General features: G+C 33.8%; 7 protein-coding genes across 7 annotated transcripts; 3 read left to right on the top strand and 4 right to left on the bottom strand.

The window, feature by feature from the left end:
• Positions 1–173: 173 nt before the first annotated feature.
• On the top strand, positions 174–2210 carry LOC18588777 (Nucleoside transporter family protein). Its single transcript, XM_007013413.3, has 2 exons — positions 174–807; positions 1374–2210. Exons 1-2 carry the CDS (start codon positions 309–311, stop codon positions 2066–2068), a joined length of 1194 nt encoding a protein of 397 aa, XP_007013475.2. The 5' UTR covers positions 174–308; the 3' UTR covers positions 2069–2210.
• Positions 2211–2811: 601 nt separating this feature from the next.
• On the bottom strand, positions 2812–4251 carry LOC18588776 (Tetratricopeptide repeat (TPR)-like superfamily protein). The gene is made up of 3 exons (XM_007013412.3): positions 3583–4251; positions 3326–3498; positions 2812–3186 (listed from the first exon to the last, which is right to left on the bottom strand). The coding sequence occupies exons 1-3, from the start codon at positions 4135–4137 to the stop codon at positions 3033–3035; spliced, it is 882 nt and encodes a 293-aa protein (XP_007013474.3). The 5' UTR covers positions 4138–4251; the 3' UTR covers positions 2812–3032.
• A 28011-nt stretch (positions 4252–32262) lies between these two features.
• LOC18588774 (CBL-interacting serine/threonine-protein kinase 24-like) lies at positions 32263–40905 on the top strand. The gene is made up of 15 exons (XM_007013408.3): positions 32263–32480; positions 32889–33094; positions 34531–34593; positions 34693–34764; positions 34907–35014; positions 35112–35186; positions 35284–35337; positions 36280–36405; positions 36879–36968; positions 37535–37654; positions 37881–38000; positions 38730–38846; positions 39403–39459; positions 39575–39649; positions 40434–40905. Exons 2-15 carry the CDS (start codon positions 32930–32932, stop codon positions 40527–40529), a joined length of 1338 nt encoding a protein of 445 aa, XP_007013470.3. The 5' UTR covers positions 32263–32480; positions 32889–32929; the 3' UTR covers positions 40530–40905.
• Positions 40906–43048: 2143 nt separating this feature from the next.
• LOC18588773 (EPIDERMAL PATTERNING FACTOR-like protein 8) lies at positions 43049–43920 on the top strand. Its single transcript, XM_007013406.3, has 2 exons — positions 43049–43274; positions 43390–43920. The coding sequence occupies exons 1-2, from the start codon at positions 43184–43186 to the stop codon at positions 43620–43622; spliced, it is 324 nt and encodes a 107-aa protein (XP_007013468.1). The 5' UTR covers positions 43049–43183; the 3' UTR covers positions 43623–43920.
• Positions 43921–45750: 1830 nt separating this feature from the next.
• On the bottom strand, positions 45751–48962 carry LOC18588771 (EIN3-binding F-box protein 1-like). The gene is made up of 2 exons (XM_018127302.2): positions 48716–48962; positions 45751–48213 (listed from the first exon to the last, which is right to left on the bottom strand). The coding sequence occupies exons 1-2, from the start codon at positions 48738–48740 to the stop codon at positions 46301–46303; spliced, it is 1938 nt and encodes a 645-aa protein (XP_017982791.2). The 5' UTR covers positions 48741–48962; the 3' UTR covers positions 45751–46300.
• Positions 48963–57596: 8634 nt separating this feature from the next.
• On the bottom strand, positions 57597–62018 carry LOC18588769 (uncharacterized). The gene is made up of 5 exons (XM_007013401.3): positions 61822–62018; positions 59621–59877; positions 59389–59479; positions 57963–58029; positions 57597–57871 (listed from the first exon to the last, which is right to left on the bottom strand). Exons 1-5 carry the CDS (start codon positions 61878–61880, stop codon positions 57812–57814), a joined length of 534 nt encoding a protein of 177 aa, XP_007013463.1. The 5' UTR covers positions 61881–62018; the 3' UTR covers positions 57597–57811.
• A 1686-nt stretch (positions 62019–63704) lies between these two features.
• Positions 63705–67000, bottom strand: LOC18588768 (Ribosomal protein L36). Its single transcript, XM_007013400.3, has 3 exons — positions 66871–67000; positions 66264–66423; positions 63705–64276 (listed from the first exon to the last, which is right to left on the bottom strand). The coding sequence occupies exons 2-3, from the start codon at positions 66413–66415 to the stop codon at positions 64126–64128; spliced, it is 303 nt and encodes a 100-aa protein (XP_007013462.1). The 5' UTR covers positions 66416–66423; positions 66871–67000; the 3' UTR covers positions 63705–64125.
• Between the last annotated feature and the right edge of the window lie 4754 nt (positions 67001–71754).

The following is a 71754-nucleotide window of genomic DNA, read 5'->3' as shown; positions in this document are numbered from 1 at the left end:
AGTAGAGCTGTCAGCTAACCAAGTGGCTTCAGCTTACCCTCCATGGTTAGTCAAGCTGGTCCCATGTTAGTGACCAGTTTCAGAAGGCAACTAAGTTCTTTATACAAATACTATATAAAGCTCTTTCTTTTGACTAGCTAAGCTCCCTAGTTAGGCAGATTCTTGCTCTATCAGCTTAGCTTGTTTATGCCTTTCTAATCAACAAGTCAATTCATCATGTTCTACACCACTTATTGTGAAGCTTAAATTCCAACCTAAGACTGCTATACTTAGAAGAGAACCTTGAAGCCTGCAAGAAATGCAAAGAAATGGAAAACCCAAAGGAGCCAGCGAATCAGCCTGAGCCAAGGGACACTTACAAAATTGCTTACATAATCCATTTCTTGCTTGGTGCCGGCAATTTGCTTCCATGGAATGCTTTCATCACAGCTGTTGATTACTTCGGTTATCTCTACCCTGCCAAGCATGTTGAAAAGGTTTTCTCTGTAGGTTATATGAGCTCTTCTATGCTAGTTTTAGTTGTTATGATGAGTTCGGGTTGCTGCAGCCGAAAGTTGACTCATAGATTTAGAATGAACATGGGATTTTCCATGTTTATTTTCTCCCTTTTGGTTGCTCCAACTATAGACTGGGCATGGCATAGCAGTTGGTCGAAAGAAAAACAGAATGCAGCCTATTTCGTGACAGTTGCAGCAGTTGTAATATGTGGTTTAGCAGATGGCTTGATAGCAGGAAGCTTAATAGGATCAGCTGGAAAGCTTCCAAAACAGTACATGCAGGCTATTTTTTCTGGAACTGCCTCTTCAGGTACCTTGCTAACACTTCACTATTCAATTCCTACCCTGATTTTCCTATTGCTTTTCTGAATTAACAATCTGGGTTTTAAAGTATATTGATGACAAAAAAAGAAGTGGCTTTCAGAAATCATATGAGAAAGCGTGTCCTTGCGAATTAATGCTTTTAAGTTGGTCAAGATAGGAAAAAGAGCAACTTGTTTCTTATTTTATTTATGGTAAAAGGTAAAGCTAATTGTTGTTCGACACAAATTGAGGAATAATCGTTTCTATTATGTTGTAGTACCTTTTTTTTCTTTTTGAAGAAGCTCAAAAGTGCATTCCAGCCTGAGGTAACATATGTACTAACCTAAAACGTAGAAATCCTGTGAGCTTCTTATCTTCACTATATGTCGAAAAGAGATCCCCCAGAATATGGCACTCATTCCATGCAAGTGCATCCTTTATTCTTCCAATCACCTCCTATGGTATTTGTTTTAGCTCCAATTCCCCTTGTTTCCTACAATAGACTAAAACAGTTGCTGTGTGATCTGCAATGTGATTCTCAGTTATCTAACTAAATCAGAAATCTGATAACAGGTGTGCTGGTTTCCATCCTGAGAATAATAACAAAGGCTTCACTTCCACAAACCCCACAGGGCCTCCGAGCAAGTGCTCATTTCTACTTTATAGTCAGCACCACTATCCTGCTTTGCTGCATTCTCTGCTGCAATTTGCTATATAAGTTACCAGTTATGCAACAGCATTACAGACTTCTTCGAGATGACCCATTTTGCTCCAGGCCTCAATTTTGGACCGTGGCCAAAAAGGTCTGCTGGCCAGCTCTCGGGATTCTCATGATATACATAGTGACCCTCTCTATTTTCCCCGGATTTATAGCCGAGGATCTTGAATCCAAGCTTCTTCAGGACTGGTATCCTATTTTGCTCATCACAATGTATAACGTCGCAGATTTCATGGGAAAGTCTCTGACTGCACTATATGTTCTACAGAGCATTAAGAAAGCTACATGGGCTGCCATAGCTAGGCTTTTATTCTATCCACTTTTCACGGCTTGCCTCCATGGACCAAAGTGGCTCAAGGGTGAAGTGCCGGTAGTGGTCCTTACATTTATGCTCGGATTGACTAATGGATACCTAACAAGTGTGTTGATGATCCTAGGCCCCAAGACCGTCCCAGTTTCGGAAGCAGAACTATCAGCAATTGTATTGATCGTGTTCCTGGGAATTGGTTTGGTCAGTGGTTCACTTCTTGGTTGGTTTTGGATCATTTGAGCCTCTTCCTTAGCTCCCCTTGACTCCGACTCATGTAGCTAGTTTTCCTTGGAAAAAGAAAAGGTTAGTTCCGCTGTGTGCTGATTTCGCAGGCCTGAAGTTAACTCTTTATGTACTCAAAGCAAAGATGAAATCTGAAGCTCTCTGCAGAGTCCGTGAAAACATCGAAAAAAAAGAGCCTCTGTAGTGTTATTAGTGTTGGCAACAAGGGTGCTTAGCAAAATCTAGAAAAGCTTTGGAGTTTATCTTATTTAGTAATCCCACATATGTGTAATTTGATCTCTTTTGCTCACCTCTATGCCCTACTTTATTTCTCTAACGAAAATCAAGAACTCTAAAGTTGGATTAAGCACCCACCATCTTTGATTAATTAAGTCAAAAAGATTATGTAAATAGGATTGAATATTTTGTCTTCCTCAAACTTTACACCATCTAAAAGCAATGAATAATGAGAAAACTCCAAAAACGTTAGGATAAAAACATTGGCTTTTTTCTTTTGATCTTGATCAGTTAGGAATCAATTTCGGTGGCACAGGCACTTGGCAAACTTGATAAGATCAACAACTAGGAATCAATTCCTTCAGTACCCTTCATGCTTATTAGTATGGACGGCACAAAAAATGGCTATGTCAATTAGAATTAACTTTAGGTTGGCTATTTGCATTAACTTCTTAAAAACATTAATAATTGATAAAAGATGAACACTACCCAGAAAATTTCCACAAAGGCAAAAGAGAGGACGATTCCAATGAAAAATTCATTTCCATATCTTATTTTCCCTTTACATGATACGGCTCTAAGAATGAGAAAGCAAAACAGAGCTCTCAATAACTACAACTCTCACTCTTTTCTAAAGGGGCAAAAAAATATCTAATTAAAAAAAAGCTTAAAAGAAAAAGCAAAACATATGAAGATATATTAACAAGTGTCAGGCAAGCTAAATACAAGCTATGTCACAAGAGTCTTAAGAAGCAGCAGCGAAAGGAGGGGGCGTTACAGTAGCTCCATTGAAAGAGCTTTGCACCGATACTTTACTCAAACTTTCCCCCGCTTCTTCCTCCTCCTCCTCTTCTTCTTCAGCATCCCAAAGAAATCTTGCATATGATGCCAGCACAAAACTGCAAATTTCATTAAAAAAGAAAGATCCATTTCCGTTAATCATGGGGTAATCAAACCACAAATGACAAAACCCATTGTTTAAAAGCATTACTTTTGGAGGCATTCAAGTAACAATAAGAAAAAAAAAAAAACACTTACCAGTCATCAGGGGCAGCTTTAACAGCTTGATCGAAGTAAGTTTCAGCTCTCGAGCAATCTTTGTGAGTTTGCCAGATTAAATCAGCGTACATAGACAGAACATTCCCGTCATTTGGATTTGCCAAGATTGCCCTCCCGCAATATTCCTCGGCTTTCACGAAATCCCCACGAACCTGTTCCGAAATTCCGACATTAGATCAAACTCAAACTGGAAACTCCTTTTAAACTTTTTTTTTTTGGTAAGAAAATAGAGTTACCTCTTTTAAGAATCTAGCGTAATTGCTGAGGAGAAGTGAATTTCCAGGATTAGCCTCGATCATTTTCTGATAGTACAAATCGGTACTATCATTTCCGCTATTCGAATCCGAATAACCCCATTCGTTATTTCCACCAGCGGATCCTCCACCACCACCGCCTCCGCCTCCTCCGCAGATCTTTCCTCCGCCACCGCCAATCCCACACCCTTCCTCTACTCCAAACGACGCCGTTCTCCACCACTCAAATCCAGCTTCTTCTTTCTCCACCTCCTCTTCTTCCTCAACACAGATCCCATTCAAGATCCCGTTATTGTTCTTCACAGTTTTCATTTTAGGAACCACCATGTCCCTCAGATCTGTCTCCGACAATGCTCTGGTCATCCTCCGACTCGAATCGTCGCTCGACCCCTCGGAAATCGAGCTCGAACACGAAACTGTGAAGGAAATGGATCGGGTTCGGGAAATCTGGTGGGAAAACTCGGGCTCCGGCGATGGTTCCTTCAAGTGTGGGCCCCATGAGTTAAGTACCGGCGTTGATGCGCTTCTTAAAAGCATTTTGTACCAAAATGAGAGTTCAGAAACTAAAGGGTGAATTTTATAAATAAGCCAACAATCCGTGTTCTGCTTTTGCCCTCACTTCTCTGCTGCAGTTGCAGCGCCTATGAGAGAGAAGTTGGGAAACAGAGAAGAGGCGGTGGACGTTTTTATAGGAAGACTATGTGGATGTACGGAAAAGATCTTGGCCGTTGATATGAGTGATTGGATCTGACACGGTGATGTGCACGTGGGTTTTTGCTGAGATGGGTTGTTAAAGAGCTGTTTGTTGTGGGAGATATGATAAAAGGGCAATAGTTAATACTACACTTAACATTTACCATTATAGAAGGGGAAATTTATCGTAACAGTAAGTCAGTAACTTCTCAATGAATATGTTTACAGGGATTGTTGTCAGACTTAGGATTCTCTCTATAGTTTAAACAAATTGAGAGTGAAGCAATGACTTAAATTAAGTTTTTAAAAATAATTAAATTTAATTTGAGCTTGATCTTGATCTTCCAGATACTTGAGAAAAAAGCAAGAAATCAACAAATTGATTTGAACTGCACTAAAAATTTTTATGCTTAAAAATAATCAAACCAAACACGTCCCTAAGAGACTATTAGTTGGCCGCTGCCACTAGGGACTATGAACCAAATCGGGCTTTCTCCTACGCACGCTGGACGGAGATTAGTAAACGGTTCACATTCGACAACAGTTGTCCCCACCCAAATAATATCACGTGAGCTGGGACTTGCTTTCGCCGTCCGATTCTCCTCCTGGCGCACTTGAGCGGTTCCGATTCAACCTCTCCACGTGACATAGGGAAAACCACTGGCATTTCCCCCTAGAAAAGGAAAGGGCGTATTGGAATGCAACACATATAAATAGTTAGTGATTTTTCTCAAAATAAATATTGCTTGATGTAACGAGTGAATTTATATATTTCTAAGTGTAATCAGATATATTATTGTGAAGACGAAAATGCCTTTCAAATTAGTTTTAAGGAAGGAAAAAATGTAGCAACTTGGAGAAGCTGCTCGCAGGGCCGACGAATGTGGCATACGGAGGGTGGAAACGGTATTTTGGGTACTCCAATTATTATTTTTATTACACTTAATAGTTATTAACAATTTTATAATTACACCGGACATAATTTTTTTCACATCAAACCGCTGATGATTAATTTATATACGTTCCATTACAACCAAATGTTATTTTCCAACGGTATTCGTATTACATCTCCCACGACAAAAAAGCCCTCGGTTTTGTACTTGATTAACTGGACCCCCACGGGTGCACTTGAGCGGCTGGTCTTCACCTAGGTGGGACCATGGTGCAAATTGAAGTAGGTGATCCTGGCAAAGTGGTGGAGCCCGGGGGGTCTAGGCTCAACGGTGGTGAGTTGGAGCCGTCAAGTCAAAACAATCACGTCGAAGAGAGTCGTCGGGGTGGGTTGGGTAGCTATTCATATTTCATTGGTTAAGTGGACGGATGCAACTCCCTCTTCCCAAATTATTGTGGGTCCCACCAGAGGTTGTTTCGTCTCTAGCCTAGCAACTTGCATATCTAAGGGTAATATCGTCATTAAGGTCCCAATTATTTCTGCCTAGATATTTTTTACTTTTCGGAATTGTGAAAGATTTTATTACTAGGAAATTGAGGCGTGAGAAGTAGAAAGTAGTCTGGTAAGCTATTTGTCGGCTGAAATTATTCCACCATGACTCCAATTAAAGACATGCGATTACAACTAGCTAGGAGTAGGCATGATGCGAACTCAATAAGCAAATCATTAGCATAGAACTCAAATTGCGGTTGGCCGGGGCCACCATCATGACAAGTTCACCAATCAGAGCTCGAAGTGGAGTCTATCCTTCCGGGTAACCACCGGACAAACCTCGTTTTCTCACTGTACTTCGTAAATAATACTATTGAAGTACTTCAGACAAGTTCAGTACTGTTGTTTCAAATCATTTTTCGTGGTCTGGTGAAAGCTATCTCACCTCAAACTCTCGTGTCAAGCAGTCAATTAGGATTTTGGTGTTGTTGTTATAAATAGGTTTTAAATGAAATTTAAAAAATTAATAAAATTAATTTTAAAGTGAATTTTTTAATAAACGTTATTTTTAAATTTTCTTTCGTTCCTACTACTCGATATGTAAAGAAAAATAATACGAATAGTCGTAAAGATACGATGAAGTCAATATTTAACTTCGTCTTATACATTACGAGAGTAGATTCTTAAATACGTCAGAGGGTTTGTAAAGTTATTCGACCTTAAAGCTTACTTTCTGCAGCAAGTAGATTATAAGGAATATGAATGTTTTTGTAATTGATGAAAACCTAAGTGTTTACGTTAATAGAATACAACACTTTTCTTACTTTTAATTTTTCTGCTTTTGTTTTGTTTTTGATTTGATGTGTCAAAATAGTTAGCAACAAACCCTTTATATAGGTTTGCAAATATCTCTTCTTCAATGACATAACCCTTTCATTAAAGCATTACTTTATCTAAAAGACATCTTTACATTTTGCAAGACATAACCTTTATATAAATATATTTTTTCAATAATTACCTTATAAAAAGATAACTATTCATTCCATAAAACATAATCTTTGAGTTATAATTTGAAACAATAATTAAACTTTTGAGTTATGATATTTTTCTAATTTATCTTATATTTTTGGATGTCATTTTACCAAGAGATATAACCATTCACATGAAAACCTACCTATAATCTAATAGTCACACTATATCACTTTATGTGACATAACTTTTGAGCTAAGATAGCTTTTCATTATGTGACGTAACTTTTGATTTTGGAAATACACTAACAATCTCCCACTATTTTCATAATTTTCAAATACCAACAACTTTGGAAACCTTGTACATAAATAAAGGTATTTTACAAATTTGAACCTTCACTTAGTAAGTGTGGTTGATTTTAGTCTGAATTGAGTGGTTGACCAAGCATTGAACTATTGATTCTTCATTTAACTAGTTGAGTCATTAAACACACACAAGCTTCCTTGTTCACTTGTATCTAGTTTTGCCAACATGTTTTATGGCCTTGTGTTTTGCATCCATCCATGAGTGCTATCAGAGTTAAGTTTTTAGTTCCTAGAAATGACCACACTTCTACTCACATAAGTAGCTCCCATAGGAAGTACCCCGTAATTATAGACTTCAATATATACATGTTATGGGTCTATTAAGAACTTTTAGTCAACTTTACCTTACACATTACGGGAACTAAGCGCTATACATCTTGGAATGAAAATACAAATTAATGCTTGTAATCATCTATGTGGTAGAATGGTCAGTACCCAAGACTTGTAGGTTGACCATAAGCATTGAGGTGAGCTGTCACCATTAGAGATTTAGTTGATAAGCTTGAGACCCATCCCTCTTGACGTCTTTATTTTCAAGTCCTTTTTTAAACTTTTAGTAAAAAGATTCGTTAAATTTTCACAAGATCTCATATAACTTATAATGACTATACCATCACTAATTTTTTATCTTACAATGCTATGTCAAAGTCCCATATATCGACTATTTTCATTGTATGCTTGATTATATGTTTTGATACTATTGCTTCATTGTCACAATGTATCAAGATTGGTGCTATTGGTTTAGGCCACAACGAAATTTCATAAAGTAAATCTCTTAATCATTCCGCTTTTTAGGTGGCAGATGCTAAAGCTATAAATTTAGCCATTATAGTGGACTCCGCTTGACAAGATTGTTTTTTAAAACCGTAAGAAACAACACCCCTATCAATTGTAAAAATCCAACAAATCGTAGAAGTATAATTCGTTCTATTTAAGTTCCAACTAGCATTTATATACCTTTCTAAAACTGAAGAAAAGCCTGAATAACAAATGCCATAATTCTTTGTACTTTTGAAGTATCTTCGAACTTTATGAACAACATACCAACGTTCTTTACTTGGATTACTTGTAAATCGACTTAGCATTCTAATCGCAAAAGCAATATCTAACCTTGTACAAACCATAGCATACATTAGGCATTTAATCACCTTTATATATTCATTTTGTGTTATTACCTTGTCTTTGTTAAGTACTAGATTTAAATTAAAATCATAAGGTGTAGACATTGGCTTGCAATCTAACTTACCATACTTCATTACAATCTTTTCGATGTAATGAGATTAAGAAAATGTTAGGCCATTATTGTCTGTCATTATTCTTATATTAAGAATAATAATCGCTACACCTATATCTTTCATGTTAAAATTCATGAACAAAAACCTTTTTGTGTCCTCCACTTGTTCCAAATCAGTACCAAAGATTAACATATCATCCACATATAAACAAATGATGACACATTTACCATTATGAAACTTACTATAGACACATTTGTCAGATTAATTGATTTTGTGACCGTTAACTAGCACAACTTCATCAAACTTTTGATGCCATTATTTAAGCGCTTGTTTTAATCCATACAAGGACTTTACAAGCTTATATACTTTTCTTTCTTGATTAGGAAAGACAAATCTTTCAAGTTGTTCCATATACACCTCTTCATCTAACTTACCATTTAGGAATGCTATTTTTACATCCATATGATGAATTACCATCTTATGTATAGATGCAAGTTCTATCTGCACTCTAATTGTAGCTATTCTTGCTACCAGTACATATGTATCAAATAATCAACACCTTCATTTTGTTTAAAGCCTTTTGCCACTAGCATTACTTTAAACTTTTCTATGGTTCCATCAACTTTCATTTTTTTTTTTTTTTGAAAATCCACTTACAACTTATTAGCTTGAAACTTGGTTGAAGGTCTACCAACTTCCACGCATTGTTTCCCATTATCGAGTCTATCTCATCTTGTATTGCTTCTCTGCAAAATGTAGCATCTTGAGACTTTATTGCCTCTTCATAAGTTTGAGGATAACCTTCACCTTCTACATTAAAGTAGTACGGTAAGCATTCACATGTTTCTTCTTTTGTACCTTCTATTAAGTACATGAGGAAATCAAATCCATATGTCTTTTCTTTCTTAATTATTTTACTTTTTCGAATCTCAATAGTTTCCTCACCATTTTTTAAAAGTTTATCACTTTCTATTACTAGTTCTTTGGGTCTTGGAATTGAATTGAACTTTATTTCATCAAAGATAATGTCTCTTGATTCTATGGCTGTTTTAATGGCATATGAATCATTAGGCTCTATCACCATGAAACGATATGCTTTACTATATTTATCATATCCTATAAATATACATTCAATTCCTCTTTCATCCAATATTCTTTTCTTTGGTTTTGGAACTTTTACTATAGCTCGACATCCTTAAACTCTTAAATAATTAAAGTTTGGCTTTCTTTCTTTCCATAGCTCATAAGGATTAGTTTTACTCCTTTTGTTTGGGATTCTATTTAGTATATGGCAAGCCGTTAATAAAGCTTCGCCTTAAAATCCTTTTTCCAAACCTAAATTAGAAAGCAAAGCATTGACATTTTTCGTAAAAACTCGATTCTTACGTTCCGTTACACCATTTTGTTGTGAGACGTATGGAGCAGTAATCTCATGGATAACACCAGTGGACTCAAAATACTTGAGATAATAATATTCACGTTCTCTATCACTTCGTAAGCATTTGATAAGCAATTCAGAATGTAATTCAATTTCATTTTTATAAATTCTAAATTTCTCCATTACTTCATATTTACTATGTAATTAGTAAATATAGTAATATATAGAAAAGTCATCTATAAATGTTATGAAGTATTTCTTTTCACCATTATATGGAGTATTATGCTTGTCACAAACATCAAAATGTATTAATGCAAGTAATTTGGAATTTCTTTCTACCTTAAGAAATGAGTTTCTTGTGATTTTAATAACCATGTATGTCTTGCACATATCATTATTTATATCAATATTGGATATTAAATCTAATTTAGCCATATTATGCATTCTTTTATAATAACATGACCTAATCTAATATGCCATAAATTGGACAAAGTTGCTTTGCTATCATGAACATTAAACGAAGCATCAATATAAATAGAACTAGTAATATTTTTATTAATATTAAATTTGAACATGTTTTCACAAAAATATCCACTTCCCACATATTGTCCACCTTTTGTAAGGATGAACTTATCTGCTTCGAATACTAATCTGAAGCCATACTTATTCAACAAACAACCTAACACAAGATTCTTTTTAACTTTCGATACATAATAGTCATTGTTAGTACAAGTATTTTCCCAGAAGTAAACATAAGTTTCACAGTGCCTTTTCTTTTCACTTGTGTAGTGGAGGAATTTCCCATGTACAACACGGTTCCATCATTAACTTTTTCCAAAGTCTTAAAGAAACTCTTGTCATTGCATACATGATTAGTTCCACTAGTGTCAATCCACCATGCTCCATCATTTTGGAGAAAATTGACCTCTGAAACCATAACCACAAATTTGTTATTGTTCAGACCGTGTGTCTTGTTTTTAAAAAATTTACATTCCGCCTTAAAGTGTCCAAGTTTGTTACAATGGAACCATGGCCCCTTTTTTGTTCCTTTTGATCTTATGACTTTTGTCATTCATACCCATGAAATGTTTTCTTTTGTTACATGAGACCGGCTTGTTTAATGGTTTGTGTTCCATCACATAAACCTTTGATGTCTTAAGATTCTTTTCATTAGAATCCTTTCTTTTTCATCTTGCTTAACTTCTTTTTGTTTGCGATAATTTTCTTTTATTTGAAGATGATTACCATGGTCCTCGAGAGACATTTCTTCTTTTTTATGTTTTAGAGTTTTCTTAGTGTCTCTCCATGAGGGGGAAGCTTATTAATTATTGAAGATAACACAATAACTTGTTCCATTTTAAAACCATATTGCTTAAAGCTATTTAGAATGCATTCAAGCTCATGCAATTGCTCCATAATAGAACTATTATAAACCATTTTGTAGTTATTGAAACAACTAATCAAAAATTTCTTGCTATTTGCATCTTCAGCCATGTATATTGCTTCCAATTTGTCCCAAAGTTGTTTTGCACTAGCTTCATTCTGGTACACATCAAACAATGCATCCGACATTCCATTAAGAATGTGTCCCATGCATATGTAGTCATCATTATCCCATTTTTACCTCAAACGAGTTTGATCCGCGAATTTTTCATCACCTTTTTCATTTAGTTTTGGTGTATCTAGAACATAAGCGACATTGAGAGTTGTAAAGAAGAAGCGCATCTTTTTTTGTCACCAAATAAAGTTTCCTCATTCAGAGTGATCTAACTTGACAATGTTGGTAGCCATCTCTTTAAGTGAAGGCATTTTGAATACCATGAAAATAAGTCTTAAAATTGTTAGTGCAAATGGGGTTCAAATGAAATTTAAGAAATTGGTAAAATTGACTTTAAAGTGAGCCTTTCAATAGACGTTATCTTTAAGACTTATTTCACCCCCACCATTCGGTATGTAAAGGGAAATAACGTGAATAGCGTTAGGGATACAATGAAGCCAACGTCTAACTTCGTCTTACACTTTACGAGAGTAGACGACCGCTAGATACACTGGAGGGTTTGCAAAGTTGTTCGACCTTAGAGCCTACTTTTTGCAGCAAGTAAATTATAAGGAATTTGGATACTTTTGTAGTTGATGAAAACTTAAGTGTTTATGTTAATAAAACATAACACTTTTTTTGCTCTTGATTTTTCTGCTCTTATTTTGTTTTTGATTTGATGTGTCAAAATGATTGGCAACAAGCCCTTTATATAGGCTTGCAAGTGTCTCTTCTTCAATGATACAACCCTTTCATTAAGGTACCATTTTGTCTAAAAGACATCTTTATATTTTACAAGACACAATCTTAGGATAAAGGTATTGTTTCAAGAATCATCTCATAAAAAGATAACTATTCATTCAATAAAATATAATCTTAGAGTTATAATTTGAAACAGTAACTTTTCACATTTAAATTTTTGAGTTATGGTGTTTTTTCAATTTGTCTCATATCCTTTAGATGTCTTTTACCAAAAGATATAAGCATTTACATGAAAACCTACTTACAATCTAATAGTCACACTATGTCACTTTATGTGACATAACCTTTAAGCTAAGATAACTTTTCATTATATGACATAATCTTTGATTTTGAAAATACACCATTACATATTCATGCTCTATTTTAACACAATGATTATAATCTCAAAACTCAGAAGGAAACAACAAACTATGCGAATTTTTTAGTTGAAAAAGGAAAGGAAAGGAATTTTTATATATACTGCCGCAAAACCAACTGAAATTAGATAACCGAACAAAGCCCCGTTAAAAGGACTCCCAAATGGAAGAATGTCCAAAACTCCTGACAAATTAGGAAACAAGTCTCGACCACTACATGCATATACATTTGCGTTTGATATAAAAGCTGCTGAAAAGCACCAAAGATTATAAGAGATCTATAAAATCCTTCTTATATTGCTTGGACCACCATGCAAGCCAAGAAAGAGAGAGAGAGAGAGAGAGATGAAGTCCAATTGAACCAGCTTGTGTGTGAAGGAGATTCCACAGGTTTTGGTTGTCAAATTTAAGCCTCAGGAAGCATTTTCATGATATATATCAGCCTACCTTCTTTTTCAAGTTCGAAAAATCAACTTTGTTTCATCCCTCTTGAAACCTCCAATCAGAATGAGAAAACCATCTAGTTGCTTGTCATGCCTTTTTACAATGTCGTTACTTGCAAAAATAATTAGCTTATAAATAGTGATGTTTTGTCCATAATAGTGAGGTATAATGAAAGCAATTATCTTCTTCTTTTGCTCTTCTTTTTTTTATTTGAAAAAAAAATAGTCTTGATAACAGAGACCTCACAATAGTTTATTGGTGCCGTATGCATGATGGATGATTAAGGTAGGTCTGGGATACTTGTTCTAGATCCAAGAAAAATCTTTGACCTACTCTTGAGATCTTGAATATATATATATATAGAAATGGCACAATTTTTTTATCCATTGCTTGATTGTAAGTTCCAAACGAGAAGTGAATCTCAAACAATCAATTTACATGATTATTAGCATGTTGGAATAAGAGTCATGATATCTACAATATTTTTATTTCAAATATTTGTATTTTTAAATATTATTTATATTTATATTTCTTGACATGATAGTTAATATTATTTATTGGATAAATTTAAAAATAAGGTTTATCAATTCATGAATAGGTCAATTAATTCATAAATGAGATATATTGAATCAATTAATTATTACCGCGTTAGGTAGAATAAAAATATTAAAACAAAGGGAATAGTATTTTTGTTTGAATAATTAATTAAGTGGTTTATAATATTTTGTATTAAGTTTTGTCCTAAAAGAACATTCCTATTTAAAACTTCATTTTAAAATACTTCAAAATAAGGAAAAAAAAAAAAGAACCCTTCATTATAAAAATTTGGATTCTGAAACACATGCAAAAGCAAGCAAATCTTATTTGTACATAAAGATTGCCAAACTATAATAAGAAGTCTCTATTTGCACTAATATGCATGGTATACTATTCTTATGTTCTATACATTCGCTATGTCTATACTTAGAACTTGTTTGGTTTGGCTTTTTTCTAACTTATAAGCTATTATGAAGCTCTTATGAAAAATAATAGCTTTTAAAATTAAATTAAAGTTGTTTGGTAAATTTCTTTTTATAAGTTATAATTTTGGTTAAAATTATCATAAAGGGTATTTTTTTTTTGAAAAGGTAATATTGTAATTATATTTAACAGATGAGAATATTTTTGAAACAAAAATAAAAATTCTCTTGCATTTTTAAAAGAAGAGAATAAAAAACTCATCACATGAGCTTTTCCAAAAGTTTTTTTTTCAAAATTTTATTCTTAAAAAAAATTATTTTTTTAAGAGCTTTTCAAAATTTATATTTGACCTGATTTTTACTTTTGAAAGGTAGATAAGTTGAAAAAAAGTTAGGCCAAACAAGTACTTAATAGTTTAGTGTCGATCAATTGGAAAGTCAAATCCAGGAGAAGAAAGGGAAAACTGACTGAGGAAGTTATGTGCCATCATATTTGTTTATCAGCGCCAATAAGTGATTGCTATTAATCCCCTTTGAGAAAGCACTCAGTGGAAAAGGTTAAGCTAGTTTAAACGTCTATGACACTATACAAATAAGCTCTATACCACATTAAGGATTCTGCCTAGATATACCTTCAAGTTTGAGCTTTTACAAAACTCTACACCTACTTATTAAAAGCTATGTTGGGCTTACCTTCAGCTTTACCAAGTGTTTTAGTAAGCCTAGATTGACCAGAGGTTGGGCTGCAATTACAGGTGACATCTTTTGGGTCTGAGCCTATTTTATTCTTCTCAATCTTTTTGCTTGGGTTTGTCGAAAGTGCTAAATCAAGGCCTTTGAGAAATAGCTTTGCGTCATGGATGAGTTAAACCCTACCATTTCTTGAGAACTAATTTAATGTATTTGAATTCTAGTTCTAGTGAGTTCAAAAGTCTGATGAACCACAAATTAATGATTTATAAATTATGGGATGTCACATTCACATCTACCTAATTATAAACATGTTCATCCGACATAAAATGTGATTATTCATTTTAATTTTTTTTTCATGATAAAAAGTATAACATGTTATGCCTTCGTCTTACCTAATTACATCTTTTTTCAATTTTAAAAAATCATTACAAATATGTGAATTGCTTAATCAACTTTGGATCAGTGTCGACTAATTTATGGGTTTTTTTATCCTCCAGATAAATTGACATCTAAAAATAGCATTAACTTGACAGAAAACTTTTTAATCAATTCCAAGGTTCATGATTCCAAGCTCCAAACCATGAACCATTGGGCTGTAGAGATCATAATTCCACAGTTAAGATACATTAGTACAACATGCGTATGATATAAACACAACTAGAGATCAACCTAAAGAAATCAACATAACAATGTTGCAAGGTGTCTATCAAATTTTTCAAGCATCTCTCTTTATTTAGCATGCGCATGTGTGTAAAATTAATTTACCTTTACATTTATTTATATTTTTTATATAATTTATATTTAGTTAATTTAATCATGGATATTTCATATTCTATTTATGTAAATCATGTATATTAAATTTTAAATTAATTAAAAATATTTAACTATTTGTGTGATATAATAAAATTTTGATCAATTAAATATATATTACAAGGCAATTTTCGTGTTTGATGTAATAGGGATAGATTCGAAACATTACGTGTATGATAAGTGAAAGTAGATTCAATAATTGATTTATTAAAATATTAATTATACATGAAATTATAAAATCCACATAATAAATCCATGAATTCAAAATCAAATTCTACACGAGAGAGAAGCAAATGAGTTCAAAATCAAATCTCAAATCTTATCTTGTAAGAGGGGACAATGGTAGACCAACCAGTTTGCTCGGTAAAGTAATCAATTTCAGGCGACAGTTTAATTAATTAGTCAACAATATAATAAAGGCCACAAATAATGATTACACAATTGGGGTATATATTTCCACACGGATTTGTATCGATCAAACGTCACTTGTATTTCATCATCCGAAGCTACAAACTTGTTCAATAATTATTTTGTTTACAGATAATATAATTTAAAGTCGCCTTAACAGCTGCAGTTTCTTTGTTTATCAAATGACAGAAAAAACCTTGACAGACACGAGAAAATCCTACTGCCTTCATTTGAACCCTATAGCACCCACTGCTCATTTTTGTTGGGTAAAGATTTTCGCTTACATTGTACGGCCTTCTGGACACAAAGACTGCGTCGAAGATTTTGAAGTTGAAATGTTTTCGCATTCTTTGGTTATCTCGTGGCTGCCAGCTTCGGCAACTTGGATTAGGTCAGAAAACCGTAAGCTATGGCTTGGCAGCTACTTAGGATTAATTGTCAAACATAATTTTCTTATAACTTGTACTAATAATTAAACCAGTGAGTCAAAAGTCCAACCTGTACAAGCATTCTTTTACAGTTGTAAAATCAAGACTACAGAGCTAGATATTTCTTGGTAATTTATATTTGATCAGCATAATGTTGTGATGAATATATTCAATTGTTGATGTCATTATCAAGTGCAGTCCATGAGAAAAATTAATGAATAAACACGAAAATATATGTTATTCTGTAGATGATTTTGAATTCAGAAGTTTCATCAAGTAGCAGACAACCATACTTGTAGCTTTCAATTGATTTACGGAAGCGGAGGTTTGAAACTGGCGTTCCCCCATTAAGGAAAACGACAGCTTGAGTACGATCATACTTGGATAAGAGATGAAAAGGATGAATTCTCAATATGAGAATAGACTGTTTTGTCTATTGTATAGCTTAAAATTGTAATTTTGGTTTACTCACGAAGGTTCCTTGATTGCTTATAAAATGCGAAGATAACATCTTTAGTAATAGATGTTCTCATTATTAGTATCCTTTCCGTCCGATGCTTGGATTGCATGCTTTTTCGTGTCTTGAATTTCTCCTCTTTAGCCATGACATGACGTGATCTTTTCGATGGCAAAAACCTTCAAAAAACATCCATCAATTTTGAAGCAGGTGGCATTGCCTAATCAGACAAACAATTTTTGTTTTCGTGCTTTTCTTCTTTAGTATTGATACACTTTAAAATATTGAAACGGCATGTTGAGGGGAAGAAAGTACGGTGAGGTAGAGATGAGTATAGAATGTGATTTTGAGTATAACGTTCAATTAATTTATTGTATTTATTGATTTAAAAAATGTGATTTAATTAATTTATTTAGTTGATTTTTTATTTTAAAATTTTGAAACTGAACTGATCGAAAAATAAATTAATATTATATATGTATATATTTGAATAGCAAGAAGAACTTTCATTACATGGAGGGAAATAATATTTCACCTCCTTAAATCAAGTAACAAAAGTTTAGGGGACCAAAGGTTCGGTTGGTAAATTGAAAGATGTACCCTGCCAAACCTCTCTTCTAACCAAAATAAACTGAAGACTCTGTAAAAAAGCACAACACCCCCTGACTAAAAACATTTGGGGCAGATAATCAATACAGAATAGAAGAAACAAAATCCCGACTCTCATGGAAACCTATATAGTTTGAGAGCCTTTCAACCTTGTCCCCCTTGGTCCCATAAACCAAAATATACACTTGTCCCAACCATATACATTCGCAAACCAGCCCCAGACAAAATCAAAACATTCAATATTCGAACAGGAAGACAAAAAGGATAACAACACAGCGAACTTAGAATACACAAAGGGACTCACATTGCAATCGCATAGCATTTTTAGAGAAGGTATCCGCCTCTTGGTTCGCTTCTCTCATCACATGTTTAATCTCCCATGACCACAGCTGCTCTTTCAACCTTTCAATTTGCACCATCCACTTACGCAATCTCCATGGCACCAGCTCCGGATTCTAAACCTACTTTACTACATTGCTAGCATCGCTTTCAATTAACAGAGAGTGATTGTCTTTCCATTTAGAAAGAGTGAACACTAAAAAAGCTTCCTTCTCAACAAAGATCTCAGCCATTGAGGAGTCCGCAACACCGATCTATTTTAAGAAGGAGATCTTCACTTCACCAGCTGCATTTCTCAATACCCCTTCTATACCCGCGAGTCTTGGGCAACCCTTAGTAGCACCATCTACATTAAAGTTCATTTGGCTTTGCCTCGAAGCTTCCCATTTGACTCTTACCCTAACCTTGGCTCTCTTTTTAGGAAAGCTGCCAGCTGCAGGGTGTATGAAAGTTTCCAAAATAGACCCATACTCATTTGACCATTTTGCATTGGCCCATGACGCACACCTGTATTTAACCAGCTCGCAACATAGCCTGACATTTCAGATTTTATTCCCAAATATAATATCGTTCCTACACTTTCACACTGTCCACATTATCGCAAAGAAACCCATTTTCCATATTCTAATATCCTTACCGTTCAACAAACATTCATTCTAAGACAAAAAAATCCCTAATATTATTTTGGAAAGTCCAATGATACCCAATAGCCCACACCTCCAACTCCAAATATTCCTGGTTTCACCCCACATAATAAACAGATGACTACAAGATTCCTTATCTTTATTACAAAGAACACAAATGTCAGAGTTATCTTGTAGCAGACCTCTAGCTGCCAGCTCCACTTTTACCCCGATTTTATCATAAAGAAGTTGCTAGACAAATGCCACAATTTTTTGGGTGCAAGTCCACACTAGACACTTTTCGATAGCCTGTCACAATTAACTGAAGAAGACAACACACTCCCACAAAAAGAATTAGCGCTGTATTTGCCAATGGCTTCACTTTTCCAAATCAAAATGTCCTTTAATTCTTTGCTCAATTGCACCTTTTGCAGGACATCACCTAAAGAATACCACTGTTCTTTTTCTCAATCAAAGAGGTTCCTTCGTAAGTAATATCCGAAACCCAAAAACTGTCGTTCCAATTCCCAGAATCAGCTACTTATTCATTTTTTGTTATTGGATAGCACGAAAATCCTAGGGAATTTTTAAGATAAGAGAACTCCCTCAATCCATACATCATTCCAGAACCGAAAGCTTTCTCCGTTGCCAACAGCATGACTGAGATTAGAAGAAACTTGCGAGTAAAACTTGTTAGTAGAAAAAAAGAGGCCTAATGATCTTTTTCCACACTGTAGAAAGTTCCTATTCACACTCGTGTTTGGCAAGATAATGGACAGTAGGAATGAGCAACCAGTCAGTTACAACCATGCAACCAACCAGAACCAACGTTGACGACCACAGCCGGCTCGATTTTTCAGTGCCAATTGTGGTGTTGGTTTTAATCGACTGTTAAGGGACTTAGTTGGCTCGATTGCCGGGGACACTTCCTTCCCACCCGAGCCGACTGAAAAATTGAGGCATCAGATGAAATACCATTTGTAACCTCATTAATCCCCCCCTTTTCTTTTTTCCCCTCCTCGATTTTAACATTTTCTCATCAAATTAGCCCCCTTTGAAACCCTAAAAACCTTCTTCCTTGGTCCTTCCATTGCCAACCCCTTGCTGCTGTCTCCACTGATTCTCTTTTTGTCGTCGTCCTTTTTGCCACCAATCATCTCTTGCTGAGTTGTTGTCATCTCATCTTCATGTTAGTGTAAGCCCTGCAAACCAATCAATTTTGTGCTTGTAAAATACTATATTAATTAGTCATATTTCATGTTAAATACATTATAGATATTTTATATAATGTATAAGGTATTTCTTTATTTATGAGTTTATTTATAAAGAATTATGAGAGACTCATACAAATAAAGTCTTTGGAACATAATGACTTTACAAAGAAATTATAAAAGTTATAATTATGAGATTTTTATGTATCAAAACCTTACTCCTAAAAATGTTCCTAATCATTGTATTGCCAAGAATAAGGGTATTGATAATGCTCAAAGGTTAGTACATGCTAAGCCTCCTTATTTTAGAAGTAAGCAATTGATCTCATAGGTTGAAGTACGTAAGATACTTGGGGATAATATGTGGGTGCTTGTTAAAGAATAAGTTCACTGAACATGACCTGCTATAAGAGTTTCATTTGGTATTTCACTAAGTGTCTATGAAAATACTGTGTTAGTAGTGTAAGTAATCTTTAGACTTGTAATATCATGTCATCTTGCATGTGAATTGTCATGCTTTGATTTTACCTTTACGGGTCTGGAGGTGACCACATGCTTAAACAAGGTGCTTTTGGGTATGACATAAAGCATGCGAAGATGAATGAGTAGTGTAAAGAGGATTCATCACCCTAAGTGATTTGAAAGGGACATATATCATTTGCTCCAAGCTTATATTGATTAAAAGTCCTTAGCCAAGGCAATCTTGATAGGTCAATATAGAAGTTGCAAAACTAATATGGATAAATTAGAAAGTAGACATCGAGCCACGCTTTCTATTTATCAGGGATATATGATGAAATTATCGAATTACACTGAAATACTATGCACTGAAAGGTTAGTCAAATCATATTGACTCTTTTGACATTTGGATGGTCATTATGTATTACTAAATGTCGCTCATAATTTATAAATAAAAATATAAATTCTTAATTGAATTAATTTATATTTATTGCCAATAAGTTAGGAACCTAATGGGTCTCATACATAAGGTGAATTGTTGAAATTAATTTGAGTTCAATTGGATGTGATCTAATTGATTTTATAGAGGCTTAATCCAATTAAGTATTTGGCTAAATCAAATATGATTTGATGCAGTATTAAATAAAGGCCTAATTAGCCCAAGTCATTTTATAATCTTTATTGGATATAAAGTAGGTCAATTCACTCTATAAAAGAATCTCTTAACCAGCTTTTGTATATAAAAGAGTTCTATTTTATTTTTGCATGTGTTGAGATAGGATCATAGTCAAAAAGAGAAAAACACAAAGGAGCTCAAAGTTGAGAGTTTTTTTAGCACAAACTTTGGCTTGGGGATTCACACTCTTAGTGAAAAGATTTCGACAAATCACTATGTGGATCACCATTAGAGACAAGACAATGTATTGCTAGGGTTTAATAAATCCTAATTGGTGTACAAAAAAAAAAGCCAATGAGGACTCCACCAAAGAAAGCAAACTTTCAGGTTTATCAAAATTTCTCTTATGGTTTTTCTATATTAGTTTCAATTAAAGTGATCAATGGCTTAGATGATTAAAATTTTAATAATATTCTACTGTGTATGAGTCATCTTAGCATGATTTAAGTCCCAAACACTTCAAAGTATATTTCTTTGTTTTCTCACAGTTTCTCTTCACTCTCAAGTCTCATGTCTTGCTGATGCTAAGTTATAGCTTTGGAGTGCTTTCCTTGGATTATAGTGCTGCTATTTGCTATTGTGGTTCAAGGTTGTGGGGTGCTGGTTTGATTGTTTCATAGATTTGTTGCATTTAATTATTTCCATTTTCCATTTGTACATTTTACACGTTTTATACAAATTCAAATTAGATATTGGGTAAGAATTTTTAATTGTTAGCTTAAAGAAACTTATTCCGTTTTTAATAATAATTTCCTTTTTGAAAAATCAGTTCATTCACTAATATGCAAAGCACCATTATTTCTTCCATAAATAAAGTTTTGTGCTATGATTGATATACGAATTTTCATGTTTTGCTTATTATGAAGTTTAATGCCATTATTAATATTTGATAAATGTAAGGTCAATTGATTATTTGGTTTTTGAAAAAATTTATTGTTTCTTTCATTATCAATTTATTGTTGTGATTCAATTTCAAAGTTGCATCTTTCATCAATTTATTGTTCGTTCTTCCTTTCATTATTATCTTTCGCCTAAATCAGACAACTTTACGTCAATGCAAATTTTTATGTCTAAGTCTCTATATAATTCATAACATACTATCAGTGGCCAAATTAATGGTTGCATTGATATTTTTTTTCTCCAAAAAAATTTGTTTTATCTGCAAGTTCTTAAAAAACTTAATCAATAAATCATAGAAATGTTTATATTTTGACAAATATATTCATGTCACACCCTCATTAAGTTAAGTTCTATTCTATATGTCCAAAAATTAAAATGTGTATAAGAGTCAATTTTTTTGTTGATTAATTTGACCCAAAAATCACATGTTCAACTTCTCATAATGAAAAGGAGGCATAAGTCATATCAGCAGCACATCAATCAAAGAATAAATTCAAATATTAATCCAAAAACAAAAAAGAGATATCAACCAATACATTAATTTTTTTGTTTTCCATATTCATAAATCAAAATTAATTTAGGCAACAAGTCTTATCAAATATCAAATGAGATTTGGATTTAGAGTAAACAAAGATGAAAGACCCTTACAAGCTCAATGTATAATTGATGTGATGTAAGTAAAATATTCAGCTGTTTAAACCAACATAATATTATGCTCTATTAAAGTATGATAAATTAGAAAATGACAAAAGGTGTAGGAATTATTGAAATAGTATTATATTGACCCATCAATTCTTTTTCAACTTATAAGTTATTTATTTATTTAGTAAGTGATTTTTTAAATTAATACTTATAATATTAATATTAAAAAAATTGAATCTAATTTTTAAATAAAGAAATATTTTTTTTTTCGCTTGTTTTGTTTTGTTTATGCTTGGTACAATTGTTCTTCACTTTGGTATACCAAATTTACATATATGATGATTAATTTGTTTTTTTGTAGCTGCCAAATGAAATTAAGGAAAATATAAATTTGGCAACTAATGACTCAACATCTACACCTCATGTTAATGCAAGTGCTACTGAAGGCAATGCAAGAAATAAAGCAGTAAGCTCTAAACCACGGAAGCAAAAAGAACCATCAAAAACATCATTGCTTGTGTGGGATCACTTAACAAAATTTATTGATTACAAAGGTAATCATAAAGCTAGATGTAGTCATTGTGATAAGGTTTTATGTGCTAATACCAAAAAAATGAAACTTCTTCTTTAAATAATCATGTTAAGGTTTGTCTAAAATTGAAAATACTTTATGCTAGTAAAGAGAGTAATCAAATGGAATTAGTTTTTTCATCAGGAGAAAATGGGTCATTGGGTAGTTGGAAGTTTGACTAGGATGTAATTAGAAGGAGTTTAGCTAAGATGATCATTATAGATGAGTTGCTTTTTAGATTTATGGAAGGTAAAGGGTATAGGAAGCACATGAAGGAAGCATGTCCTAGATTTCGTATACTGTCACGATGGATCGTTGCTAAGGATTGTTAAAAGGTTTATGTTGATGGAAAAACTTGTATGAGAAAATTTTTGAGATGATATCTTGGTAGAATATGCCTCACCACAGACATATGGATTTCGGTACAAAAAATTAATTATTTGTCTCTGACTGCTCATTTTATTGATAAAGATTGGAAGTTGCAGAAAAAGATTTTGAACTTTTGTCTCATTACTAGTCACAAAGGTTAAGCGATTGGGAAGGCAATTGATAGATGTTTGATTGATTGGGGGATTCAAAATATTTTTTCTATTACTGTTGATAATGCTTGTTCCAATGATGTTGCAATAGGACATTTGAAGAAAAAATTTAATGTTGTCGAAACTAATATTTTAAGAGGTAAATTTTTTCATATGAGATGCATTGCACATATTGTTAATCTTATTGTGACTAATGGATTAAAGGATATCAATAACTCAATTGCTCATGTTAGAGAAGCAATGAGATATGTTAAACAATCTTCTTCTAGATTAGCCAAGTTTAAGGAGTGTGTTACTAGTGTAGGAGTTGATAGTAAATGTTTATTGTGTTTAGATGTGTGCACCAGATGAAATTCTACTTTTTTTATGTTAGATACAATTGTGAAATTTGAGAGGGCTTTTGCATCATTTGAGTATTGTGATAGTAGTTACAGAAGTGAACTAGTTGTCGTAACGTGCGGGTCCAGGAACCCGACCGCGAGACGTGGACGAAAATTAAATATTTTGGAAGTCGCCACCAATCTTTTTTTTTAGGTGTGATTGGCCACCCTATAAGTTTGTTTTATTCGACGAAATCCTAAATTAACTTAGGAATCGCCAAAAGAACGATACACCGACCTACTTATATTTTTAGAGTTGGGTTCAGGAGTACGATTACGCACAGGGAAGGATTGGCACCCCCGTGACGTCCGTTCCACGAATAGTACCATTTAATCATATATTATCCTAACCCATTAATTTTATTCTTGTGTTTTTTTAATTGTTATTTATTTAATTCGTCTTTTATTCCATTAATCAAGTCAAAATGTTTTACGGGTTTGGCGCACACATGATGCAATCGTGAAATGTATGACATAAAATTAAGATAATGTCAAACAAAAACTTTTTATTGAGCGTACTTTCCGAATCCGCCCATCATACTGGTGGGATCCGAGAGTATTCTTTCACCTAGAGAAATACCTTAGAAACTCGCCTTCGTAAGCTTACAAGGTAAATCCCATCATCGGGATAGTCGTTTGTGAGTAAAAAAACAGTGCTTTCATGAATGCAAATCCTAATACGGGTAAAAGCCTTTTATTAAAGATATTTCTTTCGACCCTCCCATCGTACTGGTAGAGTTCGGAGGTATCTTTTCACCTAGGGAGTTTACCGATGAAGCTCGCCTTCGCAAGTTTTCTCAGAAAGTCCCATCATCGGGATTTTGCCCGTATACGGAATATGTCTATATGCCATGACATTTAACAATGTAACAATGATACGCAACATAGTAAATTCGATGTTCGTTTCTTATTTAATACTTTTCTTTGAGCTTACTTATCATGAACAAAATATTTCACATTTATTTATTATTTTTATACAACCATTCCTATACTTTGTTTATTTATATTTTAAATCGCATATTTTGACTATACATAGTTATTATTATTTATACATATGTATTTTATTCATTTTTTATTATTATGATTAACAATTTTATTGTTACCATTGATTTCTCATTTTTTATATATTTTTATTAATTGGTGATTAAATATATATAATTCTCATTTATTTAAAATTGAAAACATTAGAATTCCGAATTAGGACCGTCCCATCGTACTGGTGGAGTCCTAATCGAAATTCCTAACCTAAGGAAATTCTTTCGGAATTGCGACTTCTCGCGTTCCGTACGAATATCCCATCATCGGTATTAAACTTAAACGATTACTTTATCTATATTAAATAACTAATTATTTTATCCTATTTTTTAATCATCTATTTGCTTTATTCATTTATCTATTTTTATTATTTTTTGCTTTCTATTTTTTTATTTATCTAGATCTATTACTATAAACGTATTTCATTTAGTAATTTATTTTGTTTGCTTTACATATATATATATATATTTTACTTACCTAAACTTACATATTTAATAAATATTCTCCTAGGTTTAAGTGCTTTTTATAACTAGACATTTTTTATATGTTTTAATATATATTTTTGCTTTATTATTTCTATGTTCTCTATTTGTATTAATTTCCTAAGTTTAAACTATCATCTAAAAAATTTAAAATGTTATACTAAAATAATTTAGAACAAATAAAATGGACCAACCTAAAACACAAACAGATCCATAAAAGATTAAGGATTTACCTTATTGGGCTAAAAGCGGCCCAAGATAGCCAGCCTGCTCCAACTAAACTGCCTCCCTGAGGCCTGCGCAGCCTCTTTTCAAAACGCACCGCTTTGGTGCACAAACCACAGCCTCTCCACCTCCAAAACTACGCTGTTTTGATCACCACTCCACCTTCCCAAAAACGACGTCGTTTCACTTTAAACGCTAGGTATAAATAATTCTTTTCTTTCCTCTTTCCTCATTTTCCCTTTTCTGTTTCTCTCTCTAACTGTTGGTTCTCTTCCCTCTCTCTAACTCCTCAATCGGCAGCTTAGATCTCCCTCTCTCTAAAATATCCCTTTTGTCGGTTGAATTCCCACTCTTTTCGATTGCCCGATCTCTCCTCTAACCAGTCGATCGGTATTCCTCTTTCTCCCTCTTCTCTCTTACCGGTGCCGATCAGTATTCTCAACTCTCCCTCTTACCTTTGCCGACGTCGGCCCCCAAAGCAAATCTCCCTACTGCTAGTCGCCTAGATCTGCTCTCCCACAACAACCCAAATCGTCCCCTCTTCTCTATTTACCGCTGCCGATCAGTGACCCAACGCCTCTCCAGCCTAACCGACGATACCCCTCAACGTTTTCTTCCCTAACTGACGGTAACAAAAACCCTAAAACCACCCAAAACTCCAAATCTCTCCACAAAACCCCAAAATCCTTAAAAAAAAAAACTAAAAATTCCCTATCAAAAACAAACTATCTACCTTATCTTTCTGTAATTTTTAATGATTTTTTTTTGTTTTCTTCTAGTTATTTTTTTTTATGGTGGATTATAGTTTTTGGCTGCTAGAACCCATAGGTTTTTTTTTTTTTTGGTAGTTGTGGCTAGGTATCCTCTTGTTGCTAGAAACTAGGGATTTTTTTTGTTTGCAGGTTTTTGGCTCCCCCCTCGAAATTGTTTTCCCCCACCTCATTTAAGAACTGGATTGTCCAAAAATTTGGACAATCCAAAGGTGAAATCATGTTCTTCTGAGCATGATTTCACAAGGCTCTAGCAAACAGGAGAGGTTGGTAGCCGGAGGTGACCACTCTTCCCCAAATTCGGCTACTTTTCAGAGGCATTAATGCCCTGTAATGATGGATTGGAGAAGGGGCTGAGCACACGCTTAGTCCTTTCCTGTTCATTCATCATCATCATTTTTTTTATTTTTTTATTTTTTTTTATTTTTATTTTTTTTAAAATAGGTGTCTACACTAGTGAGGAATGGAGATGGGGTGCTTGATGATAACAATTGGACAACTATTAAGAGGATTTCTCTTTTCTTGAAAGAGTTTTATGATATAACTGTGAATGTTTCAAGTACATCTTATGTTACTGGCAATTCTTTTCTTGATTTTATTTTTGATGTTTATGGCATTTTGATTGAATGGCAACAAAGTAATGATGTTGATTTGAAGTCTATGGCAATGAGAATGAAAGCTAAATTTGACAAGTATTGGGGAAATGTGGAAAAAATGAATTTTGTGTTATACATTTCCTCGATTTTTGATTCGACGAAAAAGCTTGCTTATATTGAGTTTACTATGCAAGATATGTATTCTCCCAAACAAGCTTTGTTGATGTTTTCTTTGGTGAAAAAAAAATAGATGAGTTGTTTCAATGTTATAAGAATATGTTACAACCCTAAATTCAATCTCATGTTGATGAAAGTGCTCAAGAGTCTCAAACGTCAATGAGACAAGTCACCAGTGATGAAGGTGGGTATGGCAGTGCCATTATTTCGAGTGGCAAGGACCTAAAAACTACTAGAAAAAGATTGGGTGCTTAAGAGGCATCGGTTAAATATTGGTTTAGAGGAGTAGAAATTGAAATTGAATAAATATTTATCTGAGCTGGTGGATGATGATGGTAGCGAGGATATTGGCTTTGATGTTCTCATGTGGTTGAAACTCAATCAGTATAGGTTTTCTATACTTGCTATTATTGCTCATGATGTATTAACAGTTTCGATATCAATAGTTGCTTCAGAATCCGCTTTTTGTACTAGTAGATGTGTGCTTGATGCATATAGGAGTTCTTTGACTCCTAAAATCGTGCAAACACTTATTTGTGCTCAAGATTGGCTGTATGGAAAAGCACGTGGTGATTCGGAGCAACATGAGGATGATTTGGATGAGACTGATAAACTTGATTTCGGTAATTATTTATTTATTTTTTTAGTTCTTTATTTAATTTACCATAATATAGTATCATTTTTTTGTCAATTTATTTTTTTGTTTCTTTAGTTCTTTGTTTAAAGATTTTACCATATTTTTTATTTTATTTTTTAAATTTATCAAAGATTACCTTATAGCCCATACGTAAGATTGAGGCTTAGTCTGACTCTGACTCTGACTCTGAGTAATGTGTTATTCCTATCGACTATTTTCACTCTTCAAGTAATATTATTCATAAATGTTATGCATATTTATATTTATAATTTATTTAGATTATCTTAACACAATCATTTATACTAATTATTTTATATTTTAATATTTTTAGGAACATGTTTTGAAAAATTGTTGAATTGGAGTTAGAGGTACGAATTCCATCAAATCTATATTCTGAATTTTAGTAATTTATGTTGTATCACTTTTGGTTGTGTAACTTCTAATTTTTATGGATTTGTAACATGTACAATTTATTAATTTATGTTGTACTTCTCATATTTAGATTAATTGCATTGTATAAATTACTCAATTGTATTGCAAATTATGTACAATTTATGACAATCTTTTTCCCTTATCTTCTCAATTCTATTTAATATTTATATTATCCAATTTAATATATGGTATTTATTGCTTTTTTAAAAAATAAATTATTGATTTTGTATTCTTATAAATAAATAATATGGCGGTTATTGTTTTTATTTAAAAAACTATATAGAGTTTAATTATATAATTAAAAATAAATCATATGGGTTGGATTACTTATTTAAACAACATGGGTTTGATTTCAATGATAAAAATGGACTTGACACAAATTTAAGCTCAAACCAAACACAATTTTTTTCATGATTTTATCATTTTTGGACCATTTAAGCCCAAACCCAAGCCAAGCCCAATGCAACCTCCAATCGACCGAAACCGAGGTCGGCTTCTATTAACTGATTTTTTCTTATGATCGATCAATTTCAATCGATTATAAGGAAATATCAATTTCGGCGATTTTGGGTTCTCTCGAAACCAAAACCGATCAACGCACACCCTTAATGGACGGACCACTTCTAGTCTTTTCTACAATAACATCCCTCCACAAGCTTACATTCTCCCTTTCATATCTCCATATACACTTGTCTAGCAATGCCCTATTCTTAACTTCTAAATCAGTAATTCCAATCCTGCCACACTTTCGATAATTGCATATAATTTCCCATTTAGTGAACTTTCTTCTCATCATCCATATCCCCCCATAAGCACCTTTTCTGCATTCTTTCCAACCTATCTTTAACTCCTCTGGGCATTTGAGACTGTGACATGTAAAACGTAGGAAGGCTCATCAAGACAAATTTAAGCAAGGTAATCCTACCACCCAAAGACAATAAAATAGATTTCCACCTTGCCAGTTTCTTTTCAACCCTATCAATGATTGGATTCCAAAATGCTAAAGAATTGTGCTTACCCCCCAACGGTTGTCCCAAATAAATAATTGGAAGTTTTCCCACTTGACAATCAATCTGACTAGGCCACCTTTCCATTGTCCCTATCTCAACACCTATACCAATGAGATGGCTTTTCTAGTGATTAATTTTGAGACCCAACACGATTTGAAAGTACTTCAAAATCCTTTTTAACACCAAAATATTCTCTAGACTAAGGTTACAAAACATCATTGTGTCATCCGCGAATTGTTAATGGGAAATCCATAGCCCTTGTCTTCCAATCTCCATTTCGTCACAAATTCCAGTCATTTCCACACTTTGAATCATGCAACTTAAAGCCTCAACAGTGATGTTGAACAATAATAGGGACAAAGGACATCCTTGCTAAAGACCCCTTTGTATTTTGATTTACCTTGTTGGTGAACCGTTCATAAGGATGGAGATCATACCTGTGTCGATGCACTATTTAATCCACAATCGCCATCTATCCTTAAAACCCACTTTCTTCATGATAAGATTGAGGAAATTCCAGCAGACACAATTATAAGCCCTTCGAAGTCTATTTTGAACAGAAGACCTCCCCCACTGTTTTTCTTTAAAGCATCCACCACCTCGTTTGCAATAAGTGTGCAATCCATAAGTGGTATTTCTTAGATGAATGCAAATTGATTTCTCCCAATAATTTCATCCATCACCAATTTTAACCTATTTGTCAAAATTTTAGCTACAATCTTATAAAGACACCTTACTAGACTTATCGATTTGTACTCATTTAATCTTATAAGATTTTCCACTTTCAAGATCAAAGTAATAAACGACGCATTAATCCTTTTTCCAAGCTTCCCACTTCTATAAAAATCTGCCATGAACCTTATCACATCTTTCTTGACCACTCTCCACTACCTTTGGAAAAAGTTCATGTTGAAACTATCCGATTCAGGAACGTTGTCCCCATCACAGCTTTAGATTGTTTCCCATACCTCTTCCTCCGAAAAAGGTCTCTTAAGGCTTCTAGCTTATTCTGCGTCCAGGATTTTGAAATCGCATCCAATATTCCTTACTTCCAGCACCTCTCTGCTATTGTATTGCTTTTTAAAAAATTCCACAATCTTTCTTTAATTTCTTGACGTTTTTTTGCCTTTCTAGACTCATCCCTAACTTTCACAATCAAGTTAGCCCTCCTTCTTCATAGTGCCAATTTTATATATTTTCATAATTAATTTTTATTTCATATTTTATAATTATAGATGAAATTTATAAATATTAATATTGTAATTAAAAAAGAGAGAAAATTTTAGTCATTTTGGTCCAAAATCGAATTGATTGAACCAATTCAATGATGTTTAGTCGGTTTGGTCTTCTTTTATGTTTAAGTGGTTCTGATCGATTTTCTAAAAATATTTAATCTTTAGATATGATGGACTAAATCGTCCAATTGCTTACCCCTACACTGACAGCACGTTTGGTTCGCGGAATAGATAGGAATAGAATAGAATAGTTATTACGTGGGAATAGAATGAGGTGGGAATAGAATAGAATAAGTATTATATAGTTTGGTATGATGAATGGAATAGAGTAGGAATAATTATTATGACTTATTACAGTGTTTGGTTGGTAACAATAGCTTTGGAATAAGAAAGGAATAGAAAATAAAAAGACAAAAATACCCTTTATTATATATAATTATTTTTTTATTTTATTTTTTAAATATTAATAATTTATAATTAATTAAAATATTAATAATTTAAATATAAATATTTTAATATAATTTAATTACTTATATTTTAATTAATAATATTTTATGTATAATTTAATATTATTTTGATTAAAATATTAATAATTTTTATTTTTATTTTTATTTATACTCATTAAAAATTAAATATATTAATAATTTAATAAATAAAACATTAATAATTTAAAATATTAATATTTAATATTTTAATCATATTAATATTAATAATGTTTCAATTATATATAAAATATTAATATTTTAAATTTTACAAATAATTTATTTTTTTATTCTATTTTTGCCTTATTTTTTTTCATGGGCCGGTCGCCGGAAAGGCAACCGGTGTAACAAAACGCCGATCTGGCGCACCATCTGGCCGGATCTGGCCACTATGGCGCCAGATCGGCGCTTCCCCACGGCTGGATCTGGCCGTGGAGTGCCAGATCCAACCGTGGGATCTGGTCGGGAAGCACCAGATCCGGTGCTTCCCGCGGCTAGATCTGGCCGTTGAGTGCCAGATCTGGCTGGATCTCGGTTCAATATTGTCGAAAAGGACTAGATCGACGTTTTCCGATCATATTCGGTTGCTACCGTCGCCGTCGCCGCCGTCGCCGGTGTTGAGTTCCAGTTAGAGAGAGAATGAGAGAGGGAGAAGAGAGAGAAAGAAAAGGGAAAATGAGAGAAAAAAAGTATTTATAGGTATAGAGTTGTAATATTTTTAGGTTATAAGGGCTATTTTGGTCATTATATATTTGAAAGCTATTCCATGAGCCATGGAATAGCTATTACTGGGGAGGGGGAAGGGAATAGCTATTACTGACTTTTAACCTATTTGACAGAATTTTTATTCCTACGAAATTGCTATTCCGTATTTCAATTTGGTACTAAACGAAGAAATAGGAAATGACCGGGAATAGAGGGGGAATAGCATAGCTATTCCCCGTACCAAACGTGCCATGAAGCAAATAACAAAAAGATTCAATAGTCTTTGTAGTATGAAAAATGATGATATAGGATAACAATTTGTAGAATTAGAGATAGTCTACCTATGAATTGCATAATTTTAACCACTTCTAATTTTTTCTTTCCATGACTTTATAAGTTTTAATTTATTTATATTTTTTTGATTAATATTTTTTTAAAATTTTTTATAAAAATAATAGAAAAAAAGTAAAAATTAAAAATATTTACCGTACAACTTAAATTTTACTTAACATACTAAAAGGACATCAGCTTTGTCATGTTATTCCCCTAGACAAGATTAACGTAAAATAAAACATAGATAATAAATTAAAATGTAGTTTAGAATAACAAAAAAATTAATTATGATTACTTCAAGCCTCATTTAGACTTTTCATATTTTTTTCCTTATTTGGCTTCTTCTTAATTTGCTGGTCAAGATGTTTTCTCTAGGAAAAATGATGAAAATGAGAAATGGTGGAAACTTTAATTTTAACTTGATAAATAAGATTCATTCAAGTTAAATTCATAGTGCCAATTTTATAAAATTCTTAATTTAATTTCATTAAAATATCAAATTTGATAATTCGATAGAAATATCATTTTCTGGTTAAGATAGTACGAAGCGAGTACTAGTTAATGCAAAAACTTTCAGCAGTAGGAAACAGAAATCGTCTTAATTAATTACGACTTAAATATATATTTTTGGCCAAAAAAAAGGACAGCAAAAGAAAAAGAAAATAAAAAGGGGGACGACAATCCAACAGAAGCACAATTATTCGACCTTCGAAATTCGTATAAAATGTAAATATTCACAAAAAACCAAGGCAGAGTAAAAAGTATGGAAAATAAGGGGAGACATCAGCGACAACTTCATTTTCATTTTATATAAAAGAAACTCGTGCAAGAACAAAAAAAGTAAAAGATTATTTCAAGCTGTTAAACAAAGGTATCAGCCTTCGATCTCTCTTTGCTTTACGTGCTTCCATCAACGACCAATTTCCTGACGGAGGTAACGCCATTTTTTTTTTGTTTTCCGACGAAAAAATTTATAGTTAAAACTTTACTATTTTTTCGGCGGTAAGTTTTTCGCCGGAATATTCTTCGAATTATTCGCATTTTCTCTTGTGTAGTTGTGATATTTTGATTTTTTTTTCCTTCTCTCTTGAAATTCTTATGTGGTTAGCAAACTTATGATCCTGGGCTTATTTTTTTCTTCAGTTTCTTAGTAGCCAAACAGAGCATTTTAAGATTGCCTACTTGTTTTTTTTTAATTATTATTAATTCATTTGTCTCAATTAGTAGCCAACGCAACATGAGCTGTAAATTTTCAAAATTTCATTTTCTTTCATTATACGTAATTCGTATTCCTTTTTTTTTTTTTTTCTTTTTTAGTATTTTTACCTTTTTCTTTGTTTAGTTTTTTTTTTTTTTTGGGTGTGAAATGAACGTTGAAGAATCATGAAGAAAGGAACTAGGAAAGTAGGGAAGTATGAGGTTGGGCGAACCATTGGCGAAGGAACATTCGCCAAGGTTAAGTTTGCGCGGAATATAGACACCGGAGAGAGCGTGGCACTAAAAGTTTTGGCCAAAACCACCATTCTTAAGCACAAAATGGTTGATCAGGTATGTATTAATTCTTCAAAAGACCCGTAAAAGCCTTTATCGTTTGATTTTGTAATTCTTGTTGAATGCTTTTTATTGAACTGCTAATGCTTTGTTTAGTAAATTAGTTGAAAACTAATTGATAGCACGTTCTCCCAGTTTTGTTAAATGTTACAGAAATTTACTGCTAAAATAAGCCTTGGTTTAGTTGATACTTTTACTATTTGTCTTTTATTTTCGGCTTTTGATTTCAATTTGTTTTTCGCAAAAAAAGAAGAAGCAAAATTCAAATAGTAAAAGTATTAATCAAACAAAGCCTAAATTACTTTTGCCTTTTGATTGTTTGGTGGAAATCATGTTTGAGTTGTTTTATGTGTCATGCTTGAATCATGACTGGTAATTGGTAAGATTTTGGCTATGTCACATGCTATGATAATTAATCCATCCGACAGCAGTGTTGTAAAGAATGTAAGTAGCAATTTGACCTAGTGCACGGCAAATCCTCCAAAAAAAGAAAAAAGAATGTTGATTATGTTGATTTTCAAGTTAGTATGAGTCTGTCTGATTCTCAGACATGTATTGCTGGAGGAATATCTTCTGTTAAAGTTTCACTTAATGTTGCTTCTGCACTGGCAGAATGGGAGTAATTTGCTTCAACTTGGAATGATTATTTACACTACTCTATTCTTGATGTGGAAAATATCATTATATTTATGCAGTTTATATTTTTCAGTATCCAGAGAAATATCTTTATATTCTTCCAATTATTTTTATTGTTCATACTCTCTTTGACTCTGGTATCTGTTATAGTCCTTGCTATTTCTCAATATAACTTCCATTTGTTCCCCTTGGACCTGTTCTAGTAACACTGTTTTGATACTGGATTCTTTATGAGATTCTCTGGATGAGGAGCATACTAGTTGAGTAGAAAAAGTCTTTCCGATAAGCTTTTTTTGCTCAAACTCTGATAAGCTAAATGGCTATTTTTTGTTTTCGCTTTTGAATTTATTTAGTGAAAACTAGATCACATCACTTTTCAGAAATTAAACATCCTAGGCTTTTGGAGATTATTTTTTCCTCAAGAATATGTTAGTCTATTATAAATCCAAAGCCATAACGTTAGATTCTTTTTTTTTCCCAATGAGGCAATAACATGCAGTTATCATCCCTATGGATACTGTACAGTTCACAAGTGTTCGGATACTGTAAGCATTCGGGACGAGAGAGAACCTGCTGCCTGCGGCACACCTAGAGCATACATATGCATGATAGTGCTTCCTTGGTCATTCAAATCTAAGCCTAAGGCTTTTGAATTTTTACCTGCATGATATTTAGGAGCTTCTATGAGCTATGAAATTGTAGAAGCCTGTTGTGTACCAGCTTGATTGTTGCTCTTGCACTGTGCAAATTAGTTGGCTAACCCTTGTTTTTGGTTTACTTTTTCTGATTGGTTTCAGATTAAAAGAGAGATATCCATCATGAAGATTGTTAGACATCCTAACATAGTTAGGTTGCATGAGGTATGTGTACACTTTTGATAATGTACTTCATGTCTCATACATTTATGTTCCAGCTTAGACTGTTTCTTTGCCTCATACCTTTTTTTTCTTGAAATATAGGTCTTGGCAAGTAGGACAAAGATATATATTGTTCTTGAGTTTGTAAGTGGAGGAGAACTCTTTGATAAAATTGTAAGGCACCTCCTATCCCCTAAGTATTCTCAGCTTATTGATCTTAACTTACTCTCATTGTTTGTCTTTTTCCTATCTTCTTTTTTTCATATATATTTTTTGTTCAGAAGAGCATTTATCTCCTCTTTAACTCTTTATGTAGGTTCATCGTGGAAGACTTCCTGAGAATGAAAGTAGACGATACTTTCAACAGCTTATTGATGCTGTTTCTCATTGTCACAGTAAGGGTGTATACCACAGAGACCTAAAGGTGCAATATTTTGAATTCAACCTCTTTGGAAAAGCACTGATTTCATGATTCCATCTTTTAACCCTGACTAACCCTTATTTTCCTCTGTAATGTCTAGCCTGAAAATCTTCTTCTCGACTCGTATGGCAACTTGAAGGTTTCAGACTTTGGACTGAGTGCGTTGCCCCAACAAGTAAGCATATTGACTTCTTTTCAGGTTCTATACAGAAGAAAGTGTTCCCCTATAATTTTTCTGCCTCTGTCTCGTAATTTGGCATGCCCATAAGCAGGGGGTTGGACTTCTGCACACGACATGTGGAACCCCAAATTATGTTGCACCAGAGGTATATTCCTTCAAGCATTTTGCAGCAAATTGCCTTACTGCCTGCTATGCTTTGCTACTGTGTTTGACTTCCAAATATAACGCATTTTTGTTCTTCTGACTTTGGTCAAATTAATTGTTGTCTATTTCAGCCTCTTACATTTTGGACTGCTGGACATTTGAAATTGCTTCAATTAATTTTTCCCTATAATAGGATTGTCAATTCGACTAATGATGTAAAAATTTGCAATCAAATTCCAACCCAATTGCCAATATAAACCAGACAAATAGAGCCCAATTTACCCTCATATGTGTCTCCTTAGATTTGATTCTAAAAGATGTCTACAGGTATTGTTACAAGTCACCTAACACTTCGTCGCCTTTTTTCTACTTCTCCATCAAATAATTATCCACTCATTGGCACAATAAACTTTTATTAATTATTACAAGTTTTGAATCAATAGTACATATTAATCAGTGTTATGCTAGATGTCCTACGATATGAACTGGAGCAGAATTATAAGATCCCTAAAATACTCTTATTATTAGTTTATGATGTTTGCTAGGGATTATATCTTTTTTTGGGTAAGGGGGGAATGCAAAGGGTACCACGGATGTCACTGCTGAATTAAATTGAAGAATGGCAAACCAAGGAGAATTTCTTAGGGCTTTATCAGGCTTATTCTTGATAAGTGCTTGTTTATTAACTTTTATTCAGTTTATGCCTTTGGTATTTTATCTTCTCTATTAGTTGTTAAAAAGCTGTAGCTCTATTGTTATTTGACTTTTTGTTTGTCATTGTGACTGTTCACTAATTTCTGTAGTTTCTTAGTTGCTCGTAGCCAGTCATGCCTGTAAAGCGTAAGCATGTGTTTAAATGTTCATCAATACATTTAAAGTCATGCATATGTTTTAGGTGTCTGTTATGTAGTTGAATTTCTCACAGTAAATCATTGCCCATCAGGTGCTCAGCAACCAGGGTTATGATGGTGCAGCTGCAGATGTGTGGTCATGTGGAGTTGTTCTCTTTGTTATAATGGCTGGATATCTCCCATTCGATGAGATAGACCTTCCAACTTTGTACAAAAAGGTTTGATGCTGTCATTTTTGCATGGCTGGAAAATTAATTCGTTGTTAATTTGCAACATGTTTTTTCCATATGAGCGAATAACTTTTCCAACATCTGCGGACTCTGACTGCTATATAGCTATTTGTGTACAGTTATGTTGCAATGCAGCTGCAGTTCTTTCCTCCCTTCTTTTGAGTTGTAATGAGTGCTTGCCAACTTATTTATGTTCCCATTTTGTATCATATTTTGTTCTTGGAATTTCTTTGTCAGACTTGCATCCTGTGCTGAAACTGAAATCCCTATGTGCCTTTGCATATAGAATGGAGGCTGGGAACCCTAATATTATATTTTGTCACTCTTGTAAAATCCTACCATTTAGTATATGTCTCGCTAAGAGGAACCACCTTAATTGAACTTAATTTGTTTTATTTAAGCATCTAGTAAGTGCACTGGTAACTGTGAAGCTTCTAACTCTTCCTCTGGTCAATGTGCAGGTTAATGCTGCCCAATTTTCTTTTCCATTTTGGTTTTCGCCTGGTGCAAAATCATTAGTACAGAAAATCCTTGATCCCAATCCTAAAACTGTGAGTATATTTTGCTTACTGTTGAGCTCTAGGTTTTATTTATTTGAATGCTGTTATGAGTATGTCATATGTTTTGCATTATGCTGTATGCCCAAGAATGCCAAATACTTTGTAACAGCCTGGACTATTCAATGCATTGGCTTTTACATCCCATTAGATGCTAATACATAGCTCAATGATTCGATGATGTCTACTACTCTGGGATCTGGTGGATGTTCAGTATATTGAAGAATCCAAAGATCAGGACCCCCAAGACATGGCATTGCCCTTGCAGAGATCCAATAAATAAGCCAAGAACTGCTTTGACATGAAATGTTGCTTGCATTTTATAAAAGGTGGTAGTTCAGGCTTGAGAATGATAGAATAAAATCTCATTACATCTGGTCTTAGTAAGGTTTTATTTTATTTCTAAGACACTATAATTTCTAACTATTTTGGCCAAACCCTCCAAAATATATGATGGTAGGCAATAGTTAGATGGAGCAAGGTGAATAATGCAAAGTTAATAAATGTATTGATGCTTGTTTCTCCACCTCTGTCTATAACTGGTTCCTTTATTACTGCAGCGTATTAAAATTGAGGGAATTAAAAACGATCCATGGTTTCAGAAGCATTATGTGCCTGTGAGACCTAGAGAAGAAGAAGTGAATTTGGATGATGTCCGTGCAGTTTTTGATGACATTGAGGTGGGGAATTCTTTCTTTTGTTATTTGTATTTGTAGTTCCTCTTGTTGGCCTAAGAGATCTTCTGATGCTAGAGGACGGATTTTTCATCTTTGACATGTTACTAATAATGGTTGTTATCAAAGTTAAGGATGTTAAATGCAGACTGATTGCCTTGTGAAACCTTTTCTCTGGATCTCTATTGTAAGCTAAATTTCCCTTTGTTGACTACCCACTGGTATTTTGCAGGACCAGTATGTATCTGAGCAGTCTGTAGTTGATGAAGGGGGTCCCCTGATAATGAATGCATTTGAGATGATTACACTATCCCAAGGCTTGAATCTGTCAGCATTGTTTGACAGGCAGCAGGTAGAGTGGCATAAGTCAGTATTTGCTGCTGCCAAATGAAATTGTAGTCCTTGACAGTTTCTTAATTTTATCAATCAGTTGATCATATTGTTCCAGTTTCATACGTTAGCATAGCTAACATGTGATTTAATGTTATTTAGCTTCACCTCAAAGCATGATGAATCCTCTTTCTCTTTTGCATCATGGTTATTGGTTGGTTATAGCTGATGCTTTCATTTCTTGCTGAACCTGCTGGAATTTTTATTTTTTTTTGTATTGTGAATTACGTTTGCTTAAAATATGAAAAATGTATTGTGTTGCTATTAGCTTGCATAGTATTTAGTCAATAAGAAAGGGTTTTGTGGTGGGGGGCACTAGTGTGCCAGCTAAAATTATATTTTTTGGAGCATTTAAATCTTTATTTTTTGGCCATTGAGATGATGCTTTATGGCTGTAGATTGTGTATAGGCTGTAAATTTGATGAATATTAGCTTTGATAGCAGAGTCCTAGGTGTGGAGCCTTCTAAGCAAAAGTACATCAGCTTCATAGGAAGGGGCAATCTTCCATTTGGCTAACAGTATCATTAATATTATGCTAGACTCTAAAATCTTGCTTTCTCGTATTCATGTTTGATAAGTGTATTGTTATGTAAACAGTTCGATTGAGGGCATTGGTTTGTAAATTGGAAATACAGTTCTAATACAACCTTCTCCTGCTTGAACCTTTCCTCCATGGTTTTTCTTTGGCAGGATTATGTAAAACGACAAACTCGTTTTGTATCACGCAAACCAGCAAGAGTTATAATCTCAAGTGTTGAAGCTGTTGCAGAATCAATGGGTCTCAAGGTTCATACACGTAACTACAAGGTATGACTTGTAAAAATATCTTCGTTCACTAAACAGGGGTGCCTCTTTATTAGTGGTTTGATTTGAAGGCGTTTCTACAAATTGCAGCAATTTCATCTTTTACCCAAACAGATTTTTCTTTCCTGTTTTATCGTTTTCATTTCTTCTAAAGAAAATAAAAACAACATAGGCATGATAATGTGCTAGTAAAGAAGCATTGTAATAACTCCTATGTAGTAGGTACTAAGCTAATTTGGACCTTGAATTCTTCTCAAAGACACTCTTGGTAACAATTATGTTAATCTAATACCAGGGCCTTAAGATGTGTGTTCATGGGTAATGATCTTATTTATTTTGCCAATAATAGGATGAATGGAAAAGGTTTATTGAGGAAATATACTGTCTAGGTTAATTTAGCTTCTTTCTATTCCTAGCAACATAAGTGGTGTTGGGGTCACCCTATTGTTTTATTTGGTGATCATGTTTTACATATTGCAAAAGGACATCAGTGTATGAGTGTCCTATTTTCATATTATTTTCTTTTTCCTCAAAATTTGTTCTATCCTTCTAACCACAGGCAAGACTTGAGGGAATATCTGCAAATAAGGTTGGGCAATTTGCAGTTGTCCTGGAGGTAGATTCCTAGACCTAGAATTCTTTCTAATTTGGTAATCAATGCAGTTCTTACATTAGCAGGTGAATCTCAATATGACTTTTGTTTTACAGTTAGTTTTATATCTGTTATGTAGGTTTTTGAAGTTGCACCATCACTGTTCATGGTGGATGTTCGAAAAGCTGCTGGAGACACTCTTGAATATCACAAGGTTGGTTGTACGTGTCTTGGTCCTCATATTTAAGACATTTTATGCAACAAATGTATCATCCTTGTGTTACTCTTAGTTTTCTATAACCTTTGAATGGGTTGTCAGTTACATGCAACCCAAATTAAATTAATTTAAAATGGGTTAAAAAGATTTCTTCTTGTTCTAACGAGTATGTACAAAATCTATTGTGTAGTGTAGTCGATTTTAACAAAGTGGTCCTCAAAAGCCACTATTTAACCATTTTTTGGCTTGTTACAGGAATTAAATTTTCATTATGCTCTAGTAAAAGGCTAAATGCTGCTAATATCTTTTCTCACGCACTTGTCTTTTATGCGGTCAATTTCTGTCTTTTTGGCCACTGTTATCAATCTTTGTTGGCAGGAGACTAAAACATCGCTTTCTAACCTCTTCTTTTGTTGTTTTATGCACCAAGGGTGAACTTCTTATGGCGGATTCATTTTAGATTCTAGTAGTCTCTGCAATTTTCTCTATCATGATAGAATATCCATGTGGCTAGGACAAAATGCTAGTCTTGTTTCTTAGCTGCGTACCTCTAGGCTATGGCAAACCTGGCCTTGAAAAACTTTTTGGGACTTGGATTAGGATGTAACAATCAGGCAATTGATTGCTCGTGGACTTTTCTTAAGAGTTTGTTTTATTGACGCATAACATAATCTAATGCTGCCAGCTTGTTCATGCAACATGTTTTGATATCTGAGGGTAAAAACTTTATGAATTCCTACCAGCAATTACTAATATACTAGTTTCGTTTCGCTTTTTGCAGTTCTACAAGAATTTTTGTGCGAAACTTGAAAATATAATCTGGAAACCGACGGAGGGTCTTGCGAATTCCAGTCTTCTTAGAACAATGACTTGCTGATCCTTTTTCTGTGGATGTGATGCAAATCAGTGAGCAGATGGGCCCAAGGAAGCTATTCCTCTGCTGTGCTTCACCAACCCGCCGTCTTGCTATAAAATTATGTCTGCTGCGTACATATCAGTTTCCGGGTTTATGGATCATTTGCCAGATGCAAAGTCGAAGAATTTATGACTCCAGGTTGATATGTAGGTTTTCTCTTCCTCCACTTCCTGCTCGAGGCGAGGCAGGCCCATTGCCCTTGTATTTTACATCCTTTTGTAGCAAAAAAAATCACGTGTTAATGTCGTGGCTGTATTCAATGATGTGATATGGTATAACTATGATAATAATACAGATTGAGGTCCATCCCCATGCCGCAAATGGGGATTTCAGTTCACTTTTATTTGCTAATCACTGGCAGGTTGTTCACTTAGACTAGTAGCGGAGCAGTGACATCCTCAGCACTGTTTGCTTCTGCTGCTGTCAAACTCTGTTCTGCACTTGAACAAAACCATAACTGTAAGTTTATGACCACCCAAAACATATTCGTAGATAGAGGCTACTATTCCCAGGTTTCTGCTCTCGCCACCATCAAAAACGACTTTCGTCACCGTAAGTACCGCTGCAATCATTGTTATATGTTCCCGAGTTGCTTTAAAACATCTCCGGGGAGTAGTAATCTATGCTTAAATGGAAATAATAGATTTACCATATTGGCTGTTGCAGCAGCCGGCAAGTATAGTTAAGAGGATGTTAAAAAGCTTTGGAAGTCGGTTGCATTTGTTTTTCATGCAGTTGCAAAATCGCCATTTGCCTCGTTGAATAAAGCCAGGCCAAACAGCTGTCAAAACAAGCAAAGGTTGCAGTTTGTGTACAGGACTACTATTAGCTAACAGGGCTAACCCTGTAGAGTACCCTCGTTCATCAGCCATGTGGTCTGCATTTTACCTATGGCTCACATTAAATAGCCCTCTGAAATTTGTGAGTTCTTTAGCATTTGGGGAAAATCCGTGCCTCGTCTGACTTTTTCTGGCGTTCTGGCATTTAACCTGCAAGGAAAAATAAAATAAATAAATCATCGTAAACAATGACTGAGATAGCAAGACTTGTATTCAAGTTTCTTCCCTAATTTACCTACAAAAACTAGGGAAGGAGTAGGTTGAATATGAAAAGTCAAGGAAAAGAATAGGAATCCACTTTTTAAAGAACAGAAATATGTAAGACATATATAAAACTTACATTCAATACAATGCAATCAAGGTCTTTCTCGCTTTTAGAAAATTGTAACAAATCAATATGATGATAATATCTCTTATTTTAGCAATAATATATTTATATTTCGAAACTCCCAGACCTTGTATCTAAAACCATCAGACTGTATGGAAGGAAAACACAGTCATTGACTAAGGAGCCAAATTTGATTTTGTATTTGTCACTTGGACTTGGTGTTGTCTACTTTATTAGTATATTGTTCCCTAAAAAGACAAGTAAGTCGCGTTGGCAGTGGCAAGAGTCATATCTTTGTTGTATTTTCATATCCTTTCCCGAAAACCAATGTGAAATAAATTGGACTATACCTTTGATCCAATGTAATTTTCCACAATAATCCATACATTTACAGCCTATAATTCTTCTTGCATCCCCTTTGTTGTTCTAAAACCTCAGCTTTGCATAGACTGTTTTGTTTAAATACTTATTTATAAAAATAGTAAAAAATAAAAATAATCAGTAATAATATATGTATATAATAAATAATAAAAACATTAATCAAACCAAACTTTAATTAATCTTCAGTACAATTTCTTTAGCTTATAAGTTCCGTTTACGATTTTTTTTTTTGTTTTTTTACACATGAAAGTTCATTAAGCTTAAATTTTACAAAAAGAAAAAGTTATTCTATCTCAAAAACCATTTCTCTTTCTCTTTTCCTAATTTGAATAGGCAATATCTTAAGAGAAATTTCAAGTTTTAATTATGAGATCTCTTATTGCTTCCAAGTTTTAACTATTCACACCTTTAAATGTAATTATAAATTAAAAAACTAATAGGTCGGAGTTGGAGGGGCTATCCCCTACCATCTTCATGCCCCTTAGGGCCTGGCGGTGGCAGATTAAAGTAGAAATAGATAAAGAGCAGAACATGCTACGTACGGCTTTAAAATTTAACATGAATTAAACAATCGATCAATGAAAGCAGAAGCAAATGTGACCATCGAAGCAAGTAGAGCCACACCTTGCATGATGACCAAAAAAGAGGGGGTTTTGGCACTTCCTCTCTTTGTATTCTTCAGATAGAGGGTTTAGTACCAACAATTTGAAAAAAAACAAAAAAAAAAAAAGGAAGGTGGCAAAGGGGGAGTCAAGTCAGCTTGCAAAAGATGAAAGCAGATGTAACTTCAGTCAATTCACCCTGAAACATGAAGACAAGAGGAACTATTTCTTGATGGAGAGACTACAAAATTTTAAAGTTATTCTATGGGACCCCCCAGATACTGAGATAGATGCATTTTATTTCTTCTTTTGTGTATGTAAGAGATGCTGCTCTTTTACAGGCAAACCATCATCCCTCTTTGCAAACAATAACATCTTCCGAATTCCCCTCTCGACAAACAAACAAGCTCCCCAAACTCTATGCAGTAATTCGTGTTTTCTCTTTTTAACTCCTAGACAAGACTGATGGCTTCATTCAGAAACCACCCAGTTGAGCTAAAGATTACAGTCAGTGTTATGCTCATCTTTTACCTCACATTTTCCCCCTCCAAATCAGGTAAAAAAGGGCACAACATAAAACTTATTCAAGCTGATATATATATACACACACTGCAAGGTTCTGTATTTTGTTTTACTCGGTGTAACGTTTATTCCTGGATTTTTTTTGGCAGTTGGGTCAGTATCTGTAACAGCTAATGACAGTTCCAAGCAAGTGATGAAAATGGTTCTGGGTTCAAGGCCACCCAAGTGTGTCAACAAGTGCTTCAGTTGCAGACCATGCATGGCTGCTTTAGTTGCTTCTCCCCACCATAGAAATGGTCGAAGTTCTTCATATCAAGGTGACGAAAGCTATTATCTGCTGGCATGGAAATGCAAATGTGGAGATAAGTTCTTTCAACCTTGAGCAAAGATTAATGTATATATAGTTTTAGACTAGCTAGTTACTATATTAAAGCCCTCTGTAGCTTACATTATAGAACTTCAGTGGAAATCTCGATCGCCCTCGCCCTATTACTATTAGAATCTTTATATTATAAACTAGGAAGCTCTTCCATGGCAATCCGCTCTCTCCTCTCTCTCTCTCTCTCTCTCTTCTCCCTCTCCCTCTGTCTGTCCAATGGTGAAGTTGTATCTGATATTTATTCTACTTCTAGTGCCATAAACATTAATTTAGCTCTACATTCTAATGCATTGCCTCTTTCGCTGTCTCTCGTTATTAAAGAGGAAAGCTAGCAGTAACATATTTCTTTTCTCTGTTTTCTACTGATAAGGTAGCTTATGCATTAAAATTAATTAACCAAAGCACAAAAAAATCTTTGGTAAGAAGCAAGTGCCTAAATGTCTCACTCTACTTTTTTCTTTTAAACAGTGCATGCAATGATTATTCTGGGTGCATTTTTTGTACTGTTTTGATCGAAACTTCTTCCTTTCCGGGAAAAAAAGAGCCAAATTTCAGATGAGAGAGCTCATCATACTGTTTACAAGTCTCGAGAACAAAGGTTTAAAACAGTTATATCAGTTTTTTAGTATATATATAATACTGATAAAAGATTGCTTCGAAGATCCAATTGAACATTATAAGTAAATACCCGTGACTTAATTTTCCATTTTTCTCTCTGACTTCTTTGTTTGTTCATTTCCTGTGGCTTCAACAAAGGAAGAAATTAATCAAAAAGACAAAAACTCTTCTACTTTAATTTTTTGGTCCAAGCACGCTCTTGATGCTGGCAGACGGCATCCAGCCACCAGCTAGCAACATGGGAATTATGAGAAGACTACATCCATTATCTCCACCACATACAACCATACAATTGTTTTTTCTCCCTTTCATTGATGACACGTTTTGCCATACCCCTATGACTCAGTCTGCTCCTCCAAGCTCAATCAATGTTCAACCTCCCAAAGAGTCAAAACACACAACTATTAAATAGTAGAGTCAACAAACGTTTTATTGAATTTCTTATTATGTTTCTTTGGACCGGCTGCTGGGAAGTGGAGATATTAGAACTTTCAAGGGAGTCACTGTTTCACCTCTTTTATTAATTTCTACCCCACCTTTCTTTCAGTCATCCTATCACAATTGTCCAAATGGAACTTGTCTTGTATAATTCAGACTAGTAACCGAAAGAATATTGAACATATACAAATATGGAAGAAGTCTATATACAAGTATATATTATACTGTCCAACTGTCCACATGAGAGTGAAAGATATATAGATATAATGGATTGTTTGTAGGTAGCAGGATGTATCTCAAATCTCAAAGCAAATCGACTCCCAATGAAGTCTCAACTACCGCTGGATTTTGATTCGAATAAAAAGATACATATACTGGCACTTAATTAACTCAAAAATCATTTGTGCACTTGCAGTTGTATACTATATGAAAACCAAGGAACTACATTCCTATCACTACATAGTTTGGACAAGGTAGGGAGGAATTGAACCCCGACAAGGGAGTAGTAAGGCCAAGCCTGGATATTGCTTAAACAAATGGATTGCCTGAGTAATGGACACGGTTTAACAATGTTTATTTGGTTGAAACCTCAAGAGGGCAGAAGCAGATATTTCTTAATGCAGAACAATCAGAGTGTTTCTTTGCAGCACCAAAATCTTTAGCTGTGATTAATCTTTGGCGAAATTGCTGGTTTGTAACATTAGCTTTTGAAAACAAAAGAGAGAAGCTCACATCTATGGTTTAAAGAAAATTCAGTTCATCAGCACGTTCAAGCTCTTAATTTGTTCCATAGTTGCCGCATGGTTCCACAGTCATTAAATCATACGCCAAGCCTTGCACAAATAAGATACAAAGAAATATTAAGCTTTATTGCTAATAACAGAGTAGTTGCAGTAGTTCAATTCATACACAAGGAAAAGCCTGCAAGACTAGGACTTGTGGAAAAACGAAAAAAACAACCACAGAAGGTTGTTATGGCAGATCAGATGAATCCACTGCCCTTGCCACAGCCCCACAACCTGCGGCACCCAAACATAGAACTGCTCAAAGCAACTATAAAGACGCGACAAAAGGAAACACAGAAGAACCCCTACACGAGTTTCAAACACCGGAAGACCTTTGAAAAACAGACGCTTAAAACTAAGATGGACTGATCCAAACAACAGACTTCATAGGACTGAAAACAAAGAAAGCTTAGTCAAGCACTCCCGTAAAGAAATGTATGACAAAAGCTAAAACACTGAGTAGACCACATCCAGCAAAATAGAACCAAATGCTCTGATGATCATGAGTGGAAATCTAAATCCATGACTTGATGACAGAGTTCTCCAGGAACCATGGCTATGAAACTGCCCCGCGGGTAAATGGGGGCTTGATAGTTACAACAGGCTTTCCCATGTCAAGAAAGCCAGCAAAAAACGGATGGATAGGCCATCTGCAAAACAGCCAAAGTCCCCAGGAAAACACCAAGCCGTAGAGCAACCAGCATGACCACTTTGTCGGACCAAAAAACTGTTCTGAATGTTGCTACCCGTGTGAGCTGACTATATGAGTTTGATATTTCTACCATCTTTATGCCGTAAGTGTAGTTGTTCAGATCTGGCTCAACAGCCTTCTATCCTTAATTAGAAAAGGGTGTCACATCTCCACAAGCTCTCTACAAGCAGCTCAACAGTTCGACTGCTGATTGAATTGCAGTGCTGGAGATTCAACCCCACCAAGGTCTTGCCCAATTTTTTCAGGAAAGGCATGCTTTTGTTTGACACTCCAGAGCAACCTGAAAAAGAAAGGACTTGCAAATTGAGTTGCTCAGCATGAGACAAGGCAGCAACACCAGAATTGGTGATCGCACACCTTGATACATCCAGATCGCTGAGAAAAACACAATTGTCTGCAACAGCTACCAAACTTGCATCAGTGATCCTCCTGCAACCATCAAGATTGAGCAACTCGAGGGTTCCGCCATGTAGTCTGGTCAAGGCCAACACTACCTCATCAGTCAAATTTAAGCAGCCACTCAGGTTCACCTTCACAAGTCCTGCCTCACAACTCTCAAGAAGAGGCAGAAGACCTGCATCTGTGATGCCATAGAGCCCACTCAGATCTACATGCTGAAGCTGAGGGCACAGTTTGCCCACCATAGCCAAGCTGGCAGTCCCAAATCCTGGGCAGTTCCTTACAGACAAGGATTTAAGGGAATTGCAAGTGGAGGACAAAGGAGCTCCCAAGGACATATCCTTAATTCCCAAGCACTTTACTAGCGTAAGAGATTTTAATCCACAGTTTGAGAGGACACGAATAATCCCAGATTGTGTGACCCTGTTACACTCCTCCAACTGCAGGCACTCAAGAGAACCTGCAGACTTGGCAAAAGCCACCAGTCCATCATCAGAAAGAAAGCAACACCTGCGAAGGCACATCTGCTTTAGGTTTGTGCATCCCTTTCCCATGGCTTCAAGACTGACATCTGTTACCCCCCAGCAAGAAGTAATCATCAAAGATGCCAATTTTTGCAAACCCTGAGCATTACCCATGACCCAAAATCCCTTCTCACTCACATTTTGTAGACCACTGAGCATTAGATTTGTCACAGACTTGCCATAGTGCCCAATCACAGCAAGAGAAAAATCTGTGATGTTCAATCCCTGAAGCTTAACCTTTGAAAGGACAGAAGATGCTGATGCCAACAGGCTTGAAACTCCATGATCCCCAACAAGTGGGCAGTCCTTGATAGAGATGGACTGCAGCTTGGGGCAAAGCTTTCCGATGGCTTGGAGGCCCTCGTTACCAATCTTTGGGCAAGATTCAATGCTCAAAGAGGTCAAATTAGGGCAGTTCTCTGCGATTGCGATCAAACCCTTGTTGGAAACTAAGGGGCACTGGCAAAGGTCAAGCTTCTCCAACAAATGGCATTCTTTAGCTATCTCTGACAGACCTTCATCCCCAACACAAGGGATGTTCCACAAAGACAGTGCCTTGAGAGAAGGGCACCCACGAGCTATTGCAGATAGCCCGAAATTGGTCACTCCACATGAGGAGCTACTTCCCCTTATAGAAAGCTTTCCCAGCCCACCATGACCACTTGTTCCAACAGCCACTGCAGCAAGTCTCATGTCAGTTGCTTTCTTCCCTTCCAAGCACCTTGTAAGATACCCATCATCCTCATCAGATGAGATCATCTCAACATCCTCAGAAACCAAATCAGTATTCTCCTTGACCACCTTTGATGACTCATATTCACTCTTACGAATACTGGTCAGAAGCATAAGCCAATGCTTTGAGACACAAGCACAGGAGCTCCTTTCTCTGCCCCCAGGAAGACGTTTGAAGATCTCAAAAAGGCATTCCTCAGGAAGAACATCAATTGATGGTTGCTTATTCTGCTCAAACTCAGTTTCTCCGAAGAGAAATGGGGCACAAATACGAGCTCTTTTACGAGGAGGGCAGTACACATCCACTTGGGAACTGATTGAACACAATCTACCCAAGTCTGTGGAATTTGTATAAAATGAACCCCCAGAATAGAAATCATCATCACCTGAAATTCCAATAAACAAAATCTGCAATAAGCTAAAACTACCCAAAGAATATTTCCAAAAAGAGCTAGCAGAAAAAAGACATATTCACACAACAATTTTTTTCCTTCCCAGAACAATTATACAAAATTTAAAAATCATTTGGAAAAAGTTTCAACTTTGATGTAAAATTTCACGGATCCAATCCTTACAACACAAATTTCATATAAGCAATATCTCCTAAATTCTTTTCCTTTATTTAAAAAAAGAAAAGAAATCTAAGCCTAACTAAAACAAACAGAACCATGACTTAAAATCAAATTCTCACTTGGGGGCCTTAAAGATCAAGCATAAAAACCCAACAAGAGAAATCTATCACATATCCTAATCAAGATAGACTATTCTAACAAGTGATCTTCATATGAATTTCAAACAATATCAATCTAAGAATTGTAAACAGATCTATAAATTCAACGCCAACCTACACCCACTAAAAAAAAAAACAGAAAAGAAAAAAGAGCTTACCACCGTAATTAACAAGAGCAGGCATGGTTGAATCTCAAAGAAGAAACTTTTCTGAGAAGCCTCCAACCCCAAAACGCAAAATCCAACAGCACAAAACGCTAGAAAAAGGCAGACCAAGTATAACCCTTGAAAACTTGAATGCATCAGAACTTGTTTAGAAGAAAGAATTCTGAAACCCCACTACGTAGGGCAAAAAAAAGATTGCAAGAAAGAAGAGGGAAACAAAAAGAAGAGAGTTAATTGTGTTAGCTGAAACAGAACATAAGGGTTCTATTTATTTGGTTGGAGAAAAGAAAAAAAAAAACATGTCGAGTCGTGTTGAGAATTTTCCATTTTATTTTATTATTTTAATTTTTATCTTTTGTTGCAGATACATTAACTGACAACATCTGCTACATGCAATGTATCTTTCCTTAGAACCTGTTTTTCTTTTCTCTCTCTTTCTTAAGTCCAACCAAACACCCGGCAACTGGCTACTACCCATTTCATATCTTCACATTTCTTTAAATTTTTCAACTTTACTTGCCTTTGAAATAAAGAAATTCCTAATGGTGGTTTAGTTTAACATTCAATTGAATTCTGGGCGGTGTGTAAGTTATTATTTTGGGGATTCTGCATGCAATATTCTGCTAGTCGTTTCCTTTTTGGTTCATTGAATTAAAGATCGATTTAGTCTAATTTAGTCTATAATATTATCTGTGGTCCATATTTGAAATTGAAATCAGTCTTGTGATTATGATAATGCACGTTAACATTTTTCATGATTGCTCTCGACTACATAACATAATTACATCATCATTACTCTTATTTATTAGTTGGATTAATGGAAATATTTATTGAGCAAAGTGTTATCTTAAATTTTCTTAGTTTGTTAAATGAGTAGGGAAATGGGTTTGTACCCAAAGAAAAAACAAGGTGGGGCAAATGACAGTTTGATGGTTAATGAACAAGTTGGACAAGTGTGTGCCTTTACTATATTGGTTAATTGTATTTAGTCTCAAAGGCCATGCATTCTCCAAGGTTTCCAACTAAGGTGGCTTGGGAATTTGGAAATCCAGCTGCATCCTCCTTTTCTTTTCTTTTTTAAGGCTTTATTATCTGCTGATGAAAAACCAATTTGATATTTAAAAAACAAGGGGTTGAAAGGGTTGCCCTGTCCCATTGGATTAGCATATCACAAGCAAGAAAAAGCTAATGATACTTTATCAAGGAGAGATGATTTAGCAATTGGCTTAGGATGTTTGGACTGTGGATTAGCTTTTGGTATAAGAATAAACTAGGGGTGCTGTGGGGAGATTAAGGTCTCTTTTTCATTTTTTGGGCACTAATCAAGGCCAATCAAGGAGAATTAGAGAACTTAGAATTGGCAACTTGAATTAATTAAAAAGGTATTGGCAATGGCTTCGGTCAACTTGTACCTTGAAATTTCATTCGCAAATCCGTAACCTTTGTAAATAAGAAAGTACTTAAGGAAATAAAAAGGAAAAAAGAGAGTTTGTTTCATTGTTAGTGCAAACGAAAAAGAAGTTATGTCTGTCAAGTAATTCATGATTTTAGATTACTGGAATTACTTTTGGAATGCACTCAAGAATAGACCCCAAAAACAAAAAAGGGAAAGTAGTTACTGTTTGATAGCTTTTATATGAACCATTAGATTTTTGACACGTAACAAAACTTAGGGATTATTGTCTGTCTAATCACTTTTTCTTGGGCGATAAAAGCAGCACCACATGACCCATAATTAAAGCAACTTCTTTCATATAATTTTTGCAATGGGATTTAGAAATTTGGGAACAGCTCACCAATAATTGATCAAGCATAGCTTAAACTAGTCATTTCGTTGATTAATTTGTCATCGATAAGAGCAGGTTAACGACTAATTTGAATTTACAGGACTGATGCTTTGATTTCTATTCCATATCTTTACACTTCACTTTCATTGATTTATAAGCCATCCCGGTTGAATTATTAAGAGAAGAGAAGAAAAGGAAGGAGTGAAAGTGAGAAAAATTGAAATATACTTCTTTAATAATTACAAATAATTTATGTTAATCCAGATTTGGAATCTCAAAAAGTAATTATTATTTTATATAACAACAATTAAATTTAAATATGTCATGTATTGATGTAACTATAAATAATAAAATTATGTAATTTCAAACCTTGTATGTATTTAAATTCGTTTGTAAAATTTTAAACTTTACATTCATGTACAAGATAATAATATTATCTTTTTTTTTTTTTAATCATTGATGCTTTCAAATAATTTTGATTTCCTCTCTATAATTTCACACGTTAACCTATAGAGTGCACTGAATTTTGCCTCGTATATATAAGAACCATTAAAAGGATTAGTATCAACTGGTTAATTAAGTTTGATTATACCAATAATGAATTCAGCTTGGCAATTAAATTTCTTTTCTCCAAATTAAAACGAGAGTTAACCCAAGAATTGGAACAGAGTCACCAGCAAGTTGAACTTTGGACGAAGCTGCCTCAAAATTGCACAACAGCGGTCAAAGGAGGCCGACCTTTGAGGTCATTCAGCAACAGTCAAAATTGTTGTATCTCACCAAAAGAAAGAAAATAATACAAAAAAGGAAGAAGAGAGAGTCATCGGTGTTGGGTTGACCTGGGGCAAAACAAATTTAGAAAAAAAAGAAAAGAGATTTAGAATTGGCAAAAACAAAATTAAATAGTAAACGGTGAAAGAGGGGCCCCAGAGGCAAATGCATTGAGCAGTTTTTTGGGTCTTTGTTTTAAACAAAGGAAAATGATGTGCAATGAATTTGATTAATGTGAATTCATGTAGGTCCAATGAATGGCTGGAAACGAAGATGAGATTTGACAAAATGGGTCTTCGTTTTCTTTAAAAGAGAGTGGGTTAGAATCATTGAATTGAAGGCTCTGGACATGTGAAATTTCGCCTTCCTTTCATATTTCTTTTTTTTTATATATATACTACTAATCTTTTTTTATATCACAAGATAGACTTCGTCAATTTGAAAACTTTTTTATCTGCTCAGTATACCTCGTTTTTTCTCTGCAGAAATGGATAAACACTGCATTTATTATTTTTGATTGGGTTACACCTTTTTTTTGTATTTTTTTAATTAGAAAAAAAAAATCAAATTTTATTTTTTAAAATAAGAGATTATGCATTAATCAATGAATTAAATATTTAAATTTTTTTTTTGTACTTTTCACAAAAAATCATGAAAAAAATATTGTTCTTGTATATATATATGTCTATGTTTGGCCAAAAAAAGTAGAAACTGGATTGGAAAAAGTGAACTGTTGGAGATATTTTGTTGAGCAAAAAGAGTACGCTCCACTTGAAGAGAGGCATATTTATAAAGACGCTTTAATTGGCAACTGCATTTTCTTTATTGGCAACGTAGCAAATTTGCATCAATTGTCAGTCGCTGTAACCCTATTCATCAACTTGCCTCCTTTTCTAACCCTTCTGCCTTACCATATGTTTGAGAAATATCATTGATGAATTAAAAGAAATTCAAAGATACATGGATCTGCTAATTTTCTCATTAAATTAACTTCGTCTATTATGCAACATCAGGTATATGTTTAACTGATTTCAAACACCGTGGGATAGACCAAACAAAAAGCCTACAAACAAGATTCAAGTCACTCGATATTTCTTTCAAGTGATAGCATTGTTTGTTTAGCTGGCAACGTACAATTCTCAGAGTGGTCCATCCTTGCTAAAAGTCGTTCCTTATAAGTTTAGATGTATGCATGTATTTTGATACAATTTTGTGGTCCAAACTGCAATTCATAGTCTTAGTGTACTAAATTCAATGACACCAACTTTATAAAATCTTTTTGCATTTATATGTTGATAATGACACGTGGTCATCTATATTATTTTGCTCAATCAGATTTTAGTGGCTCCTCATGATCACAATGGATATGGCTTTAGGTGAAAGAAAATTATGCTGATGTCCATAAGTAGGGTTATGGTCCCCTTTCCCCCCCAGATAGCTTTGCGCTCTGCCAAATCTTCTCTTTTTCAGAGTTTTATAGATCCTTCTTTGACATGGCAATAAGATTCAAAATTTCAGTTTGGGCTCTAGAATCTTGATCAGTTCATATTTGAGAAATCAACTTCAAAAGCTAGAAAGAGAAAGATGCATGAATGGGATTTTTCTGGTGTCTAATTGCCTTGGAAGTAATGGAAAAATGCATTGAATTCATGAGTTGGCATATGGGATTATATGTTGGTCCCATAACTTGGCATGGACTGAAATTAAAAGGGGAAAGAAAATTGAAAATGTGACTCAGGAACAAGGGTGAGACATTTATATTGTAAAAGGGAAACCAAGGCTGAATCATTCAATCTCTCTTCAATTTGCACACCCTCTCTTTTTCTGTTGCCATCTCCCAACTCTCTAAGACTTGGTAAATATGGCAATCAGCAAGATAAAGCTTCCAATATTTCAACACACTATCAATTTCTTGGAAATGAGAAACATTCAAAAAAATATCACATTTTGACAGTGAAATATATATTGCAACAAGGCTTTCAACTTGCACTGCAAGAGCAACATTCATAGTCATCATCATTGTTCCACTATTTTACCATATATATACCCTGCAACTACTTCAAAAACATAGCTATTATTGGAATCTATATGAATTTGAAGCTATGACATTGGGCTTTGAATGTGAATCTTATAATGTGAGAGGTGAAATTTATGCGATGAGAGAGAAATATAATTACTTCTTATTATATAATGTATATTAAAAAATATTAATCGTCTAAATTAGTAGTTATTATTATTATAACATTTATTCTGATGAGATCCATATTTAATACATGTATTATTTTTTATGCAATCCCCGTGTGATGGTCCATTGAAATCTTTCTCATCAGCTTTCTGTTGTTCATATGCTGCTTATGGGATCATGTTGACTTGTCCCGATGCCTGCTTCTAGACATTGGTCCCTCCCTGTAGGAATAATGTGATCAGCTTGAACTACTGTAATAATAAAATAAATGAATACATCATCTTCGCTTTCTAATTGCCAGTGCCACCCATCTTGTTGTTTCAGAAAGAGTTAATGATTTTATTTTGACAGCATAGCAAGTGGCTGTCAGTCATTGCTTTTATCCGTAATACTATCTAAATGTCAGAGCCAATCATGCCAGTTCATTTCATCCCCAAAGTGAGATAATCAAAAATATTTTCAGTGGATCAATGGTGTATACCATAGCCCGCGGAGATGATTCAAGGAATATATAACTAATCATTTCCATTGAGGATTTTCAGTCTAGTTGTGCAACATGCTATTTTATACACATCAAGTAGTGCATGTACATCCAAAATGTACGAGTTATTTTAACCGATATATACTAGAGGCTTAGGCACTTGAGAAAGATTCCTCCAAGAAAAAGTAATGATGGAAGAACACGCAATTTTTGAAAAAGAAATTGGGAGGAAAGAAGACGACTGTCCTGGTACTAGGAATTAAGCCAAATCCATCTGATTTTCTATGGAGTAGGGGCGTCAGTTAGTTGCCAAGTGGGAAGAATATAAATGAAGTATTATCTTGATTGGCTTCGAGGAAGATGGGATCCCTAAAGTTTAGAAGTTTAAATTTGTAGACATTAACAATTTTATTCCTTACTTTTACTTTTAGCTTTTGTTTTTTTTAAATGTTGCTTCTTCTTTCCAATTAATTTATAACCTTTCCCTTTCATTACCAAACCCAATAAAAACATTGCATTTGCAATTAAGTAATGCTTAATGGTAAAGCAGACACGGTTTTTACCTTCTTCTTTTTTTGGGTTGGGTAGAAAGGCATGTATCTGTGTTGACATGCACACAATATTAAGTGTTACAAATAAATTAATTGATGTTCAACTAATTAGGTATAGGGCTCTAAGTAATCGTATCCCAATTTCCAACCAAATATCCTAAGCATGTGACATGGGAGAGACAAGGCATGGGTTCGGTCAAATGAATCTGTTGAAGACACACATATTCATGCAATCCCAATATCCTTTGAGACGTAAAAATATTGTTGTTTTAGTTTATTTTATTTTGAACGTGTTGTTTTGAATTAATATTTGGGGTTTTGAAATGTTCACTGTATGCAGGAATGTCTAATGTGCATGAATATATCCAGTATTATCTTGTGCAAGAAGATCATGCAAAAGGATTTCCCTCATGGAGGGCTTGATTTTTTCAAAGATAATCTTTGTCCTCCAAATATTTTTCCCAAATCCTCTTCCGTCACTTGTGGCCTAAGCTTGATGTATCCTGCTCGGGTCACATTCAACATTTATGAGATCTACACTATAGGCTGGCTGATTAGTAGTTACACCCCTTCTTTCACGAAATCGTGGCCACCCAAAAATTTTTAAGACTTGACTTCTCTGCCTATGAACACTTAATTTTAGAGTAAATTACACCTCAACTTCTAGTGATTTCAATTTTTTTTTTTCACACGGCACCATGTGATTTTTTTTTTCAATTAATATTCTATGAATATTTTTTTTTTTTTGTAATTAACACATTTTGGGCAACTTCTTATTCCACAAAGATTATTGTTGATTTGTCTTAATAAAATTACAAAATTACTTTTAAGTGTAAACATATAGATTAATTTTGAATTAAGATATTTCAGTAATTTTAACAAGAAAAATTAACAATATGATTTTTTGTGAGAATAGAAGTTATTTAGACGGTGCTAATTGGACAAAAGATATCCACATGGTTTTGATTGAAAATATATATAAAAGAAATCACAATGTATTATGTAAGAAAAGTTGAAATATCAAGAAATGTAGGTGAAGTTTATCATTAATATTATATTACAAATACATCAACAATAGAGTTTTTAAATTGCACAAGTAAAAGTTAGGTGCTTGTCATATATCTATTTAATAATGAATTTATTTATTAATTTTTATAAATATATCATAATGAAATATGCATTAACCTCTAACAACTCTATCACCACGTATAAAACATTTCTTAATGAAAATCATTCAATGAAATTAAAATTTTTATTTACAAATAAGATAAAATTTAAAAATTTTATAATTAAAAATATTTCTAATGAAAATCATCTAATGCAACTACAATTTTTATTTATAGACAAGATAAATCTTATTAAGATAAATAATAAAAATATTTTAAATGGTGATTTTTATAAATATATTGTAGAAATATACAATTTGATCATATTCGTTAATAAAAAAATTTGCTAAAGAACTTTTGAAATGACGAATCATTCATTATATTTTAAAATGGCCATTTTATATAATTTTTTATTATGAATATTCATAAATTTTATTTAATTTATAAATAAAAATTTTAATTACATTGAATGACTTTCATTAAAAAGTATATTTCCTTAATTCATCCAATTTATAAATAAAAAATTAATTATAGCGAATAACTTTCACTTAAAAATATTTTTTTTATCATAAACATTACTAAGATTATTCCAGACTTTCATAAATTAAAAAAATTGTATTCTTAATATTAATAATATTGAATAATTGATGTGCAATGTAGGTAAGAATAAATGCTAGTGTAGTCGTGGAAAAATGTTGATGTCATGACTCATGAGAGGGAAAACGATGACAACAATGGTGGTAGATGGGAAAGCAAAATGAAGTGCTTCTAAACTTAGAGAAAGAACCCTTTTGTGGTAATGAGGATTTGAGAGCTTGCTGTCCTTGGCAAGTACTGCGGAAAGTTGGGTACCAGGTCATTGTTCTTCTGATGTTTACCTTTTGTGTTCATGCACCTCTAAAGTTGGAATTTTTGAAAATTCCTCCCTTGTGTTTCAACCACATCTATATATTCTTATCTATCTTTGTTTATTTATATTATATATATATATATATAATAAATCCTAAAAATCAATGCTAATACAGATTTATAAGCATGGTGGCAGTCGTACAATGTATGTAACTCTTTTTGTCATGTTGTTTAAGCGAATAAAAAGAAAGCGGCAGGTATAAACAAATGAATGAATGCATAAACATATCCAAATGAGCCAAAAGCATATCATTCCTTTGGAAGAAAGGATAGATGAGGAGAAGAGAAAACAATGAACGATGACTGTTGTTGTGAGTGTCGTGATGAATTCTCAGGATTCAGATGTCATTTCCTTGTATGCGTGCATTTGCGGTTTTGATAAATTGTGGTCACAATCAAATGTGAATTCTATATGATGAACAACTCAAGATTCATTAGGTGAAGCTGTACCTTTTGGAATCGTGAATGGTAGTAATATTCTAAGTTGTAAGAAGATGGCAGGCGTTGCCATCTGACTCGTAGGTAGACACGCAGGATGGTGTGCTGAAATGCTTATATCCATCGTCAGCCGGGTGAATGATTCGGCAACAGCACCGCCTCATCTTTTGCTTTACGGAACAGAATTGGAACATCGTGTTATTAAAGACGCTTCTGTAGCGAGCTTTGTATTCGGAGCCACAGGCCAAACTAGTCTTTCTTTTCTTTTTGTCTACTTAATCAAATACAAAACCAATCCAACTACTATCTCTTCGTGTTGGCCCTGAGTGAGTTCAACTTCCCTACGTTAAAACAAGACGCATCTGAGATCTTCTAACTCGACAATTGTAGATTGTTTTGTTTTCTTACCAAAACATGCTTGCGTATCATTTTTCAGCTCTGTTTTCTATATTGGTGAATTGAGATTGTTACAGGTTCTTCACACAATTTTCACCAGATTTAATGAATCCATAACCCCGTTTTAGACATTGTTACGTTACGTTTACTTTTCCCTGCATATGGATATGCCAAACATTTGCTTCTCTATTCACTTCAAATCGTAATGCAAGAGGTTCAACAAAGCTTTAACATGGCAAGGAAGAAGAAAATGAAAAACTGGGAGAGGAAAAAGATTAAAAGGAGAGAAGAGAATCGTGTGGGATGTGGATTTTAAAATTATACAAACGAAAAAGATACTGTATCTTGTTCCTTTTGTTTTCTCCCTTTCCCCACAGCTATATACAACTTCTCTTAAATGTTCAAAACTACAAAGATGAACAATTGTTAACATGTGAAAAAACAAAACGTTTTTTTTTCTCTGATATTAACTCCAATCATACAATCCCTCCTGCTCCCATACTTCCACCAGAAAATCAATCATTTCCTGCCAATTAAGTCACAAACTCACAATTAGGAGACAGCAAAAGCAAATATGAATGCAGGGTAAAAGAAACCAACATGCAAAGTTAACTTACAGAAAGAGGAATGGGCCGGGGAAATGGATTCCTGGTCCCAAGTAAACTTTCATATGTTGCATTCAAACTGTAACAATGTGTAAAATTAGGGGAAATTAAGCATAAGTAGGAATGAATACAAACTACTACAAAATTACTTTTCATTTTCAATAAGGCCTTGCGCCAGCTTCTTTAAGGTTTCTTCTTACCTCAACACATTTACTCTTTACCTTATGTGTTCATTGCATAAAACTTTACTGCTCTTAGTGTGCTATGCCTATATACCCATCACCAAGTTCATCATGCAAAAAGCTTTTGCCCACACAGCTATAATTTTTTCAACTACAATCTGGAATGGAATGGAGGAACGTAGTCATAAAGAAGCTGTCATGTCCAACATAAGTTGGGCTAGCCTCTCTCAGTTTCCGTTCTTTAGAATGCCCATAAACAATCAAGCTTGCTTTAGGTACTCTGAAGAAGTAAAACTTAATAACACCTAAATTGCCCAATGGACACGATTTACCCAGTGGAGGCTGAGGAAGTGATTGATTAAAATGAAAAGGATGAAGGAAAATCTGAATGGTTGGACGATTAGACATGTCATGCATGAAGCAAATGAAAGAGTAGATAATCTGGCAAAGGGGTGTGGCTTCAGTCTGATATTCTACATCTTTTCTAGTAAGTCAGTTGTTGCTTATTTCTGTTTCTAATTAATGCTGGAAATGAACTTGTTGATGTTTTGCTGAGCTATGGGACGTGGAGGTCTCTGCTGAGGGGATCACTAGGTGTAAAGTTTGCTTTGTGTTCGAGTCTTTTATTCACTGAAAATTGGGTTCAGGGGATGTTTGAATGGCCCTCAGATAGACTTGGTTCTGCTGGTTGATGCCCCAAGGAATTGTATCGTTTAGTGGGCAATCCTCTTTTGATTTTTGTTCTAAAGATAGGTAGTAAATTTTGCGCATTCGAATGAGGGCAGTCTTATGACGGAACATTGGAAAAATACACTAGCATCTATTGGGGGTACATCTTCCAATATTTTCTGATTTCTTAATGTGTTTTGTTGAAATTTCCCTGGAAAAGAATGCTTTATTCCTAATTATCAATGAAAGTTCATGAATGCTTTTCAAAAAAAAAAGTTCACCTAGATTCAGTGTACTTTCATCTTTCAACAAATGGCCCAGCATACAATGCCAGTCGGAGCATAGGATTGCCGGTTGATTACAAGGGACAATGATACAAGCTAGCAAGACTTGATTATTATTTGATTACCAATTTTTTTTCTCACTGAATGTCACTCAAATTGAGACAAAAAAATTTGTGTTGGTAAAGGAAACTGTCTAATAAATTGGCAACTACTTAGCAGATGGATAGCACTGCACTCCATAAATTTCCTCGATGACTGCTTACAAAGTTGAAAGACAAAGTGTCAAAATAATGAGTGACGCACCTTAATCCGGTCTCCCTACTTTGTTGAGTATGATTCCTAGGCCTGCTACTTCCAATCCACTGAAGTCTGCTCTGGTTCCAGACAATTAAACCTGCAATTAACAAAACATATAATTGCCTAATTTAATTTAAGAATCTTAAAATTTACAATAATATCATGACTAAAATTTCAATTATCCATTGTTTCTTATATTTTGTGGACATGACAGAGAATATAATAAAATAAAACTTGCCCTGATTTACAAAATCAGACTGGTTGGCTATGCCACCAGTGCTACTGCATTGACTTAGAGTTGGATTTGATGTGCTGATCGACGACAAGCTTCTTTGGGATTGAATAGCACTGTTTTCCAAATCATACGTGCTGGTGCTCCAAAAATCATCTGAAATGCTGGGCTTCCTCACTATACGCCCTTGAATTCTCAATCCTTTTGATGGTTCATCCACAGCAATAATCGGTGTAGCTTTAGTGCAGCATCCAAAACAACCACTGCTCTGTTTAAAACCAAGTTAAACCATACAAATTGATATAAAACATCTACCAAGAAGCTATGGCAGAACTTAGCCCATCGCAAAAGATTTTAATGGTTTCAACGAAACAATTCAGTGAAAAGCTACATGTTCCCCTCTTTGTTTCATCTTTCAGGAATAGGAGTATATCACTGAAATTCAGTAGCTACACAGCCCAGAATGCATCAACAATGTCACCATAGGACCACTCTACCTTCGAGGAAACATTCCGGAAAGGACATCCTGAAGCAATTTGCCAACTATATCTCCAAGAAGAATGATATCATAGTTGGAAAGACAACAAATGAATAAAACTACTTCCATTGGACAGCTTGAGCAGCAAGACTAGTAGTTTTCATAAAGACATAGCATTAAATTGGTTTTCCTAGCTGCTAAAAAAGGAAACTTTGCCACAGACACAAAGTGCACTACATAACGATTTTCTTTCATGTCCAATTATACAAAAGTAAGGGGGCACGGCATAAAACAAATACTTAGCTTAATTCACATGGTACCTTATTAGTAATTATTATATGCTTATTTTTCTGAAAACATGTCATGAAGGAACTATAAGGAGTTAAAAGATAATTTGGCATGAACAAATATGGGACACCAAGGGTTATATTCTGCCTGATGATTTCTTAGTCATTCTTTTATGAGGAGAGTGAAAGAGGCATAGAGTTGACAACAGATTATTTTGCAATTTTGTGACTAAGCAACACTATGTTCAAGAGGTTCATATTCCACTTGCATAGATCTTTTCCCTTTCAATCTAGGCGGACTAGAATCCTTTCCCAACTGTTTATAAAACTGGTCCCTTGGTAAAGGTATGAAGCTAAATCGCCATGCATGGCAGTTTGAAAAGACCATGTAGTGCAGCAACTGCACTTTATTTCAGCAGGGGTACTTTCTCAAGGTAGCCCTTGAGAAATAGGAAATTGATTTGATAGAACATGAATTTTCCCACCTATAGAAGATTTTCATTTGGCCAGAGAGATTAAGGCCCTTTCAAGGATTCCTAGACTGACTAAGTAGAGGCAGCTTTCTCTTGAAGAGGAAAGCTATGACTAGCTTCAATAATAGGCAACTCAACCTGTAGGGCTTATGTCTATTTTCTACGTTTTTCCTCTAAAAGTCTCTCTAGTCTTACCATCTTCTTACGGTACTAAAGCTCCATCCTTAAAAATATGATAACAGTGAAACCAAGAAAACTATACGAGCATATTCAGTTTCACACAAAAACCCTTGTTCTCCACCACATCTGAGACTCATATGTCTGTTGACTCATGATTTTGTTCTATTTAATCAAACAGTTGTACAGTTGCAACGAGTTGTGCATAAACAGCTATGTAATTGTATGTAATTCCTATGTGATGATGGTTGCGCCCAAACAAGAGGATTCCAATACAGGAAAAATTTTAGTAGTTGCTTACGTATGTTTAAGAATTTGCTACTACTAAGTCATCAATGTTTTTTGCTTGAAGCTTTTCCTCAAAAAACTGGGTTTTGCCCAAATAAAGACCCTCCGTTTAACCATGTTCATAACCCTAATAAACTCGTATTCTATCAAATTGCTAACGGTGAGTAAAAAGCTGGTGCTAAAACGATAAAATTACTACTTTACTATAATCAGCAAACAAATACAAGTACCTTTTTTGATAAGCAATTATATACTAGTTGAAAATATAAGTCTCACTTGTATTAATAAAGGAGGAAAAACATTCCATCTGCGTATTCTTAATCCGTATGAAAAAGGGCAGGGGGAAGGGGAATGGGGGTTCAACAGTCAAACAAGTCAACTCTATCTTTCCTTAAACCGCGCTTTTAGTTTTACAGTCAAAGAACAGCCAAAAACACATCCAAAAAATTTATCGAAAAAGAAAGAAACAATCAAATCATTAAGAAAAAGGACTCAAATACTTACCCCATGCAAGCGAGAAGGTCACTGATCCAAGTACTAATCAAACTATTAAAAGTCACCATGTTCTTGTTTTTTTTTTTTCCGGCGAGACTATCGAACAACACCAATCATCATCACAAGCACCACCACCAACACAATCTAAATCAAATTTCAAAATCCAACTAAATAAGAAGAAGAAAGAGAGCAAAGGAATCAGAAAATGAATTATTGGCTACTCGGAAGTGTGCCCCTTTTTTTAATATTTAATATTGGGGATAGTGGTGGGGGTAGTTTTATAGTAGGGGGTGGCGGTTGTTGCTGCCACTTGCTTGGGCAGTTAAAGAAGAAAGAGACCAGTGAAAAGCTGAGAAAGTAAAATATGCTTGCTGCCTGAGTGGGGGAACTGTGTGTGTGTGTTTTTTTTAACTAATAAAGAGGAGTATAAGGGGATTGGAATGCACGCGCCTTGGGTTTTGCCAAATGAAGGAAAAAAAAGGATGCATCCAAAGTAAAGGTCAATTATGGCTTTTCCTTTCGTTATCTTGTTTTGGTGTTTTTTTTTATTATTATTTAATTAATTAATTCGTGAAATGATGTTTCTGTCTTTCACAAAAGCTGCGTTGTAAAACTTATGGAAGAGAATATATATATATATATATATATATATATATATAAAATATTATTTGTCTAAAAAAGGAAAGAAGAAAAACAAAGATAATGATTCTTAAATACTATAATTAAAAATAAATTAAAAAAGTACTTTTAGAAAAGAAAAAGAATAATAATACTACTTACTAGTATTAAAATTGGATGCCATATGATTGTGAAAATCTCAAGCTTCAAAGTTTTTTATATTAATCATTGATGTTTTGTGGATACAGAATGTCCTAACTCCTAATAGTACATATTCAAATCATAGAATGTGTCATCAACTCTTGATTATAAAGTCATGACAACCCTCATGCATGCATCTATTCATGTTTGCAAAAATAAAATAATAAAATCTCCTTTTATGAATTGTAATATGCTACTTATTGCTTTAAAAAATCTCTATAATATGACAACAGTAATTATATGAATGGAAGACATCAACTCTTTCTCTCATAAATTAGTATTATTATACATTCTGTTATAATATTTTCTATCTCCCTGTTCTCATATTCAAACCATTTTACTATCTCCCGTAATCATAATAACATAATATTCATTCTATTTTATTTTACTTGTCTCTGTTTGTCTTTTTCTTTTTTAAGTTAATCAAATTCGATTTGACTATTATTTTTTAAAAATATTATATAAAAATAAAAACTTAAACCATATTTTAAATTTTTTGAAATTCAAAACTTACAAATTTTATTTTTAAAAATTTTATAACTTTATAATTTTGTTAAAAATAACTATCAAAATTAAATTTATTTAATAAAAAAGTCAACAAAAAACCCCCCAAAAAAAAAAAGACCTTGAGATAGTAAGAGGGAAAGAGTAATTGATTTATTTTAAAGATGTCATTGGTAAACCCCCAAGGCCCCAATCCCAAGCATGGGTGTCGAGAGTAAGAACAAAGTGCCTATACGTAAAATCGAGCGCTACAACATTGCCGCCCATGGAATCCAGAAGAAATCAATGGGCTCCCCTTTACCTTTTAAAAGGCAAATCGAAACTCAACGTTTTACGCATAACTTTATTCTTAATGCTTTCCATCAAAGTGCATTTCTTTTTCCATACCCAAACCAAGTCAAGGGCTTAGATGTCAGGAGCTTATGTTTTCAACTCAAAAAACATACCCATTACGTTAAAAAAATACTTATTTATAAACTCCAGACCTAATCCATTTCTTATTAATACGAGATTCTTAACATTAACCATCTCCCAATCCCCATTCTCAAATCCAAAACCAAATAAATAAATAAAAAGGGAAAGAAAACGCAGGATTCGAGCTTTTACTTTCCTCAAACAGATGAATATAGCGAAGGAGAAAGAGCTCCAAGATCTCTACTGCAAGAAACGGTTACAGAACACTCTTACCAATTTCTCAATTTCCAAAGCAGCTCTTGGTTCTTACCTTCATGCACCCCACAGTGCGAACCTAAATGCCAGCCCAAGCACCAAAGAGTCAATGGCACTGCCATTTCAACTCTATCTGTGTTCCAACAGATGTTTTAGGACAGCAACAATAAGTACAGCATCATGATGAAACAAAGTTCCAAATATACCATCACTATTCACTAAATAAATTGCAACTGAAAACAAAATTCAGAGAATCCTAGATTCAGCAGTATCAGTTAAATTTCTAGTTCGCAACAGTAATATCTCTTTTTTTGGTTCCCCCTAAGATCCTGATTTGAATATGAGAGATGCCAGGTTAGCCCTCCATCCAAGCATCAATGAAGGTTCTTGCCTTTTGGGAAGAAGGGATGCTAGTCCTGGCCGCATGCTGTGACTGGGCACAATTGCATGCTTGACATTTGTTTCTGTTGACCTGGAAAATATTCAACAAGCATATTACCAAATCTCAGAAGCACTGCTTAATTGAAAAGGTCCAATAATCTTCCAATAAAGATTCAACACTTTAACAAGCATCCTGCACAGGCTAAGATATTAGCAAATGCCTAATTGTATTAAACCATCCAGCTGCTAAAACACAACAAAATCAGATCAATACCAATACCTGAGGGAGAACATCAGAGATGCAAGCATGTACTGACTAATCATGGTTAGACATAAAATAGAGTAAGGTAATATCTGTCTAAAAGATCAAGATAAATCCAAAAGCTTTTAAAAGTTTTGGTGCACTTTATTGCACTAAATCAGGGGTGTAAAAGCAATTGATACACTGGTGCATGTTCTCAACTGTTAAGAAGTCTATAAGAAGCAACAAGCTCTTAACTGCAGAAAGTTTGGGCTTTATATAGGCAAAGCAACAAGCAATACTATCAGCTTGAACAATGGATGGCCCAAATTAGCATGTTATCAAATTCCTCCGGTACCCAAAATGCTCCAATGCAATTAAAGATTCAATGTGGTAGAACCTTCAGTAGAAATCTTTTTAAATGTAAATAAAGTAAGAAATGCAAAACCTTTCTCTGTTATCTCCTTGTCTTTTTTCCCCTTCACCTGGCATTTTCAGTAAATTGCATGTTTGACTCAAGTCCATTATTTCTTCAAACAGAAAGGATAGTACTGACATTAGGTAATCCATGATTCAAGTCTTAGCAGATAACTTGTTAGATAAATAACTGCTGATTGTGTGGGTCTGCATGGCTGACCGCTTTTAGTTTTACAAATCTATAATCTATAAACATATAACAGATTCAAAGTTAAAAGAATTCAGACAAAAATCTTCCACATAGATCTACAGAGACTTTTATCAAGCAGCTTCATCAATGATATCACTAAAAAACATTATCAGTGAACAGATCGCTTCCAATTGAAAGGTGGACTAAACAATTGATTACCTAAGAGCTTAGAAAAGTAGCGATTGAGCAATTCATATCAATTCCATTAATGATATCGAATTTTGGAAATGGAAAAGTGGATAAAGACAAAGCCTTATGGTTATGGAGTTCTATTTTCATTAGATTGAAATACTTACATAGAAATTCTTAAACACCTTCCTCTAAGTAAACGTACACAGAGAATCAGAAATCCAAAACCACAAAAATCCACTAACATTTTGCTTGTAACATAATTATAATTGTTATTTTCATCATATAACTTGTTCAGTTTGAGGTTTATGGTTGGATAATTGGATTAGTGAAACAAAACCCCTAAACCTGAAAAAACGGAAATAACCCATTTGCACCAATAAATCAATGGGTGTGACCAGGAAGAATTTCTCTGAATATCAGGCCCCAATCAACTTGACAAGAAGCTGAAGGGCTCCAGATCAAGTGTACCAAAGACAAAAATAGTTAGCCTATCCTCTTCTTCCAATCAAAATGGTGCCACTTCCCCTAGGTATTGCACAAATCAGCGAAATAGCAATTTTAGCACATAGCACTCAGCCCATATTAGGAACAGGATGGCTAAGGAAACGCATGCCTCTCAGCATGCAGAAGCTTCACGAATTTTTTGTATGGAAAAACAATTCTTTGCAAAAGCATGTCTCCATACCTAATTAAAGAATATGGAATCATATTGAAAATAATTTTTCAAAACTAACTAAAACAAAGTTATCAGCCCATATTTTAAAAAACAGGCTAATTGTGCATGTTTGTTCCATGTGTAATTTTATCAAAACAACTCTTTTATTTTCTAAATCAGATGAAGGTGCCTTTCCCTAATATGCAACAATATAAAGACAATTGAAAAAAACCAAACTAGTAGCGTCCCACTTCAGAAAATAAACCATGTTTAAATAGTTCAAGCCATTAAGGTTCCTAAATTGTAACGCATGGAACTAAGAGTGAGAAAACAAATGAAAACACCAAAAAAAAACAAAAGCAAATGTAAGGAGAGGGCCATACGTAGGAGGCAATGCGCCTTCAGACGCAAATGTGGAAATGCCTTGTCGTTGCTTATGCTTAGGGTTGGAAGTGCATAGTACATACACACGTCCACGACGCTTAACAGTTCTGCAGAATTCACACATCTTTTTCACTGATGCTCGCACCTTCATACTTACTACTGCAATATCCAAAGTTAAGATATCATCAAATTCTCCGAATCATACTTAACCACAACATAATAACTTAGGCTATGACTATAGAAATTACCAACATATTTAATCATAGTTAAGATATCATCAAACTCCCCGAGTCACATTTAACCCTAAAATAACCACTTAGGTTCTAACTAAAGAAAAGAAACACGTCAAGTCATAAATTTGCAATTACAACTAACTTTATTTTTTCAAGCAATTAAATTTCATTCTCAAGCAAAAATTGTACAGTATATTATTGCTAAATAAAACAAAAATGAAAACCCAAGAAGGATTGGACCAGATTAATATTGTCAAAGGAACTGTGATCAAGCAAAGAACTTTTACATGAAATGAAATTTAATCTTATAAAATAAACACCGGAAAATTTATAGTAGAACGCGGAGTTCCGCGCAAGGAGTGAAGAAAAATACCGATTGGGAACGGAGAGGTCTCGGCTGAAATGCGGGCTAAACCTCTCTCTTTCTTCCTGGGATTTTTTTTTTTTTTTCCTGTGCTAAGCAATTGCGACGCGGCTTTTCTCGTTCAGCCTCGGGGTTTTAGGGTGCGATGTGAGCTGATCCGGTCCAGTCGCGATTGAAACGCTTGATTCCAAGGGCATGAACTTGGGCCCAATTTTATTGGGTTTGGTCCTTCATCCTTAACGGGAGAAACTCTAACGTTTCTTTATGAAGTGTTAAAGAGTTCGAAAAAATATTAAATTTTTTGTTTTTTAAAATTTGAATTATTTACATGTAATCTCATTATTTTTTATCTTCCCAGTTATCGGATTATCTTTTGCAAGTATGGTGTTTCCTTAAAGTGTTGCGTACTTAAATTGTCTTGAGTTTAGATAGTGACCATAAATAAACTCAGTTATGAACTATAAATAGAATATAAGAAAAAATGTAATATCTGTTTATATATCTTATATATACATACATACATACATACTAAAGGACAGCCCATTATTCTCTCAGGTCAGGCCTAGACAGGCTGAGCAAACTAAGTGCATATAGCTCCTTTATTTATTTTTCTTTTTCAAGTCATGTCTCATCTGACCTCTCTTTTCTCCTTTTGTCACTTTAATTATGTTTTAAATATAAAATAGTAGCGAGCAATCTTCGCTTTTGATTAACAAACCAATTAGTGATACTTAATACTTTCACCACATCGTGTGAAGTCACCATTTGAAGCCATGTTGCTCAATCCCGTCCTTTTCATTTTCATATTGTAAGGACAGGAGAGTAAACTACATATTCCACATGAATAAAATAACACAATCCAATGCACCCATTTGTGCAACAAGCTCTTTACCCATAAAAGAGGCTTGTTGTACTTGGTCTCTACTCACACGAGAGAGATTCTTACATTAATTCAAATCTATTTTGACATTTGTATTTTTCATGAAATTTTACAATAATGAAAATTTGAGTTTGTACTAAAATCACTTGTCACAAGTCTATGTTTTGAATTTTAAAAACATATTTGATAAAAAGTAAAAGGTACATATTTATATATTCAAGATTTATTTATTTTTTATTGATGTGAAATCTGTAATCAAAAAGATTAATTTGAATTGTAAAACTCAATAATTTTTTCTTTAGTAAGGTGAAGTCCAATAGGTTTTTATATTGTTGATATAATATACCATGCAATGATGCAACATTACATGTAGTTACGTATCCAAGTATTTAGTTTATTAATTGATGCATAATCCTCCTACTTAAAGAATAGAATTTGAATCCTTCTTTCTTCAATTATATAAAAAAAAAACATTCGATGTAGCTACATAAGCACTGCGTAATGAGAGACGTACTCAGGTTTGCCTGAATGTTTCTTTAATCTTAAATTTGGTAGTGTAGAGGACGGCATAATGAACCCATCCCCAGTCAAATTGGGAATTAATCTGTACTATAATGAAGTAGAGATTCCAAAATATTGTTGGCGAACCAGAAACAAATGCGTACGTTACAATTCAGCAATCTCTGAATGGTTAAATCATTTCTTTAATAATGTAAAAAATAGTGATGTTTGAATTGTTCCAAACATTTGACGAGGCAACATCAAACCCTACGTCATTACCACTAATCAAGTACCCCAAAAAAATAATTAGCTTGTTTAGTAATTAACCCGGATAATCCTTATCTTCAAACCGCCTGTCTCACCATTTTATTAGTAAAGAAATGAGAGCTTACCTTGTTTAGGGCGAGACAGAGGGCACTCAACACCTACCTCACCCACCTAATTCCTAAATGCCCTAAAGGAAGTCGCTTTTAGCTTTTTTTTTTTTCGTCTTAAAGAAACCCAAATGCCTTTTTCTCTCAATAATACAGACATAAAGCCAAAAGGAGAATGAGGTAAGAGGGAAGGGAAATGGAATTCATCAAACTATTGGGTGAATCTATCTTAATTGTGTACCAAGTTGGTTGAGAGGGGCCAACTTAAGCAAAAGCATTGGCTCTTTTTTTGACTAAATGGGCGAGGGTACCATGGACCACTTTGGAATTAAAAAATAATAATAAAAAAAAAGAAACCCAAAAGTAAAGGGACCCTATGTTACGCGAACGCCATTGTCTTATGTTTTGATATACAAAGTGAAATGTTCAAAAAGGTTGGTGAGGTAATGGTGGAAAATGGATCTAACCATGAGATTTTGCGTATGTCATGTGCCTTTATAATTTTTATTGATGTGGTGATCCTTGATGGAAGCATTTGAATGGGGATGTGTCATGTTCCACTGCCTTGTTGTGGCAGCTGCCATTTGGGGATTTGATCTTCCTTCTTTCCTTTCCATACATCAACAGTCTGTCCTTTAAGATGGGTCTACTACCATTACATTTATATTTACCGCTACATGATAACTATATGTCACTCGTTCTCTACTCTTATAATTTGAATTAAATAACAGTTAATCTACTTGATACTAACAGAAAAACATGTGAATGAGACCGTAAATAATCAATTATAGTCTTGAGTCTTAACCCATGAATTTACAAGCGAAATTGATGTATTTGTGAATAAATACACAGTTATGTATATGAAAAAACATCAATTTTTGTTTCATATACATATATATATAGTGAGTAGTAACTCGACATGAAGGGGCTCAAAAAATGCCTAACTAAAAGCACATTTATTTTGAGAAATGAAGTTTAGGAAATGTCAATTTTCTTCTTCTTTTGTCCTTGTATGATAAAATCGGCATTGCCTTGTTTGCATAAACATGAAAACAACCTTCTATTAAAAATGAAAAACTCAAACTATGGCGTTGAGTAGTTCTTCTTTTCCCCAATTATATGCCTTCGTCAGATCTCCCTCTCTTTCAGATAATAATGGGCATTCTCTGATTGTCCATTTAATTGATCGTTAAGTGAAAGCAACTGAAATAACGTTTTCCATCACTACCTTATCCACAAAATGATTTGATACATTGAAAGAAAGACATGCAAAACAGCAATAGCAAAAAAATATACAATTTTTTTTTTTAGTAATTTGACAGCCAATGGTTGAGCTGCTTTTCTTTTTGAATTTTTGTTAATCGTTCATCGACTTTTCTTTCGATTAAATCCTGCCCAATCATTCATCAACTTGTAGGCAAAAAGTGCTTTCTCGTGAACTTTCAAACAGTGGCCTGCAGAGCCGCAGAGGGTGTGACACAGGGGCGGAGCGTCCATTTGTAATGTGGGGCATGGACCCTAAATTTTTTGAAATTTTTTATATATTATATATTTTTAATTATTTTTTAAAATAATTTTTTATTAAAAAATTAATATAATTAAAAAATAATAAAATGGCTTTATAAATTTATTTAATTTTACTCAAATTTTTAATTTTTTTAAATTTTTTAATTTTCTGCACTCATCTTTTTCTCTTTTATTTTTTATCTTTGTATTGTAAAATTATAAAAAGTAAAATTTTTATTTTATTTTTTCTATTTATATTATTATTATTATTATTATTATTATTATTATTATTATTATTTATTTATATTCTATTTGCTCATATATTTTAAGTTTTTATAAATTTTCTTTATTAAATTTTTATAAATTATCAACAACATTTTTTTGTTATATAGGTTATATCTCCTACTTATCATTGTTTTTTTTTCTGTTATGTAGATTTTATTTTTAATGATTTTAATTTTTAAAAATTAAAAAATTATTGTATATGTATTTCTCAAATATAAGTTCTAGTATTGCATTATTGGCTGTTGTTCAAAATTTCACTAATATGTTATTTTTATTAATCTTAATTATATAAAAAAAATATCTTGAGTATATGTTTTTAATGTGTTTTATGTTTTATATTTAGTTGAAAAAAAATTATCTTGAGTATAAGAAGAAATTATTAATTCTGTATATCGTATTTAACTATTTATAGTTTATGCATTATAGTTTAATATTTAGTATTATAAACTTAAATATAATAAAATAAGAATATAAAATATTGATAATATTAATTTTTTAGTCATTTATATTGAGAAAGATAAGATTTCAAAACAAAATGGATGATAAGTTTTTTATAAATAATTTAGCAGTTTATATTAAAAAAGATATTATCATCGTCAAACAAAACTTTCTTATAACACTATTATAAGTTTTTTTTTTTATTTTTTTTATTTACATATTATATAAAATTATTATCTATTATAAATTTTTTTATTATTAATAATTAAATTCAATATATTAATTTTAAAATTTTTTAACTTTTATTCTTCTTAATCTTTGACTTTCGATAAAAATTAATTAACTCTACCCTACCCTACAGTAACCATCTATTGCACGTCAATCTCCATCAAGGTAACTTAAAGGGTATCTTTGCATATCTTTTTTCAAGATTTATTGGTGACTACCAAAGAGTTTAGTTGGAGAATCCTATACGAGCTAGCAGCCTAGCAGGCAGCACATTTCACCTTCTTGCCTGCTTGGGTGATTGCCTAATGTTTCTTCCATGCTTTGGAGTTGCTTTTACCTCTGATTGCTCACAATCCTGGGCCCTCAGGAGATTTATTCATTTGATAAAGGGTCAAGATCTAAGACAAATTAATAGGGAGTATTAATTTACTTCATTTAACATTGAAATTCGTCACTACTCTATGGATGGGAGAGCTAATCATTGACACGTGACTATTTGCCATTGGCTCATTTGGTTATTTTACATGTTAACTCTCATACACTACTTATTTCCGATAAAATTTTTGATAAGAAAGACAAAAGTCACAGTTTAGCTTGATCGCGCTCAAGCATCAAATTGCCATTCTATGTGGCTGCAAATTTATGTTTGCAATGTCAACGCAATCCATGAATGGCTCTAAA

Source organism: Theobroma cacao, chromosome 9 (genome assembly GCF_053813885.1).
Source record: "Theobroma cacao isolate CCN51 chromosome 9, ASM5381388v1, whole genome shotgun sequence".
Taxonomy (NCBI): Eukaryota; Viridiplantae; Streptophyta; class Magnoliopsida; order Malvales; family Malvaceae; genus Theobroma; species Theobroma cacao.
Note: the sequence above shows the minus strand (reverse complement) of the source record. Positions and strands in the feature narration are given on the sequence as shown.

Coding starts and splice junctions, on each gene's coding strand:
- LOC18588773 (XM_007013406.3), top strand. CDS start 43,184: ATGGCTTCATTCAGAAACCACCCAGTTGAGCTAAAGATTACAGTCAGT. Junction 43,275..43,389: donor ATTTTCCCCCTCCAAATCAG/GTAAAAAAGGGC, acceptor TTTTTTTGGCAG/TTGGGTCAGTATCTGTAACA.
- LOC18588771 (XM_018127302.2), bottom strand. CDS start 48,740: ATGCCTGCTCTTGTTAATTACGGTG. Junction 48,214..48,715: donor TGCTCTTGTTAATTACGGTG/GTAAGCTCTTTT, acceptor TTGGAATTTCAG/GTGATGATGATTTCTATTCT.
- LOC18588768 (XM_007013400.3), bottom strand. CDS start 66,415: ATGAAGGTGCGAGCATCAGTGAAAAAGATGTGTGAATTCTGCAGAACT. Junction 64,277..66,263: donor GAAGGCGCATTGCCTCCTAC/GTATGGCCCTCT, acceptor AATATTTTCCAG/GTCAACAGAAACAAATGTCA.
- LOC18588769 (XM_007013401.3), bottom strand. CDS start 61,880: ATGGTGACTTTTAATAGTTTGATTAGTACTTGGATCAGTGACCTTCTC. Junction 58,030..59,388: donor AGTAGGGAGACCGGATTAAG/GTGCGTCACTCA, acceptor ACATTGTTACAG/TTTGAATGCAACATATGAAA. Junction 57,872..57,962: donor CCCGGCCCATTCCTCTTTCT/GTAAGTTAACTT, acceptor CTTAATTGGCAG/GAAATGATTGATTTTCTGGT.
- LOC18588776 (XM_007013412.3), bottom strand. CDS start 4,137: ATGCTTTTAAGAAGCGCATCAACGCCGGTACTTAACTCATGGGGCCCA. Junction 3,499..3,582: donor ACGCTAGATTCTTAAAAGAG/GTAACTCTATTT, acceptor ATTTCGGAACAG/GTTCGTGGGGATTTCGTGAA. Junction 3,187..3,325: donor AAAGCTGCCCCTGATGACTG/GTAAGTGTTTTT, acceptor TGAAATTTGCAG/TTTTGTGCTGGCATCATATG.
- LOC18588774 (XM_007013408.3), top strand. CDS start 32,930: ATGAAGAAAGGAACTAGGAAAGTAGGGAAGTATGAGGTTGGGCGAACC. Junction 36,406..36,878: donor TTCCAACTTTGTACAAAAAG/GTTTGATGCTGT, acceptor GTCAATGTGCAG/GTTAATGCTGCCCAATTTTC. Junction 38,847..39,402: donor TTCATACACGTAACTACAAG/GTATGACTTGTA, acceptor TTCTAACCACAG/GCAAGACTTGAGGGAATATC.
- LOC18588777 (XM_007013413.3), top strand. CDS start 309: ATGGAAAACCCAAAGGAGCCAGCGAATCAGCCTGAGCCAAGGGACACT. Junction 808..1,373: donor TTCTGGAACTGCCTCTTCAG/GTACCTTGCTAA, acceptor ATCTGATAACAG/GTGTGCTGGTTTCCATCCTG.